This window comes from Oncorhynchus gorbuscha, linkage group LG21 (genome assembly GCF_021184085.1).
Source record: "Oncorhynchus gorbuscha isolate QuinsamMale2020 ecotype Even-year linkage group LG21, OgorEven_v1.0, whole genome shotgun sequence".
Classification (NCBI taxonomy): Eukaryota; Metazoa; Chordata; class Actinopteri; order Salmoniformes; family Salmonidae; genus Oncorhynchus; species Oncorhynchus gorbuscha.
Genome location: NC_060193.1, coordinates 33,865,834 through 33,937,922, shown reverse-complemented (window position 1 = coordinate 33,937,922; position 72,089 = coordinate 33,865,834). Strand labels below are relative to the sequence as shown.

The following is a 72,089-nucleotide window of genomic DNA, read 5'->3' as shown; positions in this document are numbered from 1 at the left end:
TAAGCAACCTGTAAATGGAGGCTATTTTTGCTGTCAGTTGTTTCTGCAATCAATTTGAGTGTGCATTGCCCTCATGCCACAATTTTAGCAAATACAGAATGGGGCCTATATTGGAGACCAATAGTTGTCTGGCACACTGTTTAGGATTTCAACAACGTTAACTTATTTCTAGTTACTACTAATGTGAAAACAAGACTAAATATAACTATTGTTGCTATCTTGACAGTCTTGTCAAATCATTTAACAGATGTCAATTGTTGTATAACTTCATGGGTATGCTCTGAGCATCACCTTTACCTCAAATTAACAATGGATTTCTACTGTTGTGGGCCGTCTGTCTGACTTTGTTGTTCACACAGGAGAGAGAGGAGGACTATTGTGGATCGTCAACAACATCATGATGCTGATGAGGCAGAGAGTCTCTCCAGATCAGAACTCCCCAAGAAACACCAGCAGAGACCCACAGGGATGAAATCTCACTGCTGTTCTGACGGTGGGAATGATTAAACTCTTCGTCAGACCTTAAAATACATCAAAGAATTCACACTGGAGAGAAACCTTATGGCTGTGATCAATGTGGGATTATTACATCAAGCTATCTACCTATACACCAGAGAACACAACACAGGAGAGAAACCATATAGCTGTGATCAATGTGGGATTATTACATCAAGCTATCTACCTATACACCAGAGAACACAACACAGGAGAGAAACCATATAGCTGTGATCAATGTGGGATTATTACATCAAGCTATCTACCTATACACCAGAGAACACAACACAGGAGAGAAACCATATAGCTGTGATAAATGTGGAAAGGGTTTTGGTACATCTGGCTGTCTGACAACAACAAAAAAGACAAAAAAAGCTTATAGCTGTGATCAATTTGGGAAGAGTTTTGATACATCTAGCCGTCTGGCAACACACAGGGGTACACACACAGGAGAGAATCCGTATAGCTGTGATCAATGTGTGAAGAGTTTTGGTACATCTGGCTGTCTGAAAAAACACAGGAGAACACACACAGGAGAGGAACCTTATAGCTGTGGTCAATGTGGGAAGAGTTTTACTCAGTCAACCAGCCTGATATCACACCAGAGAATACACACAGGAGAGAAATCTTATTGCTGTGATCAATTTGGGAGAAGTTTTACTCAGCTAAGCAATCAATGTGACAGGAGATACTCTGATAAATGATCTCTGTCTAAACATCAGAAAATACATGTTGTTTCATGATACCAATGAAATAATTTAGAATGTTTTTAATATTGTAGGAGCAGTATTCTAATGATGTCACAATGTAGAATATTTTAACATTTTAGTAGGAGTTTTTTAAGGAATGTCAGAATGTAGAATCCTAAACCTTTTCCCTGAATTGAAAGAGTACTATTTATGAGATTTAACAAAAAAGTGACTAACAAAAAAAGTGTTACACTTACCACGTTGGTGACCCACTAGAATCAAAATACAGCACTTCACAATGTTTATGTTTTCAATATATCCCAAACTGTATCTGCATATTGGTTATTGATTTGGACACATTGTGCAATTCCCACTTAGCAAAATGTAATTGAAAAGACGTTGAAAATAAGACTATGTCCAATATATGTTCGGTTGAAAGTGAAAGTTGAAAAGGATTATTTTCAGGTCATTTTTTCAATGACTTGAAAACAACTTAATTTCAACGTACTTGCAGCCTAAACACATGGATGCAGTATGATAAATTGGTCTATAATCAATTTGATTAACAATCTTACATCACTCCAGCATTTCTTTACAACATCCAAGTGCTAACTGTCTTTATTCCACTACTGAAGAAGCATGACTCAAATCACCTACTCATATTTCAAACATTATGACAATTATTGGGTACAATTATATTGACATTGTTGCACTGCTTTTATAATATCAGGGTTCATTCTCAGATGTGCCAACCCAAATGTACTAGAGCATGACATTTGGGACTGGGCCCTGATCCAACAACATGCCTATCTAGTGAACCCTGAAAATAGAGAGGAGCTCTGCAGTGAGGTCGAAAGTTACTACGGATATTGCATGAGTTTCCTCTTGAAACCAGACATGTCTGTGGTAAGGACAACTTGGTTTCTGATTGTCCCAAGGGTGTGCAGTCAAAAAGTTTTGCATTTAGCCAGTGAGTTGCCATGGATCACAATTTTGACTGCACGTTTTTCCATATTGGAGATGAGTTTTGTTTGGGCTCCGTTCCAAGGAAGACGAGAGTTCTAGAAGCTAGTGAGTTTTTCAAAAATTAAGATGTTAGAAAAAAAAACATTTTTTCCTGTTTTTAATTGCTGACAGCCAGACATAGCTTCAGCGTGTAAATCAGCTAGAAAGATGTGTCGGCATCGAGTAATTGTCTCTGGCCCCCTCCCAGTTAGGGGGAGTGATGAGCTCTACAGCAGAGTCTCACAACTCAATCGCTGGTTGAAAACTTTTTTCTGCCCCTCCCAAAAGATAGAATTTGTAGATAATTGGCCCTCTTTCTGGGACTCACCCACAAACAGGACCAAGCCTGACCTGCTGAGGAGTGACGGACTCCATCCTAGCTGGAGGGGTGCTCTCATCTTATCTACCAACATAGACAGGGCTCTAACAATGAAATAGGGTGCAGGTCAGGCAGCAGGCTCTTAGCCAGCCTGCCAGCATAGTGGAGTCTGCCACTATAGCACAGTCAGTGTAGTCAGCTCAGCTATCCCCATTGAGACCGTGTCTGTGCCTCGACCTAGGTTGGGCAAAACTAAACATGGCGGTGTTCGCCTTAGCAATCTCACTAGGATAAAGACCTCCTCCATTCCTGTCATTATTGAAAGAGATCATGATACCTCACATCTCAAAATAGGGCTACTTAATGTTAGATCCCTTACTTCAAAGGCAATTATAGTCAATGAACTAATCACTGATCATAATCTTGATGTGATTGGCCTGACTGAAACATGGCTTAAGCATAATGGATTTACTGTGTTAAATGAGGCCTCACCTCCTGGCTACACTAGTGACCATATCCCCTGTGCATCCCGCAAAGGCGGAGGTGTTGCTAACATTTGTCTCATGGAATAAATGGGACAAAAAAATAATCCTGGACTATCGGACTACCATTTTATTACGTTTGCAATTGCAACAAATAATCTGCTCAGACCCCAACCAAGGAACATCAAAAGTCATGCTATAAATTCACAGACAACACAAAGATTCCTTGATGTCCTTCCAGACTCCCTCTGTCTACCCAAGGACGCCAAAGTACAAAAATCAGTTAACCACCTAACTGAGGAACTCAATTTAACCTTGTGCAATACCGTAGATGCAGTTGCATCCCTAAAAACTAAAAACATTTCTCATAAGAAACTAGCTCCCTGGTATACAGAAAATACCTGAGCTCTGAAGCAAGGTTCCAGATAATTGGAACGGAAATGGCGCCACACCAAACTGTAAGTCTTCTGACTAGCTTGGAAAGACAGTACCGTGCAGTATCGAAGAGCCCTTACTGCTGCTTGATCATTCAATTTTTTCCAACTTAATTGAGGAAAATAAGAACAATCCGAAATTCCTTTTTGATACTGTCGCAAAGCTAACTAAAAAGCAGCATTCCCCATGAGAGGATGGCTTTCACTTCAGCAGTAATAAATTCATGAACTTCTTTGAGGAAAAGATCATGATTATTAGAAAGCAAATTACGGACTCGTCTTAAAATCTGCGTATTCCTTCAAAGCTCAGTTGTTCTGAGTCTGCACAACTCTGCCAGGACCTAGGATCAAGAGCGACACTCAAGTGTTTTAGTACTATATCTCTTGACACAATGATGAAAATAATCATGGCCTCTAAACCTTCAAGCTGCATACTGGACCCTATTCCAACTAAACTACTGAAAAAGCTGCTTCCTGTGCTTGGCCCTCCTATGTTGAACATAATAAACGGCTCTCTATCCACCGAATGTGTACCAAACTCACTAAAAGTGGCAGTAATAAAGCCTCTCTTGAAAAAGCCTCTCTTGAAAAAGCTTGACCCAGAAAATATAAAAAACTATCGGCCCATATCGAATCTTCCATTCTTCTCAAAAATGTTAGAAAAGGGTGTTGCGCAGCAACTCACTGCCTTCCTGAAGACAAACAATGTATTCAAAATGATTCAGTCTGGTTTTAGACCCTATCATAGCACTGAGACTGCACTTGTGAAGGTGGTAAATTACCTTTTCATGGCATCAGACCGAGGCTCTGCATCTGTCCTCGTGCTCCTAGACCTTAGTGCTGCTTTTGATACCATCGATCACCACTTTCTTTTGGAGAGAAACCCAAATTGGTCAACACGGACAAGTTCTGGCCTGGTTTAGATCTTATCTGTCGGAAAGATATCAGTTTGTCTCTGTGAATGTTTTGTCCTCTGACAAATCAACCGTAAATTTTGGTGTTCCTCAAGGTTCCGTTTTAGGACCACTATGGTTTTCTCTATATATTTTACCTCTTGGGGATGTCATTCGAAAACATAATGTTAACTTTCACTGCTATGCGGATGACACACAGCTGTACATTTCAATGAAACATGGTGAGGCCCCAAAATTGCCCTTGCTAGAAGCATGTGTTTCAGACATAAGGAAGTGGATGGCTGCAAACTTTCTACTTTTAAACTCGGACAAAACAGAGATGCTTGTTCTAGGTCCCAAGAAACAAAGAGAACTTCTGTTGAATCTGACAATTAATCTTAATGGTTGTACAGTCGTCTCAAATAAAACTGTGAAGGACCTCGGACCCTGATCTCTCTTTTGAAGAACATATCAAGACTGTTTCAAGGACAGCTTTTTTCATCTACGTAACATTGCAAAAATCAGAAAATTTCTGTCCAAAAATGATGCAGAAAAATGTATCCATGCTTTTGTCACTTCTAGGTTAGACTACTACAATGCTCTACTTTCCGGCTACCCAGATAAAGCACTAAATAAACTTCAATTAGTGCTAGAATCCTGACTAGAACCAAAAAATGTGATCATATTACTCCAGTACTAGCCTCCCTACACTGGCTTCCTGTCAAGGCAAGGGCTGATTTCAAGGTTTTACTGCTAACCTACAAAGCATTACATGGGCTTGCTCCTACCTATCTCTCTGATTGGGTCTTGCCGTACATACCTACAAGTACGCTACGGTCACAAGACGCAGGCCTCCTAATTGTCCCCAGAATTTCTAAGCAAACAGCTGGAGGCAGGGCTTTCTCCTATAGAGCTCAATTTGTATTCAATGGTCTGCCTACCCATGTGAGAGACGCAAACTCGGTCTCAACCTTTAAGTCTTTACTGAAGACTCATCTCTTCAGTGGGTCATATGATTGAGTGTAGTCTGGCCCAAGAGTGTGAAGGTGAACAGAAAGGCTCTGGAGCAACGAACCGCCCTTGCTGTCTCTACCTGTCCGGTTCCCCTCTTTCCACTTGGATTCTCTGCCTCTAACCCTATTACAGGGGCTGAGTCACTAGCTTACTGGGCTCTTTCATACCGTCCCTAGGAGGGGTGCGTCACTTGAGTGGGTTGAGTCACTGATGTGATCTTCCATTCTGGGTTGGAGCCCCCCCTTGGGTTGTGCCGTGGCGGAGATCTTTGTGGGCTATACTCTGCCTTGTCTCAGGATGGTAAGTTGGTGGTTGAAGATATCCCTCTCGTGGTGTGGGGCCTGTGCTTTGGCAAAGTGGGTGGGGTTATATCCTTCCTGTTTGGCCCTGTCCGGGGGTGTCATGAGGTCTCCTGACTCCTCCTGTCTTAGCCTCCAGTATTTATGCTGCAGTAGTTTATGTGTTGGGGGGCTAGGGTTAGTTTGTTATATCTGGAGTACTTCTGTCCTATCCGGTGTCCTGTGTGAATTTAATTATGCTCTCTCTAATTCTCTCTTTCTTTCACTCTCTCGGAAGGCCTGAGCCCTAGGACCATGCCTCAGAACTACCTGACATGATGACTACTTGATGTCCCCAGTCCACCTGGCTGTGCTGCTGCTCCAGTTTCAACTGTTCTGCCTGTGATTATTATTATTTGACCATGCTGGTCATTTATGAACATTTGAACATCTTGGCCATGTTCTGTTATAATCTCCACCCGGCACAGCCAGAAGAGGACTGGCCACCCCACATAGCCTGGTTCCTCTCTAGGTTTCTTCCTAGGTTTTGGCCTTTGTAGGGAGTTTTTCCTAGCCACCGTGCTTCTACACCTGCATTGCTTGCTGTTTGGGGTTTAGGCTTGAGATATCAGCTGATGTACGAAGGGCTATATAAATACATTTGATTTGATTAGACATGTTTATATTGTAGAAGGTTTAGCATTGTAGTTGATTATAATGTGAAATGGAAGTTGTTTTCTGTTGGTGGAAAGCAAACGTCCATCAAAAATCTAGAATATATTTGTTGTCTAAAAGGGGAAAGTTTTACAGGCTTTAGTTTTTCCATTTATTTTTTGAGGTTGGACTTTAGCCCGTCTAGCTCGGCAGCAAGTAGGACGCACTGATTGGTGTCACCTTGTTAGTCAGTATGTGTTACACCTGTGCTGGCTTGTCCATCTCATTAGTGGGAAGGTGTTTCACCTGAGCTGGTCCAGGTTCTATTTAAGAGTGTCTGGCCAAGTGCTCCAGTTGTCTTGATAGATGTGGAGAGTCAACACCTTTTAGTTTCTCCACCTTCATCCTATTAAAGAAGATGTATTAATTTCAGGTCGAAGGTAGGATAGGAGGGAGAGTTTTTCCATTCTAAAAATCAGATTTTTATCAGATTTTTCATTTTTTGTTTCTATTGGCTTCTGTGTAAAAGAGAGCTTTTTTGTGAAGATGGCATGTACAATCCGCATGTGAAGGATGAAGAGGTGAGGGCCTTTCTGGGGAGATATATGGACAATGTCTCCTCAGCGAGGTACCTCAGGGACTCCCTGGGTTTCTGGAACGGAAAGAGAGGTTTCCAGGCGTTACTCAGGGAGTCCCCGAAGAGTGTGGATGGCTACCTCCATCCTCCAGCGATGTTCTCCCTGGGGGCTGACAGGGGAACACTCTACTATGCACGTCAGCCCCCGTTCTGCAGGCGTTGTATGGCCTACGGCCATACCCTGGCCTCGTGCAGTAACAAGAAATGTCGGTTTTGTGGGTCGGAAGAGCACGAGGCCAGGGAGTGTGATGAGCCCAAGGCTTGCCACGGGTGTGGCTCCAGAGAACACCTGTGGCGTGATTGCCTGGCTCGTCACAGGTCATACGCGTCTGCAGTTGGGGGGGGAGCGGGGGATGGGGGAGAAAAGAAAGGACGTGTGCGGATTGTACGGATGGCACAGGGGAAAAGACGGCAAGGTAAGAGGATGAAGAAGGAAGAGGTGAGAAGGAAGAAGAGAGAAGATGGACCGAAGGAAAAAGAAGGAGAGAAGAAAAAGAAGGCAGAAGAACGGGAAGGAGCGGAGAAGAGGGAGAGTGGGACAGTGGTGTGAGAAGGAGTGGAAGAGGGAACGGTGACAGTGACGGGGATGGAGGGAGGTGTGGAGATGGGAGGGAAGGGGTGGGAGGGGGAGATGGGGGAAAGGAGTGGGGGGACAGCCTGCCAAGTTTCTTTGAGGACAAGACAAGGGAATTGGTGGAGGGGTTAGCGGGGATGGGACGTTGTGTCTCCCTGCTACCTCCTTCACCAAAGAAGAAGGGGAAGAAGAGGGGAAGTTTGGCAGGTAGTGAGAGGGAGGGGGTTTGGAGGGGGAGGGGGGCTAAGAGATCGGCGGGGGGGTACATTGGCCTCCCTGTTTGACTCAGCCCCTTACGTCCTAGTGGGGGATGACTCTAGTGAGGGGTCTGTGGGCGGTGTGCTAGAGGGATCCCAACTCCTGTGTGAGGAGTTGGGGTCCCCTACATACGGCCCCGAGGCAAACAGGGAGGGGGGGAGGGTGGGTGGTGGTGAGAAACCCAGGGTGCAGGGCACCCTGCCTAACACACTGCCTGCATCCTGATATCTTGATATACTCCGCTGCACGCGCCGAGCATGTGTCCCTGGTGCGCAAAGTGCTTGGTCGCCATGATCTATATGTCAAGGCTGAGAAATGCTTGTTCTTCCAACAATCCGTCTGCTTCCTAGGGCATCGGATTTCCACGTTGGGAGTGGAGATGGAGAGCGCCCACATTGCAGCCGTGCGTAATTGGCCGACTCCCACCACGGTAAAGGAGGTGCAGCAATTCTTAGGGTTTTCCAACTACTACCGGAGGTTTACCTGAGGTTTGGTCAGGATGCTGCTCCCATTACCTCACTTCTAAAGGGGGGCTCGGTGCGCTTGCAGTGATCTGCTGAGGCAAACAGTGCTTTTGGGCACCTGAAGGCTCTATTTACCTTGGTTCCTGTGTTGGCTCATCCGGATCCCTCTTTGCCATTCATAGTGGAGGAGGACGCATCCGAAGCTGGGATAGGAGCAGTGCTCTCTCAGCACTCAGGTACGCCACTGAAGCTCCATCCCTGTGCCTTCTTTTCGAAGAAGCTCAGCCCGGCAGAGCCAAACTATGATGTGGGGGACTGGGAGCTGTTGGCTGTCGTAAAAGCCTTGAAGGCGTGGAGACATTGGCTTGAGGGGGCTAAAACACCCTTTTCTCATCTGGACTGACCATTGCAATCTGGAGTACATCCGGGAGGTGAGGAGACTGAATCCTCATCAGGCAAGGTGGGCCATGTTTTTCACTCTTTTTGGGTTTACCCTCTCTTACAGACCAGGCTGCCAGAACATTAAGGCAGACGCACTGTCCCGGCTGTATGACACACAGGAGCGGTCCATGGATCCCACTCCCAAACTCCCAGCTTCTTGTTTGGTGGCGCCGGTAGTGTGGGAGCTGGACGCGAACATTGAGCGGGCGTCACGTGCAGAGCCCTCTCCCCCTCAGTGTCTAGCTGGGTGTCTGTACATTCCGTCTGCTGTCCGCGACCGATTGATCTATTGGGCCCACACGTCACCCTACTCTGGTCATACTGGGATAGGTCGGACGGTGTGCTGTCTTGATGGCAGGTACTGGTGGCCCACTTTAGCTAAGGACGTGAGGATTTATGTTTCCTCCTGCTCAGTGTGCGCCCAGTGCAAGGCTCCTAGACACCTGCCCAGAGGTAAGTTACAACCCTTACCCGTTCCACAACGGACGTGGTTGCTCCTGTTGGTGGATTTTTTAAACTGATCTTCACAGGCTAACACCACGATCCTGGTCGTTGTGGTTCATTTTTCTAAGTCCTGTCGTCTCCCCCCTTTGCCCGGTCTCCCTACGGCCTTACAAACTGAGGAGGCCCTGTTTAACACGTTTTCCTGCACTATGGGGTGCCCGAGGATATAGTGTCTTATCGGGGTCCCCAGTTCACATCAAGAGTCTGGAAGGCGTTCATGGAACATCTGGGGTCTCAGTCAGCCTTACCTCAGGTTTTCACCCCGAGAGTAATGGGCAGGTGGAGAGAGTTAACCTGGATGTGGGTAGGTTTCTGCGGTCTTATTGCCAGGACTGGCCGGAGGAGTGGGTGAAGTTCGTGCCCTGGGCAGAGATGGCCCAGAACTCGCTACGCCACTCCTCCACTAACCTTTCTCCCTTTCAATGTGTGTTAGGGCATCAGCCGGTTCTGGCTTCTTGGCATTAGAGTCCAACCGAGGCCCCTGTGGTGGAAAATTGGGTCCAGGGCGCGGAGGAAACCTGGGAGGCCGCCCACGTCCACCTTCAGTGCACCATACTGCGCCAGAAAGTTGTCTCAGACCATCGCCGCAGTGAGGCCCCGGTGTTCTCACCAGGGGACAGGGTCTGGCTCTCGACCCGAAACCTGCTCCTCCGCCTGCCCTGCCGGAAGCTGGGTCCATGGTTTGTGGGGCCGTTTAAAGTCCTGAGGAGAGTGAACGAGGTATGTTATAGGTTACAGCTACCCACTAATTATCGTATTAACCCCTCGTTCAATGTGTCTCAATGTGGCTGGCCCGCTCCAGGAGGCTGAAGTGCAGGATGTTCCTCTGCCCCCTCTGGACATCGAGGGGGTCCCGGCGTACTCTGTTTGATCCATCTTGGATTCGAGAGGGCCCTTCAGTACCTCGTGGACTGGGAGGGGTACGGTCCGGAAGAGAGATGCTGGGTTCCGGTGGAGGACGTATTAGATCCTTCCATGCTGCAAGAATTCCACCGTCTCCATCCGGATCGCCCTCTGGGTTGTCCCCCAGTCCGGTGTCGACGCACTGCTGGAGCCACGCGTCAGGAGGGGTACTGTCATGACTTCTGCCGAAGACGAAGCCTCTCCTTGGGGGGTGCTCGGCGGTCAACGTCACCAGTCTTCTAGCCATCATTGATCCATTTTACATTGGTTTTGACTTGTCTTCCTACACACCTGGTTTCAAACCCATTCATTACCTGTTGTGTATTTTAACCCTCTGTTTCCCCTCATGTCTTGGTTTGTTATTCAGTGTTGTGTTGGTGTGCGACGGGTCCTCGTACCCACTTTGTTTATTGTTACATTTAGTGTTGGAGTTATGTTTAGTTTGTTGTTATTAAGTAACTCCATTACACTCCGTTTCATTCTCCTGCGCCTGTCTTCCCTGCCACCTATACACATGGCTTATAACACTAGCTCATACTATATCGTAAATTGTCTTAGTAAACACAGATTTTACTTTTCGGCCCTGTTTACGCCTCCAAGGTGCTCCCCCTCACACAGGAATACACACTCAGAGCCTACGAGGCTTTTCTAAAAACTCCACTTGTTTCGCTCACCTCATTCTTTTTTTTAACTAGGTTTGAGATGTGGTATCCACTCTGATCAAAGGTAGGTTAATCTGCTCTGTTCCCGAAGTGTGGTCTCCCTGAGATCCCAAGTTAGAGGGATCCCTCGTGCACCATTTACCCAGGTCGTCAGGAGCGGTCACCAAGTGAAGATTCACATCCCCTGTCAGGACCCAGTTACGAACCCGGGTCTCCGGAGTGAGAAACAGTCACTTAACCAACTGAGCCACGAATAGTCGGCAGAACCCAGAAGATGAGGCAGACACAGCAGTACTTGAGACGGTGTATTTAATGAAGTAAAAAGTGAAGTCCTTCAGGAAAATATGTAACTCTACAACCTCAAAAGGAATTCCACAAGAACAAAGGTAATCCTCCAAGACAAAAAAGGTAAATCCACATAGTGGTAGGTATAGCATAAAAAGCCTCCAAAGATACTCAAAAAATAAATAAACAAGAACAAAAAACAGAATTTCACAAGAGAGTCCACCGGGATCAACAAGAGTTCACAGAATACTAGGTCTGGGTGCTAACATACAAACACAGAGCAAAGAACTGAGGAAAACTAAGGGTTTAAATACAATCAGGGGAAACGAGGCACAGGTGCAAATAATAATGGGGATCAAAGGAAAACAAATGGTCAAAAAGCACAATGGGGGCATCTAGTGACCAAAAACCGGAACAACCCTGGCCAAATCCTGACAGAATCCCCCCCCTAGGAACGGCTCCTGACGTTCCTACCAGCTCTCTCGGGGTGGAGGGCCCTGAACTGACGAATGAGGTCAGGGTCCAGCCTTCCCAGTCCACCAGATACTGCCAGGACCGCTGCACCCGGCGGGAATCCAGTATCTGATGGACAGTATAAGCCGGCTGGCCTCCAATGACACGAGGGCGGAGGGGGAGGTCTGTCTGCCGGGACAAGGGGAGAAAAAACAACAGGTTTTAATAAGGAAATGTGAAACGTGGGATTAATCTTAAGGGATCTGGGTAAGTGTAGGCGATAAGAAACTGGGTTACCTCTCCTGGCAACCTTAAAGGGACCGATGTATTTTTGGGACAGCTTGCGAGACTCCACCCGTAGTGGTAAGTCTCTTGTGGAGAGCCAGACTCTCTGGCCGGCACGCAGGGTAGGCCCGGGACGGCGACGTCTGTTGGCTTGTTGTTGGTACCTCTGTGAGGAACGCATAAGATTAAGACGGGTCTTCCTCCACATAAGCCGACAGCGTCTGACGAACTTCAAGGCTGAAGGCACTCTGACTTCTGCCTCCTGGTCCGGGAACAATGGAGGGGCATAGCCAAACTGACACTCGTGCGGGGACATACCAGTGGAGGAGGAGCGCAAGGTGTTGTGCGTGTATTCGGCCCAAACAATGAAGGACGACCATGTGGACGGGTTGTTACGAGTCATACATCGGAGGGTGGTTTCCAGCTCTTGATTCATCCTCTCTGTTTGGCCGTTGGACTCCGGATGGTACCCTGAAGATAGACTGGCAGAAGCCCCCATGAGTTGGCAGAAGGCCTTCCAAAACCTTGAGGCGAACTGGGGACCTCTGTCAGAAACCATATCTTGAGGAATGCCGAAGACTCGGAACACATGATTAATTACCAACTCAGCCGTTTCCTTGTCAGAAGGTAACTTAGTCAGAGGGACGAACCTGGCCGCCTTTGAAAACCTGTCGATTATGACTAGGATAGTAGTATTGCCATGGGATGGAGGAAGGCCAGTAATAAAGTCCAACGAGATATGGGACCAGGGTCTGTGGGGAACAGGTAAAGGGTGAAGGAGTCCTTGAGGGCGGAGGTGAGAAGATTTGCCCTGGCAGCACACGGGGCAGGCATTGACGAAAGTGGCAGCGTCTTCTCTTATGGTAGGCCACCAGAACTTACGCTGGATGAACTCCAAGGTGCGACCTACGCCCGGGTGACAGGTGAGGCGAGAGGAGTGCCCCCACAGAAGGACCTGAGTCCTCACTGCCTTGGGGACAAACAACCGATTGGCAGGACCTCCTTTCGGGTCCGGTTCGATAGTTTGAGCTCGTCTCACGGTATCCTCAACTTGCCACGAGATCGGAGCCACGATCTTAGCAGCAGGAAGGACAGGCATGTCCGTGTCATCTCGAATGGCAGGAGCGTAGACCCGGGACAGGGCATCCGGTTTGAGATTCTTCGATCCGGGCCGATAAGTGAGGATAAACTGGAATCGATTGAAGAAAAGAGACCATCTAGCTTGTCTAGAGTTCAACCGCTTCGCCTGCTGGATATACTCCAGATTTTTGTGGTCCGTAAGCACTTGAAACGGGTGAGAAGCCCCCTCGAGCCAGTGTCTCCATTCCTTCAATGCCATCTTAACCGCTAGGAGTTCACGATCCTCCACATCGTAGTTCCTCTCAGCCGGGGTAAGCCGGTGTGAGAAGAAAGCGCACGGATGAAGCTTCTTGTCTTCACCCATCTGAGACAGGACAGCTCCAACACCAACCTCTGAGGCGTCTACCTCCACCACAAATGGTTCATCCGTAGTCGGTAGTATCAGGATGGGAGCAGAGAGGACGCGCTGCTTGAGTCCTTGGAAGGCCGTCTCAGCTTCTCTTCCCCACAAAAACCTTGCATTGCCACCCTTGGTTAAAGCTGAGAGAGGGGCTGCCACCAAGCTGAAGTTCTTGATGAACTTGCGGTAAAAGTTTGTGAAGCCCAGGAAATGCTGAACTTCCTTAACGGATTTGGGGGTGGGCCAATCCGCTACCGCCCCTACCTTCCTGGGGTCCATTTGGACTCGACCGGGTTCCACTACAAATCCCAGGAATTGTACTCGGGATGAATGGAATTCACATTTCTCCAGCTTAACGTACAGATGGCTGTCTAGGAGGCGTTTGAGTACTTGTCTGACATGGTTTGTGTGTTCTTGAAGAGAGCTCGAAAAGATGAGGATGTCATCCAAGTAAACGAACACAAATATGTTAAGCATATCCCTAAGCACATCGTTTATGAGTGAGTCACCTGCATTGTTTGCTGTTTGGGGTTTTAGGCTGGGTTTCTGTACAGCACTTTGAGATATCAGCTGATGTACGAAGGGCTATATAAATAAATTTGATTTGATTTGATTTGATTTGGAACACCGCTGGGGCGTTGGTCAGGCCGAAGGGCATCACCAAGTATTCATAGTGACCAGTAGGCGTGTTGAAAGCGTTCTTCCACTCGTCACCAGGTCTGATCCGCACAAGATGGTATGCGTTCCGCAGGTCAAGCTTAGTGAAAACAACTGCTTCCTGGAGCAGCTCGAAGGCTGTGGCCATAAGGGGTAGCGGGTAACGGTTACGGACGGTTATGGCATTGAGTCCCCGGTAGTCGATGCAAGGACGTAATCCACCGTCTTTCTTGGCCACAAAGAAAAACCCTGCTCCCGCCGGGGAGGTGGATGGACGCATGAGGCCTGCTTCCAGAGCGTCCTTGATGTAGGTATCCATAGCAGCTTGTTCGGGTGGAGATAGGGAAAAGATCCGACCCCTGGGGGGGGCAAGTGCCCGGAAACAGTTCGATGGTGCAATCATAAGGTCTATGGGGTGGTAGCATGGTGGCCCTCTGTTTGCTAAATACCAGTTTGAGGTCATGGTAACACTCGGGAACTCGGGTCAGGTCGATGGATTCTAAAGACTCGGGAGTAGAACTCGGGGAATTCGGGAAAATACAAGTAGCTTGGCACGTAGGACCCCACTGCTTGATAGTGCCCACAGACCAGTCGATGTGAGGGTTATGGCTGTGAAGCTAGGGGTATCCAAGGACGAGAGGGAACTCGGAACAGGAGATCAAATGAAAGTTCATCAATTCCTGGTGTTGTGAAACTGAAAGTCGCAAGGAGGTAGTGACATGAGTGACAAGTCCAGATCCCAAAGGGCTTCCATCCAATGTAGTAACCCTCATGGGGTCACTTAGAGGTTCAGAGGGAAGACCATTCTCCTTCGCCCAGACACCATCCATGAAGTTACCTGCGGCTCCAGAGTCTACCAAGGCTTGAAGGTGAAGCTTGTGGTTGTCCCAGGAAAGGCTGACTGGAATGAGCAGACGGGAGTTGGACGGATGGGAGGAGGTTATGTTTCCTGTTACAGTTCCCCCCGGTCTGTACGGGACAGAGCGTTTCCCTGGACCCCGGGACACGTGGAACGGAAATGGCCCGGTTTTACGCAATATAGACAGCGTCGCTCCCTCATCCGGCAGTCACTCTCAGCCTGGGAGATGCGTCCAATCTGCATGGGTTCCGGTGGAGCCAGCGAGGATAAAGGTGGGGACTCGGAGCTGGGACTGATAGGGGCTAGAAGACTACGGTTGAGTTCTCTCTCTCTCAGACGCTGGTCAATGCGTGAGGCCAACTTGATCAGGGACTCGAGATTGTCCGGTGGTTCCCGAGTGGCCAGTTCATCTTGGATAGTGTCGGAAAGGCTTTTCAGAAAGCACACCGTGAGTGTCTCGTTGTTCCAGCCACTCGCTGCTGCCACCGTGCGGAACTGGATGGCATAGTCCGTCACGCTGCGCCGACCTTGGTGGAGAGTCAGGAGCTGTTTGGCTGAGTCAGGACCACTGCTTGGGCCTTGAAACACTTATTTGAATTCCTCAGCAAAGGCAGAGTAGCTGGCACAGCAGGAACTATGGGCATCCCACACAGCAGTAGCCCAGGCCAGGGCTTTTTCCGACAGCAGGGTGATGATATATGCGATCTTAGACCGGTCCGTGCTGGAACGACGAGGGTTGCAGCTCGAAGGAGAGAGAACATTTGGTGAGAAACCCTTTTACAAGCACTTGGATCACCTGAGAACCGTTGGGGAGGTGGAAGACGAGGTTCAGGCAGGGGGTTAACTGCCATGGGTACGTGAATCTGAGGTACTGGGACGGGAACTGTTGCCGGGGTAAGTCGATCAGATATCTGCTTTATGGAAGTCAGCATCTCCGACAGAAGATGAGAATGTCTAGCCATTAAGGCCTCTTGCTGAACCAGGGCGGCTTCGTGGCGTTGGACAGTCTCCTGGTGGTGGGACAGCATGGCAACAAGGTCCTGGGAACTGGCTGCCTCTGGGTTCATTTTTGGCTCTGTGTTTCTGTCAGGACCCGGTTACGAACCCGGGTCCCCGGAGTGAGAAACAGTCACTTAACCAACTGAGCCACGAATAGTCGGCGGAACCCAGAAGATGAGGCAGACACAGCAGTACTTGAGACGGTGTATTTAATGAAGTAAAAATTGAAGTCCTTCAGGAAAACATGTAACTCCACAACCTCAAAAGGAATTCCACAAGAACAAAGGTAATCCTCCAAGACAAAAAGGTAAATCCACAAGGTGGGAGGTATAGCATAAAAAGCCTCAAAAGATACTCAAAAATAAATAAACAAGAACAAAAAACAGAATTCCACAAGAGAGTCCACCGGGATCAACAAGAGTTCACAGAATACCAGGGCTGGGTGCTAACATACAAACACAGAGCAAAGAACTGAGGAAAACTAAGGGTTTAAATACAATCAGGGGAAACGAGGCACAGGTGCAAATAATAATGGGGATCAAGGGTAAACAAAAGGTCAAAAAGCACAATGGGGGCATCTAGTGACCAAAAACCGGAACAACCCTGGCCAAATCCTGACATCCCCGTCACCAAATGTCGTGGTTCATTTCTTTAATATCAAATGAGGAGAGACAAACTTATCACACAAGTCAGAGTTATTCTTAAACTAAATCTTTATTCACTTAATAATAAGGGAGCAGGTCAATACAACGTACACATATAAAGTGAATCAATTGAGTGCTCTACGATGATGTCTGGTCGACCCACGGGACAAAAGTACAAAGGTCTTTAATAGCCAAGATACACCCCTTTCAACCTACATGACGAACAACAGATGTATAGAATGGGTCACAAGGTTAAGATTTGTATGAAAGATACTTATAATTCTAAAATCCATACTCTTTGTGTAGAGACCAGGGTCTGGCCCTGGGGTCATCTCTCCCTGGTACCATATAGAACAGAAACATTAACTCATGCTCTGGAATGTGGTCTCTTTAGGTTTTATCACCCAAAATACATTTTAAATCTCCTAGAGATCCATCCTCAGTAGAACACACAGACACAATAGTTATAAGAACCCTCTATTCTGTTGCATAAAACAACCATTTGATGCAATAAAAGTATTATAACATAATTTTGCAATTTTGCTCTCACAGTGGCGACTTAAAGTTGACTAGTAACAAACACGGGGACATAAGACACCCACCATGAGACCCACTAAATCTGCCCAAGGAGCAACAAACTTAAAAACGGGAAGCAAACCAAAACGCTAACGCAACTAAAGGTGTGGACTCGCCACATCTATCAAGACAACTGGAGCACTGGGCCAGACACTCTTAAATAGAACCTGGACCAGCTCAGGTGAAACACCTTCCCACTAACAAGATGGACAAGCCAGCACAGGTGTAACACATACTGACTAACGAGGTGACACCAATCAGTGCGTCCTATGTACTAACGAGCTATACGTGCTAACAAGTTTTAACGAGCTATACGTGTTAACGAGCTGTACGTGCTAAAGTCCAACCTCAAAACATAAATAGAAAAACCAAAGACTAACACCGTAAGAGAATGCTTACCACCAACAGAAAACAACTTCCATTTCAATGTATAATCAACTACAATGCTTCACCTTCACCAATATAAACACAGTGTCTACTGGCTGTCAACAATTAAAAAATTGAAGAAAATATGTATTTTTCCCCCAATAGCTTCTGACTGTCCTCTTCCTAAAACTCACTAGCTTCTAGAACTCTCGTCCACTTGGAACGAGCCCAAACAAAACTCATCTCCAATATGGAAAAACATGCAGTCAAAATAAGTTCCATGGCAACTCACTGGCGAAACGCAAAACACAAAACTTTTTGACTGCCCACCTTGAGACAATCAGAAAAAAAGTTGTCCTCACCATGGACACAAGCACCAAAAACGCTGTTGTTTTGACAAGTAGCAATAAACTACTGAAATCAATTAGGGTGGAAATCGGGTTGTACGTGTTGTTGAAAGTAACACAACTAAAAAAAACACATGGAAATGGGAGATATATTTTACCTCACTAGTTAGAGGACAACAAAAAATGTCAGCTACATTTTGGAGTAATGCATTTAAATTTAGGGGTTGCTAAACAAAGGAACACAACACTTATTTGCTAAAATCATTTGTGCGAGAGGAGGGAGATGAGGTTGCACGTCCTGTTAAAACTAACAGCTCAAAAACCACACGGGATCTGGGAGTCATGTGTACATCCCTGGTTAGAGGACAATTTGTAAAAAACAGATCGCTACATTTTGAAGTGTTGCATTTTGATTCAAGTGGGTCACCAACGTGGTAAGTGTAACACAACTCTTTTTTTGAGAGTCAATTTTTATTACATCACATAAATAGTACTCTTCCAATTCAGAGCCTGGATTTCCCCTGAGGCCAATATCCATATCATGTTGAAATCAATTGATAAGGGGGGGGGGGGGGGGGCAAACGTTTAGGCTCCTACATTGTGACACTATTAAAATACTCATACAACAATGTGTTAACATTCTACATTGTGACATTAATTAATTGATTCATGAAACAACTCCTTCATGCATATATTTTCTAATATTAGATCAGAGATCTTTTATCAGATTATCTCTGGTCACAGCTACAAGATTTCTTTCCTGTGTGTGTTTGACAAAGTAAAACACTTCCCACATTGATGACAGCTGTAGGATTTATCTCCTGTGTGTGTTCTGTGGTGTAATGTCAGGTTTCTAGATGTAACAAAACTCTTCCCACATTGAGAACAGCTATAAGATTTCTATCCTGTGTGTGTTGTCTGGTGAAGAGTCAGATTGCAAGAACCAGTAAAATACTTCACACATTCATCACAGCGATAGGGTTCTCTCCTGTGTGTGTTCTCTGATGTGATATCAGGTTGTTTAGATGAGTAAAACTCTTCCCACACTGACCACAGCTATAAGGTTTCTCTCCTGTGTGTATTCTCTGGTGGAAAGTCAGAGAGCCAGATGTAGTAAAACTCTTCCCACATTGATCACAGCTATAAGGGTTCTGTCCTGTATTTGTTCTCTGGTGTCCAGTAAGCTGGCAAGATTGAACAAAACTCTTCACAAATTGATCACAGCTATAAGGATTCTCTCCTGTGTGTGTTCTCTGGTGTAAAGTCAGAAACCAGATGTAGTAAAACTCTTCCCACATTGATCTCAGCTATAAGGTTTCTCTCCTGCGTGGATTCTCTGGTGTGATATCAAGCTGGTTGACCAAGTAAAACTCTTCCCAAATTGATCACAGCTAGAACATTTCTCTCCTGTGTGTATTCTCTGTTGCACTGTCAAATGGCCAGATTGACCAAAACTCTTCCCACATTGACCCCATCTACAAGATTTCTTTCCTGTGTGGAATCTCTGATGAAGTTTAATGCCTGATGATGAGGTGAATCTCGTCACACAGTCAGAGAGAGCAGCAGTGAGTTCTCCTCCCTGTGGATCTCTTCAGGTGTTTCTTGAGGTGTTCTGATCTGGAGAGACTCTTCTCTGCGTCATGAGGTTGTTGAGGCTCCCCGGGTGATCCACAGTATTCCCGTCTCTCTCCTGTGTGAACAACAAAGTCAGACAGATGGTTAAAGGCCCACAACAGTGGAAATCCACTGTAAAAGGTGATGCCAACAGCGTAGCCATGATGTTGTACAACAATTGACGTTTGTAATGAATGTTAAAATTATTTGACAATTGTCTTAAAAAGAGCAAGAACTGTCAAAATCAATGATTTTAGGCTAGAAATAAGTAAAAGTTATTGAAACTCTAAGCAGACAACTTTTGGTCTCCAATATAGGCCTCTTTCTGTGTATCCTAAAATTGCGTCATGAGGGCGATGCACATGCAATTTGGTTGTAGAAACTCCTCCCCACTAATGAGGAAACTGATAGTTATGGATGTAGTATATCTGCCTGGAGCAAAAATGTTGAACAAAGATTTGAGTTATTCACAATGTATTCTGAATGTGAATGGGGGAAAACTCAGGGGAGTAACCTCCATGTCAGGTTGCATATGAGTGCATTTCACACGACTTTGGATTATAATTGTAAGGATCATTTGAACGTCCTGCTTAATATAATGTCTGTGTCATCATCGCAAATCAACCGCTTTGTATTTTAAAAAATCACTTCAACCAATAAAATGCTCTTTGGCTAGCTTTTCCATTAGCCTGACAATAAGGGTTTGTACACTGTTTGCCAAATTGTCCCATAACTTCACCTAACATAAAATATACTTATGTAATGAACGAAAAAGCACTTTAGTTGTTGTTGCAAGACATACATAGTGTACTCTAGGACCCATAACAATAACATAGACCTACTGTAGGACCCATAACAATAACATAGACCTACTGTAGGACCCATTACTTTACCTTACAATAACATAGACCTACTGTAGGACCCAAAACTTCACCTAACAACAAATATAGGAAAATAGCACTGTGTGTTGTACAATAGCCTATCCATCAAGGAACAGTTCTCTACACATTGAGCAAAGTATCTCTGTGTGCAAACAGACTAAAGGGGCCCCTACAGTAAATCAAGCAGACAATAACATTATAAACATCAATTTCTTAGGGATGTTGGATCCGACGTGGAGCACTGCATAACTGTCTTTACCAGAGTACTGAATGAAGAAGCACTTTGGTTGTTGTGATGGCATTGACTGGAATTTAGAAAAATATTTCCTGGATCAGCTGATGATAGATGAACATGTGACTTACTACACAGCTACAGAATTAAGAATTATGTGTAATTATTGAAGAACCGTGTAAATGACAGTATCTATTTGGGTGTTGTCAATAAAGTTCCGATTTTTAATTTTTATTTCACCTTTACTTCTTATGGCTGGGGGCAGTATTGAGTAGCTTGGATGAATAAGGTGCCAAAAGTAAACTGCCTGCTCCTCAGTCCCAGTTGCTAATATATGCATATTATCAGTATATTTTGGATAGAATACACTCTGAAGTTTGTAAAACTGTTTGAATGATGTCTGTAAGTATAACAGAATGCATATGGCATGCAAAAACCTGAGAAAAAAATCCACCAGGAAGTGGGAAATCTGAGGTTGGTCGATTTTCAACTCAGCGGGATATTGGTCAGGCTTCCACTAGATGTCAACCGTCTTTAGAAACTTGTTTGAGGCTTCTACTGTGACGGAGGGCTGAATGAGAGGGGAATGAGTCAGAGGTCTGCCAGCAGCCACGAGCTGGTCACACGCATTCACATGAGAGGTAGCTCCCGTTCCATTTGCTTTTCTGAAAACAAAGTATTTCTCCGGTTGGACCATTATTTAAGTTTTATGTTAAAAACATCCTAAAGATTGATTCTATACATCGTTTGACATGTTTCAACGGACTATAACGGAACAAATTTGACATTTCATCTGAAACTAGCACTAACAAAAGTAGCTATTTGGACCTAAATGATGGACATTATCGAACAAATCAAACATTTATTTTGGAACTGGGATTCCTGGGAGTGCATTCTGATGAAGATCATCAAAGGTAAGTGAATATTTATAATGTTATTTCTGACTTCTGTTGACTGCAAAATATGGCGGATATGTTTTGGGCTGGTTGGGTCGTACTCAGATTATTACATGGTTTGCTTTTTCCGTAAAGCTTTTTTGAAATCTGACACAGCGGTTGCATTAAGAGGTTTATCTATATTTCCATGTATAACACTTGTATTTTCATAAACTCTCTGCAAAATCACCGAATGTTTTTGGAACTACTGAACATAATGCAAGTTTTCTTTATATAAATATGAACTTTATCGAATAAAACATACATGTATTGTGTAAGATGAAGTCCTATGAGTGTCATCTGATGAAGATCATCAAAGGTTAGAGATGAATATCTATATTTCTGATTTTTGTGACTCCACTCTTTGGCTGGAAAAATGGCTGTGTTTTTCTGTGAATGGGTGCTGACCTAACATAATCGTTTGTGGTGCTTTGCTGTAAAGCCTATTTGAAATCGGACACGGTGGTGGGATTAACAACAAGATTACATTTAAAATGGTGTAAGATACTTGTATGTTTGAGGAATTTTAATTATGAGATTTCTGTTGTTTTGAATTTGGCGCCCTGCACTTTCACTGGCTGTTGTCATATCCCTATATAGCCCTATATAGTCATAACCCTAAGACGTTTTTAACCAGGTAGGCCAGTTGAGAACAAGTTCTCATTTTCAACTGCGACCTGGCTAAGATAAAGCAAAGCATTGCGACAAAAACAAACGTACAGTCAATAACACAATAGAAAAATATATATACAGTGTGTACAAATGGAGTACGGAGGTAAGGCAATATATAGGTCATAGTAGTGGAGTAATTACAATTTAGCAAATTAACACTGGAGTGATAGATGTGCAGATGATGATGTGCAAGTAGAAATGCTGGTGTGCAAAATAGCAATAAAAAGTCAATAAAAACATGGGATTGAGGTAGGCAGTTGAATGGGCTATTTACAGATGGGCTGTGTACAGCTGCAGCGATTGGTAAGCTGCTCAGATAGCTGATGCTTAAAGTTAGCGAGGGAGATATAAGTCTCCAACTTCAGCGATTTTTGCAATTCGTTCCAGTCATTGGTAGCAGAGAACTGGAATGAAAGGCAGCCAAAGGAGGTTTTGGCTTTGGGGATGACAAGTGAGATAAACCTCCTGGAGCGCGTGCTATGGGTGGGTGTTACTATGGTGACCAGTGAGCTGAGTTAAGGCAGAGATTTACCTAGCAAAGACTTATAGATGACCTGGAGACAGTGAGTTTGGCAACGAATAGCGAGGGCCAGCCGACAAGAGCATACAGGTTGCAGTGGTGGGTGGTATATGGGGCTTTAGTGACAAAACGGATGGCACTGATATACTGCATCCAATTTGCAGAGTAGAGTGTTGGAGGCTATTTTGTAAATGACATCGCCGAAGTTAAAGATCGATAGGATAGTCAGTTTTACGAGTGTATGTTTGGCAGCGTGAGTGAAGGGTGCTTTGTTGCGAAATAGGAAGCTGGTCTGGAAGGAGAGTTTATAATCTAACCAGGCACTTAGGAATTGTAGTTGTCCACATATTCTAAGTCAGAACCGTCCAGAGTAGTGGTGCTTGTCGGGTGGGTGTGGGTAGCGATCGTCTGATTGTCTTAATGCACCACCACTAATGAGTTCTGGAGCTTCTCAAATACATTTTTCTTCACCTCAAACAGCAAGTAAACAAGTCTAATCAAAATCAATTGCGTATGACAATAGTTCCTCAAAGTATTTTCAGAAAACATTTCCAGCTCTCACCCTTTTCGATAACCACTCGGCATGAAAGGGAAAAATGTAATGCTCTGATCCAGTGTAAATGTCATAAAATACCTGATTACTTCTTATCCTTTGCACAAATTGCCGACAGCTGTGTCTGTCCCGAACTCACTGGTGCCTGGAAACTGAGGGCCTAGAATATTTTATACAATGTTGCAAGTTTCAGAGGACCCAGTTGATAGTTGATACAATGTTTCAAGATCGTTGTAGACAGGCCATGTGCAGAAAATGTGATTTATAGGATATTTTCTATCTGCAGGCTGCAATGTTTTTATTTGTTGGCTTTATATAGGCAATTCTTACATAGTTGGCATCTAGAATACATCCATGATGTCATAATGGCAATAAAAGTTACTTTTAGATTATTATTTTCATTTAGACAGAATGTAGATTAATCACAGACAATGAATTTCAGATACTATTATAAATTAAATTAAACTGTTCCACAAAAATGGGCATATGAAAATCATAACTGGCACGCAGATTGGTAGAAATGGTCAGATAAAATGGCACTCCAACTAGAAAAGGATGCCGACTGCTGGTGTAGTCAATTACTGAAAATTTCAGGAGCAGAACGGCAGAATTTACGAAGCACAGCAGCAGAGGGGGGAGGGGTCTCCCTCTGGTCAGGTTATGTTGACGACCGGCTTCCTTTAGTCAGGTTTAGCCAGGGCTTTTGTGGAGCGATGGGTAACGATGCTTCGTGGGTGGCTGTTGTTGATGTGTGCAGAGGGTCCCTGGTTCGAGCCCAGGTAGGGGCGAGGAGAGGGACAGAAGCTAAAATGTTATATTGGTCACCCTAATATCCTCTTACCATGTTACTATGTAGTAACTATTAGTAGACCATGTTACTATGTAGTAACTATTCGTAGACCATGTTTCTATGTAGTAACTATTAGTAGACCATGTTACTATGTAGTAACTATTAGTAGACCATGTTTCTCACCCTAATATCCTCTGACCATGTTACTATGTAGTAACTATTAGTAGACCATGTTTCTCACCCTAATATCCTCTGACCATGTTACTATGTAGTAACTATTAGTAGACCATGTTTCTCACCCTAATATCCTCTGACCATGTTACTATGTAGTAACTATTAGTAGACCACATTTCTATGTAGTAAATATTAGTATACCATGTTTCTATGTAGTAACTATTCGTAGACCATGTTTCTATGTAGTAACTATTAGTAGACCATTATACTATGTAGTAACTATTAGTAGACCATGTTTCTCACCCTAATATACTCTGGGAAGTGCCCATATTCATGGGATTGTACTTTATAGTTGGCTTGACCAGCAGCATCAGGAAACTTGACATAAAGATTCCTCAGTTCACAAATGGCCCTGCAGACTTTGTGAACAATTAAACACACAGTTGCTTCACTGACACCACACAAATCAGCAGTTTCACGATGAAAGATTCCAGATGCCAAAAACCTCAAAGTGATCAGAACTTGGAGAGAATTGGGCGAAGGCCTTCCTCTTTGGGACAGAGAGGGAAGTCGAGGCTCAAGCAGAGATATTATCTCCAATGCATTTTCTTTGTACATACGAAAGCGGTTTAAAGTAATTTAATGGATTACTCCTATCCATAAGTCCTGGTCTGGCCTCTGTAGTGCATGTTGGTCTTCATTTACATTCCAAATAGTCCAAGCTCCCTCACAAACAGCACAAAGCAGAAGTTTCCCTGTAACATGGTGGAGAGGTCAGTGGGGTAGGGAAGTCTGAAGGATCCCGGATAGCACGGACTACAGTGCTTTCAGTTTCGTCCACCAACTTCAAACATCCATAAAACCTACTTTTTTAAAATTGAAAATGTATTTCACAATGATTTAGATGGTACAATGATTCCCTACACTATTCAATACTTGTTTTCTCACATAAACTGAAATTGATTGAAGAGTGTAGATTTCAACATTGGCTGCTTGCCCGAGTCTGCCAATGTTGGTTGTGAATGAGATGACCACGGCTTTTAGTGACACCGCTGGCAGAGAGGGAGGGTTTTCCCATCTTGACAACAGAAGACAGTCTGGCTTTTGCAGTCAAACAAAAATGTGAAGGAATATTGTGAAACAATATCATTCCACTATAAATGCAGATATTATGGACATTTTATTTAAAGGATGTAATTCAATTATAATTGTAGCTCCTTTAATTTAGACAGGGGGCGGCAGGGTAGCCTAGTGGTTAGAGTGTTGGACTAGTAACCGGAAGTTTGCAAGTTCAAACCCCCGAGCTGACAAGGTACAACTCTGTCGTTCTACCCCTGAACAGGCAGTTAACCCACTGTTCCGAGGCCGTCATTGAAAATAAGAATTTGTTCTTAACTGACTTTTGCCTGGTTAAATAAAAAATAAAAAGACCCCAAATGTATTTGCTGTAATGTGTGCCATTGCTATTAAAATGAAGTTTTATGGAATGTTAACTTTGATTGTCTTCAATGAAAATTACAGACCTTTCAAACATGGAATGCAACGTTGTATGGAACATTATTGTCAAGTCACTTGATGTCTACGGTGCCAAAGAGATTGATAGTTGAAAGTGTTGGGAGTGTCGAGTGTGTTGAAAAAAGGTTATGAGGGGCCTTACTACTCTAGCGACTCCTTGTGGCGCCTGCAGGCTGGCCTCGGTCGTCAGGTGAACAGTGTTTCCTCCGACATCTTGGTGCAGCTGGCTTCCGGGTTAAGCGGGCAGGTGTTAAGAAGCACGGTTTGGCGGGTCATATTTCAGAGGACGCATGACTCGACCTTCGCCTCCTTGCACCCGTTGGGGAGTTGCAGCGATGAGACAATATTTGTATATATTTGTGCTCTTTAAGGCGTTCTCCCTGTGAAAAGTTTTTCCCACATTGCTCAAAGCTACATGACTGCTCTCCTGTGTGTGTTCTCTGGTGTGATACCAGGTTGCTTGCCTGAGTAAAACTCTTGCCACACTGATCACAGCTATAAGGCTTCTCTCCTGTGTGTGTTCTCTGGTGTCCTTTAAGGTACCCTATTCGAGAAAAGTTTTTCCCACATTGCTCACAGCTATATGGCTTCTCTCCTGTGTGTGTTCTCTGGTGTAATAGCAGATTTCTTGAATTAGTAAAATTCTTGCCACACTGATCACAGCTATAAGGCTGGTCTCCTGTGTGTGTTCTCTGGTGTGACACCAGGTTGGTTGACCGAGTAAAACCCTTGCCACACTGATCACAGCTATATGGCTGCTCTCCTGTGTGTGTTCTCTGGTGTGATACCAGGCTACTTGACTGAGTAAACCTCTTGCCACACTGATCACAGCTATAAGATTTCTCTCCTGTGTGTGTTCTCTGGTGTGATACCAGGTTGGTTGACTGAGTAAAACTCTTGCCACACTGATCACAGCTGTAAGGCTGCTCTCTTGTGTGTGTTCTCTGGTGTGTTTTCATATTACTTTAATTAGTAAAACTCTTCCCACATTGATTACAGCTATAAGGTTTCTCTCCTGTGTGTACTCGCTGGTGTATTTTAAGTTTTGATGAAGATTTGCAATGTTTTTCCTTTGGGTCTCTGCTGGTGTTTCTTGGGGAGTTCTGATCTGGAGAGACTCTTCTCTGCCTCGTCAGCATCATGATGTTGTTGAGGCTTCCCAGAGGATCCATGATAGTCCCGTCGCTCTCCTGTGTAAATGACAACGTCAGACAGACGGTTACAGGCCCACAACAGCAGAAATCCACTGTTTTTTTTAGGTAAAAGGTGATGCCCAGAGCATACCCATGAAGTTGTACAACAATTGCCGTCTGTTAAATTATTTGACAATTACGACAGTCAAGGTAGCAACAATCATATTTTGTCTTGTTTTCATATTAGTGGTAACTAGAAATAAGTTATTCAAGTTGTTGAAATCCTAAGCAGTGTGCCAGACGACTTTTGGTCTCCAATATAGGCCCTGTTTCTGTGTTAGCTAGAATTGCAGCACGAGGGCGATGCACACACAATTTAATTGCAGAAACACCTTCCCGCTAATTAGGAAACCGATAGTTATGGATGTAGTATATCTGCCTGGAGCAAAAAAGGTAAGTGAAGATTTTAGTTTTTCACAATGTATTCTGAATATTACAGCGCACGATCAGTGCTACTCAAGGAAACTCACATTAAGTTCTGTGTCGCTATATAATAATTCACCACCGTGGGGGAAAACTCAGGGGAGTTCTCATAGGCTGACAGCAAAAATAGCATCCATTTCCAGGTTGCTTATGAGTACATTTCACATTACTTTTGGATTATAAGGCTCACTTGAATCACCTGCTTAATATGTTTGTGCTATTGTCCCAAATCAACTGCTTTAAACTTAAACACTTCAACATCAGCCTGACAATAAGGGTTTGTACACTAAGTGTTTAGCAAATTGGCCCATAACTTCCCCTAACAATAACATAGACCCACCGTGGACCAATAACTTCACCTAACAACATAGACCTACTGTAGGACCCATAACTTCACCTAACAATAACATAGACCTACTGTAGGAATCATAACTTCACCTAACAACAACACAGACCTAGGACTATAAATCATTTCATATTTCAGGTGTGTTGTTTGGTTAGTTCAGATTTTCTTATGAGATTTTAAAACAAACTCTACATCTACTCCACATATGTATTTCTGATTCAGTCAAATAACTAGATATCAAAATATGCACCTAGTTATTGATACCCTTGAAAAAGATTAGCAAAATTTACTGTATAAAATAAATAAACTACTCACTACCAGGATATGTTGGCCCAAAATCTGGTTACCTCTCTGCTAGGAGGCTGAAAATTGACCATACGTGGATCTTCCAGCAAGACACATCAACATCCACGAAGACATTGTTAATTGGGCACAAAATCAACATTTTCAATGGCCATCTCAGTCTTCGGACTTTAACTCCATTGAAAACCTGTGGTTTGAATTGAACAGGGCAGTCCACAAGCGCAGACAAAATAAATCAAGGACCTGGAGAGATTCTGTATGGCGGAATGGCCTGAGATCCCACCCAATGTGTTCTCTAATCTCATAAAACATTTCAGTGTCGTTATCCTCCCAGGGGGAGGGTGCTGGAGTATTGAAAACATGGGTAGCAATAATTCAGACACCTTCCTTTTGAGAATTACATGTTAAACAATACATCATGCAGATGTATATAATGAACAGACTAGGTCTATACTGCTCCTACATGGTGTAAGAATACATAATGTAGATGTATATAATGACCAGACTAGGTCTATACTGCTCCTACATGGTGTAACAATACATAATGTAGATGTATTTAATGAACAGACTAGGCCTATACTGCTCCTACAGTGCATTCAGAAAGTATTCAAACCCCTTCAATTGTTCTACATTTTGTTACATTACCATGTCAGCCTTATTCTAAAATGGATTTAAAAAATACTCAAACTACACACAATACCCCATAATTGGCGTTTTTTGCTAATTTATTAAAATAAACAGAAAAATCATATTTACATAAGTATTCAGACTCCCTACTATGTACTTTGTTGAAACACCTTTTGCAGCGATTACAGCCTTGAGTCTTCTTGTGTATGACGCTACAAGCTTGGCACACCTGTATTTGGGGAGTTTCTCCCATTCTTCTCTGCAGATCCTCTCAAGCTCTGTCAGGTTGGATGGGGAGCGTCACTGCACAGCTATTTTCAGGTCTCTAGAGATGTTAGATCGGGTTCAAGTCTGAGCTCTGGATGGGCCACTCAAGGTTATTCAGAGACTTGTCCCGAAGCAACTCCACCGTTGTGTTGGCTGTGGGCTTAAGGTCGTTGTACTGTTGGTAGGTGAACCGTTGCCCCAGTCTGAGGTCCTGAGTTTTCTGTAGCAGGTTTTCATCAAGGTTCTTTCTGTACTTTGCTCCGTTCATCTTTCCCTCGATTCTGATTAGTCTCCCAGTCCCTGAAAAACATCCCCCACATTTTTTGATACCCTTCCCCAAATCTGTGCCTTGACACAATCCTGTCTCGGAGCTCTATGGACAATTTCTTCGACCTCATTGCTTGGTGTTTTCTCACCATTGTCAACTGTGGGACCTTATATAGACAGGTATAATCATAAACAATATGATTTCATGTGGCATAAACAAAAACACAAATTCTCGGTCAAAAATATAAGTCAGAACACAGCACCTTTATTCTCTCATGTGATTTCAGGTTCTGTGATTGGGAAAATGTCCTTTCACACAGAGAGAGAGCAGTGGTAGGGCTTTTTTGGTGTGTGTCTTCTTATACTGCTTTAGGCTCCTTAACCAGACAAAACTCTTTCCACATTGGGAGTATTGGAAAGGCGTTTCTCCTGTGTGTGTCCTCTCGTAAGCTTTTAGGTCCCCTACTCGTGAAAATAAATTTTACGCTGGGAGCAGTGGTAAGGCTTCTCTCCTGTGTTTGTCCACTCATGCCCCTTCAGGCTCCCAAACTGAATAAAACTCATTCCACAGTGGGAACAGTGATACATCTAGTCCCTCTCAGTATTTAGTTAAATACTAAAAAGAGAACTGAATTAAACCATAAAATAAAACTGTATTCCTGCGAGACAAGATTCCTCAAAAACCTGAAGTCAGTTTTCATAACATACCATCATTTCTTAACTTGGTGGCCGTCATAATAATAATAATAATGCAGAACATAAAATCCAATCTTGCTCTCATGTTTATAGCAGAGATCTATAGGCAAAGAGAAAGGGGGATACCTAGTCAGTTGTACAACTGAATGCATTCAACTGAAATGTGTGCGGGGGGCTGCCTTAATCGACATCCACGTCTTCGGTGCCCGGATTTTCTTCTGTGTGTATTCTCTCATGCCTTTTCAGGGTAGCTAACACGGTAAAACTATTTCTACACACACAGGCTTTTCTCCTGTGTGTGTTCTCTCATGAGCTTTTAGGTCCCTTACGCGGGGAAATCTATTTCCACACTGGGAACATTGGAAAGGCTTTTCTCCTGAGTGTGTCCACACACGCTCCTTCAGGCTCCTTGACAGAATAAAACTCATTCCACAGTGGGAACAGTGATGAGGCTTTTCTCCTGTGTGTATTCTCTCATGCATTTTCAGGTTAGCTAACACAGTAAAACGTTTTCTACACTGGGAACAATGGAAAGGTTCTTCTCCCGTGTGTTTCCACTCATGAGCTTTTAGGTCCCCTGATCGGGAAAATCTCTTTTCACATTGGAAGCAGTGGTAAGGCTTTAATCCTCACACTGGGAGCAGATGTAAGGCTTTTCTCCTGTGTGTATTCTCTCATGCTCTTGTAGGTGCCCCCTCTGAGTAAAACACTTTCCACAATGGGAACATTGGAAAGGCTTTTCTCCTGTGTGTATTCTCTCATGCCTTTTCAGGTTAGCTAACACGGTAAAACACTTTATACACTGGGAACAATGGAAAGGTTCTTCTCCCGTGTGTTTCCACTCATGAGCTTTTAGGTCCCCTGATCGGGAAAATCTCTATTCATATTGGAAGCAGTGGTAAGGCTTTAATCCTGTGTGTGTACTTTCGTGAGCTTTTGGTCCCCTACTAGTGAAAACCTATTTTTACACTGGGAGCAGTGGTACGGCTTTTCTCCTGTGTGTATTCTCTCATGCTCTTGTAGGTGCCCCCTCTGAGTAAAATGCTTTCCACAATGGGAACATTGGAATGACATTTCTCTTTTGTGTATTCTCTCATGCCTTTTCAGGTTATTTAACACAGTAAAACTCTTTCCACACTGGGAACAGTGATAAGGCTTTTCTCGGTAAGTCTATGGTGGCGGCTCTGGCGTGGGACGTGGACCCCACTCCAACACAGTTTTAGTCCACTTACCTAGCGTCCCTTGAGTGGCGACCCTCGCCGCCGACCTTGGCCTAGTAACCTTAACAATGGTTCCCACTGGACTGAGGGGCAGCTCCGGACTGAGGGACAGCTCAGGACTGAGGTAGCTCGGGACTGAAGGGTAGCTCAAGACTGAGGGGTAGCTCAAGACTGAGGGGTAGCTGAAGAAAGAGGTAGCTCAGGACTGATAGGTAGCTCAGGACTGAGAGGTAGCCCAAGACTAAGAGATAGCTCAGGCAGGTTGACGGCTCTGGCGGATTCTGGCTGAATGGCGGATCTGGCGGATCCTGGCTGACTGGCGGCTCTGGCAGATCCATGCAGACTGGCGGCTCTGGCGGCTCCTTGCAGACTGGCGGCTCTGGCGGCACCTTGCAGACTGGCTCATGACAGAAGGGAGACTCTGGCGGCTCATGGCCGACGGGAGACTCTGGCGGCTCATGACAGACGGGAGACTCTGGCGGCTCATGACAGACGGGAGACTCTGGCGGCTCATGACAGACGGGAGACTTTAGCAGCTCTGGACAGACGGGAGACTTTAGCAGCTCTGGACAGACGGGAGACTCTAGCAGCTCTGGACAGTTGGAAGACTCTAGCAGCTCTGGACAGACGGGAGACTCTAGCAGCTCTGGACAGACGGGAGACTCTAGCAGCTCTGGACAGACGGGAGACTCTAGCAGCTCTGGACAGACGGGAGACTCTAGCAGCTCTGGACAGACGGGAGACTCTAGCAGCTCTGGACAGACGGGAGACTCTAGCAGCTCTGGACAGACAGGAGACTCTAGCAGCTCTGGACAGACGGGAGACTCTGCTAGCGCTGGAGAGGAGGAAGGCTCTGGCAGCGCTGGACAGACAAGGCGCACTGTAGGCCTGGTGCGTGGTGCCGGCACTGGTGGTACTGGGCCGAGGACACGAACCTCAGGGCAAGTGCGGGGAGCTGCCACCGGAGGGCTGATGCGTGGAGGTGGTACTGGATAGATCGGACCGTGCAGGCGCACTGGAGCTGTTGAGCAGAGAGCCTGCCCAACCTTACCTGGTTACATGCTCCCGGTCGCCCTGCCAGTGCGGCAAGGTGGAATGGCCCGCACTGGGCGTTGCAGGCAAACCGGGGACACCATGTACAAGGCTGGTGCCATGTACGCCGGCCCAAGGAGACGCACTGGAGACCAGATGCATAGAGCCGGCTTCATGGCACTTGGCTCGATGCCCACTCTAGCCCGGCCGATACGAGGAGCTGGTATGTACCGCACCGGGCTATGCACCCACACTGGGGACACCGTGCGCTCCAAAGCATAACACGGTGCCTGGCGGTCTCTCTCGCCCCCCGGTAAGCACAGGAAGTTGGCGCAGGTCTCCTACCTGGCTTCGCCATACTCCCTGTGTGCCTCCCCCAATAACATTTTTGGGGCTGACTCTCGGGCTTCCATACATGCCGCCGTGCTGCCTCCTCATACCAGTGCCTCCTCAACCAGGTCCTGTTGTGCTGGGTGGTTCTGTAACGATTTTTCTTCCTGAGAAGGAGAGGCAGACCAAAACACAGTGTGGTTATTTATAAACATCTTTAATAAAAGATGAAAACTTGAACACTAAACAAAATAAGAAAAGTGGAAAAACCGAAACAGTCTTAACTGGTGCAAAACACAGAGACAGGAACAACCACCCACAAAATACCCAAAGAATATGGCTGCCTAAATATGGTTCCCAATCAGAGACAACGATAAACACCTGCCTCTGATTGAGAACCACTCTAGGAAACCATAGATTTACCTAGACAACTACACTGAACACAACCCCATAAATCTAATAAACCCCCTAGACAAGAGGAAACACAATAAATCACCCATGTCACACCCTGGCCTAACCAAAATAATAAAGAAAACACAGATAACTAAGACCAGGGCGTGACATAGAGTCCATGCCCTGACGAATTGAGGCTGTTCTGATGGCAAACGGGGCGATGCAACTCAATTTGAGGAAGGTGTCCTTAATGTTTTATACACTCAGTGTTCAGTATATATATATATATATATATATATATATATATATATATATATATATATATATATATATATATATATTGATTCCAGGTGGAACCATTTTCACAGAAGTTTCTACATGCAACCAAATAGGGTTCTACCTGGAAGCAAAATTAGTTATCCTGGAGGACAGCCGAATAACCCTTTTGGAATCCTTTTTTCAAGAGCTTAGCAACCAGGCTAGCGGGTGACATTTACATTTGTTTAGATTAGCTTAGCAGTTATGCTAGGCTAAGCAGTGAAATGTCTATTTTAACCTCAGGAGCCAAAGTGAAACTGATTGAGCCTCTAGTTTACTCTCAATTTACACTTAAAGAAGAAACAGGGTTATGTGGATTTGTGTACGGGCAGACTGTTTCCACTAAAATAAAACTGATAGTTCCTTGCTCTTTCTTTTAACTACTAGCATGGTGCTCACCAAGGTTCTGTAAAAGGTGTAACATATCTCACATGCATGAAACAGCAGGAGGAAAAGTTAAAGATGCTAAATCAGAAAGAAAAAAAAAATTAGGCGAGCAAAAAATGAATGTGGTTTAAATCTGATTTGAAAATATTTGATTCCATGTGCTTTTTGGTTGGCTGTTCAGACTGCAGGAAAAAGATCAGATTTGTATTGGATAGGCTTTTTGTTGTTGTTGAGTCAAATCAAACTGCCAATGTGAACAATAGCCTAGGTAAAATAAGTCTGGCATGTACGGTCATTTGTATTAGTACGGTCATTTGACATCTCTGTAAAAGTCATGTTATTAATGCCTGACTGTAAATCATGTTTTGATATTGTATGTAATCAATACAACTGTAGCTGAATGCCTGCATGTTTTGTAGCAGTATTTGGATTAATTTACAACTTTTGTTTCTACGCACAACGTCACTGCCTTATCAGTATATTATCGGAGTTGTGTTTTTTTTCTCCATAAGGAAGAACTGGAGACAAAGTACTGTCAAGTGGGGATAGAGAAAGGCACACATAAAACATTATCATTGCAGACCAATATGCATAGTATACATACTGTAGTTGTATAAAATAACTATAACATTGGAATGCATTATCCTCAGTGTTCTGCTTAACATGTGAAAGGATACATAAACTTCTCCCACCCAGCAGTCTCCTCTTTATTTCTCTTCTCCCTCTCATTTTGTCTCTCTCCTCTACAAAAGTGCAAAAACGTGTTCTTCATTTCTCAGACAGACACGAGCCCTATGAAGGACATTCGCTGCCCCAGCGTCGGCCCCTACGGGGAACTCAGCCGTGGTCACACTGGGGTAGAGGAGCAAGGAGAGGGGGAGAGAGAGGGAGGAGGGGTGATGCCATCCAGACACCATTTGTCTGCAGACTTGGGGCGACCCGGTTTTGGCCAACGCCTGTCACAGTGAAAAATGACATTGCCCATCTCCTGGGGACAGCGAGTACCAGCGGACTTTCCCTGTTGGACAGACACACATATTTACACACGCACAGACACACACATGCAGTAAATACATGCACGCACGCACACACACACACACACACACACACACACACACACACACACACACACACACACACACACACACACACACACACACACACACACACACACACACACACACACACACACACACACACACACACACACACACACACACACACACACACACACACACACACACACACACACACAAAGCTACTGGATGGACCATCAAGACAAGGCGCTTGGAGAGTGTATGAAGTGCATTAGGCGCTTGTGGGCATATTCTACTTCTATGATGGAGAGGGGCACACTGAGTCATACCCTTGTCTCTATGGACAGGCCTGGTGTCTTTGAGAGCATAGGGTCTGGTGTCTTTGAGAGCATAGGGTCTGGTGTCTTTGAGACAGTAGGTTCGTCTCTCTCTCACCTTCACTGAGTGCTCCTACACTCTGGCATTCCCCTTTTCTCGTTCCTCCTTTCTTTCTCTTGTTCTGTCTCACTCACCCTTGTAACGGCTGTTGGTGGAAGAAGGTGAGGACCAAAGCACAGCGTGGTACTTGTTCATCTTTTTTATTTGAACTGAACAACAAAACAACAAAGAAAATGAATGAAACAGTTCTGTCTGGTAGAGACACAAAAACAGAAAACAACTCCCCACAAAAACCCAGTGGTAAAAAGCTACCTAAGTATGGTTCTCAATCAGAGACAACGATAAACAGCTGCCTCTGATTGAGAACCACACTGGCCAAACAACAAAGAAATACAAAGCATAGAAAATGAACATAGAATGCCCACCTTAGTCACACCCTGACCTAACCAAAATAGAGATGAAAAGCCTCTCTATGGCCGGGGTGTGACAACCCTCTCTCTTTCTCCCTTCTTGCAGAGACAAAGCGAGAGGTAAAGAGAGCAGCCTCAATTGGTGTGACCTGGAAAAAACGGCCCTAAACCGAGTGAGATGGAGGACCTTCATCAACAGCCTATGCTCCTTTCAGGAGCCAAGGGGTTAACCCATAAGACTCTAAGCCCTTTCTAAGCCGGGGGGTTTCTACTGAGCTTCATGGAATTGTTTTAAGAAGGTCATACCAAGGATCCTTTGGTACAACTATAAATACCTAGGTGTCTGGATAGACTGTGAACTCTCCTTCCAGACTCACATTAAGCATTACCAATCCAAAGTTAAATCTTGAATCGGCTTCATATTTCGCAACAAAGCCTCCTTCATGCTGCCAAACTTACCCTCATAAAACTCACTATCCTACCGATCCTTGACTTTGGCAATGTCATTTACAATATAGCCTCCAACAATCTACTCAGCAAATTGGATGCAGTCTATCACAATGCCATCCATTTTGTTACCAAAGCCCCATATACTACCCACCACTGCAACCTGTATGCTCTCTTTGGCTGGTCCTCGCTACATATTCGTCGCCAAACCCACTGGCTCCAGGTCATCTATAAGTCTTTGCTAGGTATAACTCCGCCTTATCTCAGCTCACTGATCACCATTGCAACACCCACCGATAGCGCTCCAGCAGGTATATTTCACTGGTCATCCCCAAAGCCAACACCTGCTTTGGCCGCCTTTCTTTCCAGTTCTCTGCGGCCAATGTCTGGAATGAATTGCAAAAATCACTGATGTTTGAGACTTATATCTCCTTCACTAACTAAGTGTCAGCTGTCAAAGCAGCTTACCGGTCACTGCAGCTGTACACAGCCCATCTGTAAATTGTCCATCCAACCAACTACCTACCTCATCGCCATATGTTTTTGTTTTTCTGCTCTTTTGCACACCAGTATTTCTACTTGCACAACCTCATTTGCACATATATCACTCCAATGTAAATTGCACTACTTTGCCACTATTGGCCTATTTATTGCTGTCACGACTTCTGCCGAAGTCGTTGCCTCTCCTTGTTCAGGCGGTGCTCGGCGTTCGACGTCACCGGTCTTCTAGCCATCATTGATCCTTTTTTCATTTTCCATTGGTTTTGTCTTGTCTTCCCACACACCTGTTTTCAATCCCATTCAATACCTGTTGTGTATTTACCCTCTGTTTCCCCTCATGTCTTTGTCAGATATTGTTTTATTGTCAGTGTAGTGTGATTGTTGTATAGGTGCGCGTCGGGTCCTCGTACCCATGTTTGTTTGTTTATGTACATTTAGTGTTATGGCGCATACTCCGTGGACTTTATTAAAATACTCCATTTTACACTCCATTTGACTCTCCTGCGCCTGACTTCCCTGCCACCTATTACACCTATGCATGACAATGCGTTACCTCCTTACTTCATTTGCACACACTGTATACAGAGTTTTCTATTGTGTTATTGACTGTACATTTGTTTATCCCATGTGTAACTCTGTGTTGTTGTTTTTGTCACACTGCTTTGCTTTCTCAACTGGCCTACCTGGTTAAATAAAGGTGAAATAAAACATTTAAATTAAATGTTTCTATTTGATTTGGAATTTTAAGATCCATTAAAGTATCAAAGTAACTTAGGAAACAATTATATCGAACAAATTATAAACACAACATGCAACCATTTCAGTTCATATAAGGAAATCAGTCAATTTAAATTAATTCATTTGGCCCTAATCTAAGGATTTCACAAGACTGGGCAGGGGCACAGCCATGGGTGGGACTGGGAGGGCATAGGCCCACCCACCGGGGAGCCAGGCCAAGCCAATCATAATTTGCTTTTCCCACAAAAGGGGCTTTATTACATCAGCTGTCTGAGTGGCAGGTCTCAGACAATCCCGCAGGTGAAGAAGCCAGATCTGGAAGTCCTGGGCTGGCATGGTTACACATGATCTGCGGTTGTGAGGCCGGTTGGATGTACTGCCAAATTCTGGTAGAGAAATTAACATAAAATTCTCTAGCAACATCTTTGGTGGAAATTCCTGCATTCAGCATGCCAATTGCATGCTCCCTCAAAACTTCAGACATCTGTGGAATTGTGTTGTGTGACAAAACTGCACATTTTAGAATGGCCAGCACAAGGTGCACCTGTATAATGATCATGCTGTTTAATCAGCTTCTTGATATGCCACACCTGTCAGGTGGATGGATTATCTTGGCAAAGAAGAAAGGCTCACTAAAACGGATATAAACAGTTTGTGCACACAATGAGAGAAATAAGCTTTTTGTGCATATGGAAATTAAACATGGGATGAACACATGTTGCGTTTATGTTTCTTCAGTATATATAAATCTTGAAAAACATCAATAATGTATGTAGTGAAAGCGAAGACTCCATGGATGATAAGGATATGGATATGGATAAGGACTCACTGCCCAGAGTGATCCTGGACAACACCCTGTCGTTCTCAACTAACATCAAGGCGGTGGCCCGTTCCTGTAGGTTCATGCTCTACAACATCCGCAGAGTACGACCCTGCCTCACACAGGAAGCGGCGCAGGTCCTAATCCAGGCACTTGTCATCTCCCGTCTGGATTACTGCAACTCGCTGTTGGCTGGGCTCCCTGCCTGTGCCATTAAACCCCTTCAACTCATCCAGAACGCCGCAGCCCGTCTGGTGTTCAACCTTCCCAAGTTCTCTCACGTCACCCCGCTCCTCCGTTCTCTCCACTGGCTTCCAGTTGAAGCTCGCATCCGCTACAAGACCATGGTGCTTGCCTACGGAGCTGTGAGGGGAACGGCACCTCAGTACCTCCAGGCTCTGATCAGGCCCTACACCCAAACAAGGGCACTGCGTTCATCTACCTCTGGCCTGCTCGCCTCCCTACCACTGAGGAAGTACAGCTCCCGCTCAGCCCAGTCAAAACTGTTCGCTGCCCTGGCCCCCCAATGGTGGAACAAACTCCCTCACGACGCCAGGACAGCGGAGTCAACCACCACCTTCCGGAGACACCTGAAACCCCACCTCTTTAAGGAATACCTAGGATAGGTTAAGTAATCCCTCTCACCCCACCCCCCTAAGTTTTAGATGCACTATTGTTAAGTGACTGTCCCACTGGATGTCATAAGGTGAATGCACCAATTTGTAAGTCGCTCTGGATAAGAGCGTCTGCTAAATGACTTAAATGTAATGTAATGTAAATGTAAATGAAGTAGTTATTTTTATACTTGGTTTTAACTCAAAAACAAACATCTTACATACAAAGTAAGATTTGATTTGGTCTGTGTTTGAGCTAGAGTTACATCAAATTAATTTATATTGTTAGCAGTTGTTGTTCAATAACACAGACCCCAAAGCAAATCAGGGGCAGAAAAATAGGTTATTTAAGTATCAATTTTATTATACAGTATGCCTACACATTTATAGGCTACATAAAAATGTTTTTTAAGAAAATGCACTGAAAACAAAATACCTTTAGTTTTACTGAACCTCTCAGCTCCTTCTCATTTTCAAGTCCTCTCGTGGTGGTCCTAACCCTGGAGCTGGTAGCACCACAGAAAGAAGCTGGCTTGATGAAAACAATGTCCATTTCATCTATTCTCTTTGGTCGCAATGTCATTTAAAAAAAATAAACAGCTTGTTTTTGAATGGTAACTGTGTCTAGTTATTTTATCAATGAAAGCAAAAAGATGATGATGAAGAAATACTGTAATGCTGTTTTGAGATAGAATTGTAACACTTCAGAGTACTACAGTATCGAATATATTGCATATAGGGGGATGTTCACTCCTACAGTAGCTGGGCTATAAAGAGTCTTTTGTCCTGCTAATCGGGCTACATGTTTTCAAAATGCCACCAGCTGTCCATCACTACTGTAAAAAAACACATCATCTTGTTTACAAATTATTTGTGGCTACAATAAAGAATGTGTCTACTGTCGTGTCTTTTCTATCATTAACTGAAGACTGATAATTTTTATCAAAGATTCTCTGTAATTAGTTATTACGCAATCAACTGATTGATCACATAACTAATTAACTTGGAAGTCGGGGCATCAAGGAAAAATATTCAGATTACAAAGTTATCATTTCCTAAAATAACTTTTCAGATATTTTATCTGATCAATTAGTCTTCGAATTAATTAATTATTTACTTTACCTCACGTTAGTCTCATTCCAAACATCGTAAATTGTTGGTTATCTGCACGAACCCAGTCTTCACTATGAGTCATCCATACATCAAGTATCTTTAATCATTTATCTATTACTAACTAAGTAATTCACAGAAATGCATAAACAAACAAACAAACAAGGTAAATGTGGTTACATGAAATGATAGGAGAATGTGCCCTTAGTGGGCTAAACCGGCATGGCGGCTTGTTAGACAAAAGGGGAAGTGGGGGTCGACTAAGAAGTCACTACAGAGTGATAATTATAACAATTGAAATGCTAATCCTTTGCACATGAACGCGCACTCATTTGGGAACAATTGCAATCAATATATATATTTACGCTCAGTGTGTCGTCTTGATCGCTGGTGAAAAGTTCATTTCTTTTGTAGAATTGTCCGTCTCGCTCCTTCTCTCTCTCGGTTGTGGTTAGAGGGGATTGTTCAGAGTGACATTTGTTATAGAATGGATGTTCCGGAGGTTGTCATTCTTCGCGTTCAATGATACCGAATTCCTAGCTGCAGACTAGTAATTAATATCAAAGCCTTGTTCTTATTCTGTCGGTATCGATAGTCTAAGAGTTTAACCACATGGTATGGTTAAAAGATTCAGCAATGGTCTACAACCTTTGTCCTCCTAATGGAGAAAAACATGGTGTGCAACCTTTAGCCATCTTGTAATTGAGGTAAACTCGGTCTGCTGATCGAAAACCCGAGTGGTGGTTTTATTCGGAAGGGCCAAAGTGGGCTGTCCCAGGATGTGTGACCCTAACTGGGCTCCGGGGAGTTCCTCTGATTTAGTTCAAATCAAAAGGGAATTGTATTTTTCTTCATTAAGCAGTCCAAAATCATATTACACAATTATACAAACAGTATCATACTCACTCATTCATCTTATACAACAAATAGATGTAAACCTCATATCTGAGGCTATTATATAAACAGCGTTATGGTAATGTTGCCGCACCGTCTCCCATGAGCCTACCCAAGTTGTGACAAACGGATCAGTTCGTAGCTGGATTCTTCACCTATCTTTTATACTTTCTCCGTAAGATGAAATTTGTTCGTACCTCAAGTTCTGTGAGGTGGAAGGATTTCCTTTGTTCCCCATGAAAATCTACTCTCTCTCTACTGTGTGGCCATGTGGCAGGGTCTTCTCAGGAATTTATGACATCTCTCTGACCACAGCAACCTAGTTGAAGGAGGCAAAAGGGGAGGGCAGGGAGAGGGGGATGGGCTTGCTATATCCAAAGAGGCCAAGGTCATGACATTGCCTTTCCAATTACATTTAGAGTTTGGGATTAATATTATGGTATTTCTATTCTGAAAAAAACTAAAAACCCTCTGGGCTAGGTCGGTCTTCTGTGCGCAGCTCTGCGGCCCATCCCGTGCACCCTGCCCCCATGCCTTGAATCTCGCATGCTTTCAGTGGATACAGCTGGAGAACTGCAAGGCAATCCCATTGTGCGCCATTCAGGAGCAATAAACAATATATGACCAATATATATTGCCCTGCTAATAAGAGGGTTAATAATATATCTGTGAGAATTTCCAACCGGATTTTATATAATTCGAAATAAATAATAGTAATAATCTCTTTGTTTAAAAAATAACAATATGAGATGATTTTGTTTTCAAATAACATAAAATGAAGGACAAAAAGGCCATTCTTGAAATTTACTTTGATTCTAATTTGTAAATAAAGCCGGTTTGTTATTTAGATAGATGTATTTATGTTTTTAGAGGGAGAGAAATCAAAATCCACAGGTATTGAACCAGCATCTGTAGCATGACAGCTTGCACAGCTATGCAGCTTCTTAGACCATTGTGCCACTCAGGTGCTGTATAACTTTAAAGGTTGGGAGTGAGTTACAGTAGTACAGTAAGACCAAAATAATCATAACAAAATAAAATAATCAAAACCTTAGTGTAACAACAGTTTTAATAAGTAATACTGAAGTCGTGCACAACAATCGGTTTATGTTGCCCATTCATTGTCAGTTAGAGATACAGTAAGACCCAAAAGCATAATCAGTGCTCTAACTCCCCCTTGCACTGGTCTGGAGCAATGAAGTGGTGACGCAGGGTACCGTACTAAACCACAAATTACCTCTACGTCCCGCAGCATAATCACAAAACTTTTCGTGGAGCAACCACTGCATATTTTTTTAACCAAAAAGTTGGGGCTCTGCCCAACCTGCCCTGAATGATGGGTTGTTAATGGAGGCCCACTCACTAATGACTTTCTGACTACACCCCTGCTCGGAGGCCATCAAAATCTTGTGGCCATTGCTCCTTTGTCTCTTATGTGTCCCACTGTTTGCATCCACTGTTTAATCTTATTCATTATGATCTAAAAAGCAAAACTGCTCATATATCAGCAATACTACTCTGAGATGCTTTGTGGACAGATGTGAGCTTGCTGTTCTCTCTCTCCTGGCCAGTTGTGAAGGGCCAGATTACAATCCTCCTTGCCTGCTATGTCAAGTGGGGGAAGGGATCCTACCAAAGGAGTTAGATATTTGTGACCGACCACATTGATTCTTATGTAGCAAAATTTGAAATTGTGTTTTTCACATTGGATAAAAACAGACACAGAGCTACAAAATTATATATCATACCCTGTATTTGAGTAAACACTAGGGTGGCAGGGTAGCCTAGTGGTTAGAGTGTTGGACTAGTATCTGAAAAGTTGCAAGTTCAAGTCCCTGAGCTAACAAGGTACAAATCTGTTGTTCTGCCCCTGAAGAGGCAGTTAACCCACTATTCCTAGGCCATCATTGAAAATAAGCAGTTGTTCTGAACTGACTTACCTAGTTTTAAAAAATGAATCTGTTTTGAAAGTTGATATACTTGAAACCTCACTTTTGAGAAAAGAGCCTTTGAATGTTTTGGTACCAATTGGAGGGCTTTTCTTATTCTTCACCCATTCAGCATTGTTCACACACTCTTAATCTATAGCCCGACCCATCTTTTTAAAAGTTGATCAGAGCGTTCTGTAGTAACAACAACAGTCAAGCAACCCAAATTAACTGGCTAGCTACTTCCAGACACAAATGAGAGAACAGTTAGCTGAACATTTACATTTTTATTTGTCTAGGCAAGTTAGTTATTAAGAACTCATTCTTATTTACAACAGTGTGTTAATTGCCTTGTTCAGGGGTAGAACAACATATTTTTAACTTGTCAGCTCAGGGATTCAATCTAGCAACCTTTCGGTTACTGGCCCAACGATCTAACCACTAGGCTACCTGCCGCCACAGAAACATTACCCGCCCTAGCAGAGCTGGTTAGGCTGTTTTGGTGACTACAACTGTGCTGACAGGTTGTCAGTTCTCAAATTCAGGTTGTTTTGCTCTCGGAGCGTTTAGTGCACACACTGGATGCTTTGACCGGTGAATATGGTTGATCCAAGCGTTCTGACCACACAACAGCAGTCAAGCACCTAAACTAACTGGCTATCATTGGCTAGATTACTAGCTACTTACAGACACAAATGAGAGAACATCCCACTCTGACCATTTTACTCACCCTAGCAAAGCTGGTTAGGCTGTTTTCATGTTATCCAGAGCATTGTTGACTGTAACAGTGCTGCTGGCAACTTGAATTACCCTTTTTTGCCAACGTTTACTGACACTGGCCAAATTCAACAGGTGTTGAGTATTCGTAAATTCATCAGTTATTCTGCGCACTGGCACGCTCAGATGAGAGTGCTCTAAAATCGGAGTACATGACCAGACTGAATTTAGAAACGCACCCAAAATGTTTACTTGCATTGAGTCTTTTGTTAAAACATGTAGCTAGTTCGCTTGGTAAACAATGAACCATAATCCCAACTCATGGTGTTGCAACCTTGTATGAATCTGCATGTTCACTGTTAGCTAGCTAGCATTAGGTTATAACTAGCCAAGCAAATGGCTCTGAGGTACGAATAATAAGGTCATACACATAACGTTAGCTAAAGAGCCAGCCAGCTAATAAAAAGAATTCACCTTTATTTAACCAGGTAGACAAGTTGAGAACAAGTTCTCATTTGATTTAATGGTAACTTGCAGTACACTTGAAATGAAAATCACTTTGTCAAAATTTGAAACGTGCAATATCTGCAAATTTGTGTTTCCAGAATTCTTCAGCAAAAAGTGACTTTCAAAATAAAAATAATTATAAAAAAGTTAACTTTGTGTGCTTGATCTTGTGTGATAGCACAAATATCATACCCTCCCAAAAAAATTGAACCTCGCCTGTTGTTGTAATAGTGAGAGCATGTCTTGGGTGTATGCTATTTGTGTATCTAACTGTCTCATTCATCATTATTCACAATTAAATCAGGATTATCCATAATCATGGTAGCATTATTGGAGAAATGTTTACAGTGATCTTTCACATGATCTCAGTATATACACACTTGTTCTGAAAAGCCCCAGGCTCTGCAACACCACTAAGCAAGGGACACCACCAAACAAGCGGCACCATGAAGACCAAGAAGGTCTCTAAACAGATCAGGGACAAAGTTGTGGAGAAGTACAGATCAGGGTTGGGTTATAAAAAAATATACAAAACTTTGATCACACGGAGCACCCATTATTAAAAAATTGAAAGAATATGGCACCACAACAAACCTGCCAAGAGAGGGCCACCTACCAAAGCTCATGGACTAGGCAAGGAGGGCATTAATCAGAGAGGCAAGAAAAATACCAAAGATAACCCCGAAGGAGCTGCAAAGCTCCACAGCGGAGATTGGAGTATCTGTCCATAGTACCACTTTAAGCCGTACTCACCACAGAGCTGGGATTTACAGAAGAGTGGACAGTAAAAAGCCATTGCTTAAAGAAAAAAATGAGCAAACAGGTTTGGTGTTCGCCAAAAATGTATGTGGGAGACTCCCCAAACATTTGGAAGAAGGTTTCCTGGTCAGATGAGACTAAAATTGAGACTTTTTGGCTATCAAGGAAAATGCTATATCTGGCGCAAGCCAAACACCTCCCATCACCCCAAGAACACCATCCCCACAGTGAAGCATGGTGGTGGCAGCATCATGCTGTGGGGATTTCTTTAATCGGCAGGGACTGAGAAACTGGTCAGAACTGAACGAATGATGGATGGCGCTAAACAAAGGGAAATTCTTGAGGGAAACCTGTTTCAGTCTTCCAGAGATTTGAGAGCTGTAAATCCTGCAAAAGGTAGCTCTACAAAGTATTGACTTTGGGGTGGGGGGGGGTGAATAGTTTTGCACACTCAAGTTTTCTGTTTTTTGATTTCTTGTTTGTTTCACAAAATAAATGTGCATCTTCAAAAAAATCTTAATTCCAGATTGTAATGCAACAAAATAGGATAAATTCCAAAGGGGTGAATACTTTTGCAATCCACTGTAGAAACATATACCATTCTTATTTACAATAAAAGGGACTCCAAAATGACACAAAACATGAATTGCCATTTATTTATATTTGGCACAAAATAATCTGAAATTAAACAAAGTGTCACAAGCTTGATGTTATCATTGCGTGCTAGGAATATGGGACTAAACATTTTGTATACGTACTTTATTACACATACATTGCATTCGGAAAGTATTCAGACATCTTCACTTTTTCCATGGATTACATTTTTTTTCCTCATCAATCTACGCACCATAAGTCAATTTTGGCAAATGTATTTAATATAAAAAACTGAAATACTGTATTTTCAGATACTGTAAATATTTATATTACGGACTCTGACATTGTTCGTCCTAATATTTCACTTTTTTGATTTGCTTGTATTCTTTTGTATTGCTAGATGTTACTGCATTGTTGGAGCTAGAAACATAACCATTTCGCTACATCTGCAATAACATCTAATAAATATGTGTATGTGTCCAATTAAATTGGATTTTATTTGACAAGTTTGATGTCAGACCATTTCTGAAGTTTAGTACAAATATATTTTACTTTCATAATTTTTTTACCTTACAGGTTCAAACTGTTATGGAGACAAAAGTGGCTACAGTATGAATGGATGAAGTATTAACTCTGAGCTGCAGACTGTTTACACAGTAGACCGAACATATGTTTTTTGACCTTTTTGTCTTTTACCTAGTTGGCTTTGCAACTGATTTTCAGCATACACTGTACTTAACTCATTGTGGTGAAGAGACTGGGATTCTGAATGTGTGTGTGGTTTGGCTGTGACCTATAGTTATGTGGCTGGACATGTTGTTTTTCTAGCTTATTCATCTCGCCATTGACCCTCATCAGAGCAGACATATTTTCTAATTGAAAAAGCAAGAGTGTGTGTGGGTGACCTCAGCATGCCCTCCCTGGGCTAAGCCAGCATCATATTTTTTCTGAAGCAAAAGGCAGCATTGTTGCAGCATTTACCAACATCACAATCAATGATGCTAATCTTGCCTGATGCCCACTCATTATAGCTCCCTCTATTTCTCTCCCCCTCTTTTTTCCATTGCGTTTGCCTTTTTATTTATTGGGACACATTCGCTCTCAGCAATGGAAGTCAGTACAAGGGAGGGAGGGAGGGAGGGAGGGAGGGAGGGAGGGGAGTGAGTAAGGAAGGGAGGCCGTGGGTCAGCATTTTATGCTCAGTGTCACAGTGGATCTTGGTTATAGGCTTGGGTGGTTAAAGAGAAGAGGGTAATGTATGAAGGGATTTTGGGGGTTGGGGGGGGGGTGTAAGTGGTGTTTTGACTTTTTGAATGTAATGCCACTCTGCCTCGGGAGCAAAGAAGGCGTAATATCAGGATATGGGTGAAGGTACAGGTTGGCTTCAATCTCTCTCTGATCCGCTACCTGTGTTTGGTCGGGACTGATTCTACCTCAGACCATTATGTTGGGGTCAGTGCCTGGGCAAAATGAGATTGGCACAGGGCAGGTTGGCACATTCCCCTGAGAGGGAACTTTGAAGAGAGCAAAGATTTTTTTTTTTAAGCGCAAATCCGCTAACTGCAGATGCCCCACCAGCCTCCCCAACAGGCCTACTTGTGTTGTGTGTTGGGGGTTGGGACCTGAGCCGCTCTGCGCTGGCCTTCTGGGTAAGTTGTGTCTTTGTGCTAAATCCTAACCACTCAAATGACGCTGCTAGAGAGAGTGGATGTTGGAAGTAACATCCGCCAAAGATAAACACAGCAGACGCAGCTAGCAAGCTGACTTGTTGCATATAAATTGTTGTGGTAGCATGGGCAACGTTTTCAGAAAATGTCTACAGAACAAGCATCATCATCAGTTCTTGGATCTGAATCAATTCGACCCCCCAAAAATTAAAAGTAGTGAGAAAAAGACTTGTATTGACTGATCCAGTAACGCAAAACATCTTTCATAGTAAAATAAAGCTAAGCAAATAATGATTTGTGGGCTGTCACACTGCAAAATCAATTCATGGCCATCTATGTTTGTACAAATATGAATGTACAAAGAAATAGAAGTAGCGTTACACTTTTTTGCCAGTTGTATTGTTATTATAATAGCCATAACAGTTGGCTACAATATGATTGTCATTTATTATGCCACTATCTATCTATCTATCTATCTATCTATCTATCTATCTATCTATCTATCTATCTATCTATCTATCTATCTATCTATCTATCTATCTATCTATCTATTTTAAAAATCTATGATTTGGTATTTCTGTGTTTGGCCTGGTATGGTTCTCAATCAGAGGCAGCTGTCAATCGTTGTCCCTGATTGAGAACCATACTTAGGCAGCCTGTTTTCACCCTTGAGTTGTGGGTGATTATTTTCTGTTTCGTATCTGTACCAGACAGAACTGTTTCGGTTTCATTTCATTCCCTTGTTGGTTTTGTATTTGAGTTCTATTAAAGAATATGGACACTTACCACGCTGCGCATTGGTCCTCACCTTCTTCCACCGCCAACGGCAGATACAAAATCACCCACCACCAAATGACCAAGCAGCGTGTTAAGGAGCAGCGCTGTCTGGAGGAGGTGACGATATGGGATGAGATAGAAAGGTGGTCGGTCGACCCAGGGAGAGTGCCAGAGCCCGCCTGGGATTCTCTGGAACAGTGCGAGGAGGGATACCGGCAGATGGAGTTGGCACGGTGATCAAGGAAGCCCGAGAGGCAGCCACAAAAATGTATTGGGATGGGGGCACACGGGGAGTGTGGCTAAGTCAGGTAGGAGACCTGTGCCAACTCCCCGTGCTTACCGTGGAGAGAGGTGGAACGGGCAGGCACCGTGTTATGCAGTGAAGAGCACAGTGTCCCCGGTGCTCAGGCATAGCCCGGTGGGTTACATCGTAGCGCCTCGTATCGGCCGGGCTAGAGTGGGCATCGAGCCAGGTGCCATAAAGCCGGCTCAGTTGATCTGGTCTCCAGTGCGTCTCCTCGGGCCGGGGTACATGGCACCAGCCCTACGCATGGTGTTCCCGGTTCGCCAGCACAGCCCAGTGCGGTCTATTCCACCTCGCCTCACTGGCCTGGCTACAGGGAGTATCCAGCCAGGTAGGGTTGTGCAGGCTCAGTGCTCGATACCTCCAGTGCTCCTCCGCGGTCCGGTCTATCCGGTGCCTCTTCCACGCACCAGCCCTCCAGTGGCAGCCCCCCCGCACCAGGCTGTCTCTTCGTCTCCTCCCTACAGGTGCTCCCGCCTGTCCAGTGCTGCCAGAGTCTCCCTCCTTTCCAGCGCTGCCAGAGTCTCCCATCTGTCCTGAGCTACCGGAGTCTCCCGTCTGTCCTGAGCTGCCGGAGTCTCCCGTCTGTCCTGAGCTGCCGTAGTCTCCCATCTGTCCTGAGCTGCCGGAGTCGCCCGTCTGTCCTGAGCTGCCGGAGTCGCCCGTCTGTCCTGAGCTGCCTGAGCCGCCCGCCAGTCAGAAGATGCCAGAGCCGCCCGCCAGTCAGAAGATGCCAGAGCTGCCAGCCAGTCAGGAGCTGCCAGAGCCACCGGTCTGTCAGGAGATGCCAGAGCCACCAGTCTGTCAGGAGCTGCCAGAGCTGCGGGAGTCTCCCGTCCATTCGGGACCCACTGCAAGGGTCCACAGTCCGAGTTCGGCGTCGAGGGTCACCGCTCCCAAGGCGCCACTTAAGTGGGCCGAGACTATGATGGAGTGGGGTCCACGTCCAGCACCAGAGCCGCCACCGCGGACAGACGCCCACCCAGACCCTCCCCTAAAGGTTCAGGTTTTGCGGCCAGAGTCTGCCCCTTTGGGAGGGGGGGGGGGCAGAACTATTTCTGTTTCATTTCGTTATCTTGCTGGTTTTGTATTTTAGTGAGTTCTATTAAAGAATATCAACACTTACCACGCTGCACATTGGTCCTCACCTTCTTCCACCGCCAACGGCCATTCCAGGAACCTAATATGTCTAACATTATATATAGATTATTACCTGGCATCAGTTTTTGCTTTAGGAAAATTACCCACAGTAACTTGCCAATATACAATAACAGCTAATCCAGTACATAGTCAGCATTTTGAACATATTTAATAGAATTAAAACATTCATAAATAGTGTCATGCAACCTCATAACTAATCTCCCAAAACAGACCATGATAGAAACTGGATCAGTCATTCCACTGATTGTTTACTATCCTGCACGTGTGTGTGAACTGCAGGATGAGAACTACAACCCAGACAACGAGGACTACTTGTTTCCTTTTGATACATTTATTTTCTCATCATATTCAAGGATATGAGCCTCAGCCTGGACTTATTTTTGATTTTGTAAGCTAGGGGCCTACGCTATCAGGACAGACAACTTTAGCTGATGTTCCAGATTGGTGTGTGTGCCATCGCTGCCAGCCAATAATCTAGAGAGAAAATGCTGTGGCTATGGACAAGATACATTTTGACCTGTACGTGCTGTCGAGGGGTCATCTGATGCTGGCAAACCGGCTCTGGGAGGACCTACCACAGGGTGAAAGGCAGGAACCAGGAGCAGCCCACAAAGAGCTACGCAATGCAGTTTACAGACAGTACGTGGCCTGGATGTACGGTCATCATTCCAAGCTGCTGTGTGTGGTGTATACGGGACTCCTTTCCTGATCCACAGGGCTTTTTTCCTGGGAGGTTTGTCGTGGCAGAATCAGAATTAGTTAGGTAACATTGATAAATAAGATGTTTTATCATTTTTCAGAAGTATGCTTATGTGGAAAGTTACTTGGACCCCAGAGAGGGGAGAGGTCAGGCTTGTCTTCTTATGGGAATGTGTATAACTATTGTATGTCCCCCCTGAGGTTGCCCTTATCTTGATTTAGTATATGATCTAGGAGGCTCACTGTCTTTTCTGATCTTGTCCAGGAGGGAGTGTATTTGAGATGGGTGTATCTAGAATTAACAATTGATATATGCAATTGGATGAGATAATGTTTTGGTCCTAAGTGGTATCAAGAACGAGATAAGAACTTTGTTTAGGAGACCAAATTGAACAATAATTTATAGCTAATGCTATCTAGCTATGGGTTACTCCTCTTTCAAGTAAAATGTTATTTGTGTAATGTTCCTAAGATCTGTTATTCGTCATGTGAGTTGAGATGGGTGTGTCTTGGCTATAAAAGATTATCTGTTTTGAAAGCACTCTCAGAGAATTCATTTATAGACACCTGAATTGATCTGTGAGTCACAGGGCTATGGTGAAGCTCATAAATAATTAAATATAGACTTTATAATATACTCTGACTTGTGTGTGGTTTGCTCTCTCAATGTTTAGTAATACAGGGAATTACCACGATTGGTTGTAGATAGATGTATCCTGCCATGTATGTAGGTGTGTACTAAATGAAGAACAAGATATACAAGCTTTTATATAAAATGTGTTCTGCTCACAGTGGGCTGCCTTTATCCATTTCCCTATATAATATTGAATAAAGCATTTGTCTTTAATCTATTGCACACTTATATTCATTGATATATACAAAACTGTGTAATATTTATAGTGATAATGTATTATACAGTATGTATTCAATAGACCGAAATGTACATTTTTTTTTTTTTTTTTTCACCTTTATTTTATTCAATTTCACTCATTCTATTGCGCTCTATTCTAATCAAACCTGCATTACTTGTTCATATCAGTTGGTGTAACTATTATTTTATTTCACCTTTATTTAACCAGGTAGGCTAGTTGAGAACAAGTTCTCATTTGCAACTGCTACCTGGACAAGATAAGCGCAGCAATTCGACACATACAACAACACCACAGAGTTACACATGGAATAAAAAAAACATACAGTCAATAATACAGTAGAACAAATGAAAACAAAACGTCTATATACAGTGAGTGCAAATGAGGTAAGTTAAGGAAATAAATATGCCATGGTGGCGAAGTAATTACAATATAGCAATTAAACACTGGAATGGTAGATCGGCAGAAGGTGAATGCGCAGGTAGAGATACTGGGGTGCAAAGAAGTAAAATAAATAAATAAATACCAGTAAGGGGATGAGGTAGGTAGATAGATGGGCTGTTTACAGATGGGCTATGTACAGGTGCGGTGATCTGTAAGCTGCTCTGACAGCTGGTGCTTAAAGCTAGTGAGGGAGATGTGAGTCTCCAGCTTCAGAGATTTTTGCAGTTCGTTCCAGTCATGGGCAGCAGAGAACTGGAAGGAAAGACGACCAAAGGAGGAATTGGCTTTGGGGGTGACCACTGAGATATACCTGCAGGAGAGCGTGCTATGAGTGGGTGCTGCTATGGTGACCAGTGAGCTGAGATAAGGCAGGGCTTTACCTAGCAGAGACGTGCAGATAAGGTGTAGCCAGTGGGTTTGGCAACGAGTTTGAAGCGAGGGCCAACCAACGAGAGCGTACAGGTCGCAATAGTGGTTAATGTATGGGGCTTTGGTGACAAAACGGATGGCACTGTGATACTCAACAAACTGGATGCAGTCTAGAGTGTTGGAGGCCATTTTATAGTTGACATCACCGAAGTCGTGGATCGGTAGGATGGTCAGTTTTAAGAGGGTATGTTTGGCAGCAGGAGTGAAGGATGCTTTGTTGCGATATAGGAAGCCAAATCTAGATTTAAATTTGGATAGGAGATGCTTAATGTGAGTCTGGAAGGAGAGTTTCCAGTCTAACCAGACACCCAGGCATTTGTAGTTGTCCACGTATTCTAAGTCAGAGCCGTCCAGAGTAGTGATGCTGGACGGGCGAGCAGGTGCGGGCAGTGATCGCCTTAATAGCATGCATTTAGTTTTACTTGCGTTTAAGAGCAGTTAGAGGCCACGGAAGGAGAGTTATATGGCATTGAAGCTCGTCTGGAGGTTAGTTAACACAGTGTCCAAGGAGGGGCCAGAAGTATACAAAATGGCATCGTCTACGTAGAGGTGGATCAGAGAATCACCAGCAGCAAGAGCAACATCATTGATGTATACAGAAAAGAGAGTCGGTCAGAGAATTGAACCCTGTGGCACACCCATAGAGACTGTCAGAGGTCTGGACAACAGGCCCTCCAATTTGACACACTGAACTCTATCAGAGAAGTAGTTGATAAACCAGGCTAGGCAATCATTTGAGAAACCAAGGCTGTCGAGTCTGCCAATTAGAATGTTGTGATTGACAGAGTTGAAAGCCTTGGCCAGGTCGATGAATACGGCTGCACAGTAATGTCTCTTATCGATGGCGGTTATGATGTCGTTTAGAACCTTGAGCGAGGCTGAGGTGCACCCATGACCAGCTCTGAAACCAGATTGCATAGCGGAGAAATGGTCAGTAATCTGTTTGTTGACTTGGCTTTCGAAGACGTTAGAAAGGCATGGTAGGATAGATATAGGTCTGTAGCAGTTTGGTTCTAGAGTGTCACCCCTTTGAAGAGGGGGATGACCGCGGAGCTTTCCAATCTTTGGGAATCTCAGACGATACGAAAGAGAGGTTGAACAGGCTAGTAATAAGGGTTGCAACAATTTTGGCAAATAATTTCAGAAAGAGAGGGTCTATATTGTCTAGCCCAGCTGATTTGTAGGGGTCCATATTTTGCAGCTCTTTCAGAACATCAGCTATCTGGATTTGGGTAAAGGAGAAATGGTGGGGGCTTCTGCGGAGGGTGTGGAGGGTGCCGGGCAGTTGACCGGGGTAGAGGAAGCCATGTGGAAAGCATGGCCAGCCTTAGAGAAATGTTTATTGAAATTCTCAATTATAGTGGATTTATCGGTGGTGACAGTGTTTCCTAGCCTCAGAGCAGTGGTCTGCTGGGAGGAGGTGCTCTTATTCTCCATGGACTTTACAGTGTCCCAGAACTTTTTTGAGTTAGTACTACAGGATGCAAATTTCTGTTTGAAAAAGCTTGCCTTAGCTTTTCTAACTGCCTGTGTATATTTGTTACTGACTTCCTTGAATATCACGGGGGTTATTCGATGCGAATGCAGAGAAAGCCACAGGATGTTTTTGTGCTGGTCAAGGGCAGACAGGTCTTGAGTGAACCAAGGATGATATCTATTCCTAGTTCTACTTTTTTAAGAGGGGCATTCTTGTTTAAAACTGGTGAGGAAGGCACTTTTAAAGAATAGCAAGGCATCATCTACTGACGGGATGAGGTCAATGTCATTCCAGGATACCCCGGCCAGGTCGATTAGAAAGGCCCTCTCGCAGAAGTGTTTCAGGGAGCGTTTGACAGTGATGAGGGGTGGTCGTTTGAGCCGCACTCCATAGCGGATACAGGCAATGAGGCAGTGATCGCTGAGATCCTGGTTGAAGACAGCATAGGTGTATTTGGAGGGCCAGTTAGTCAGGATGATGTCTATGAGGGTGCCCTTGTTTACAGATTTAGGGTTGTACCTGGCGGGTTCCTTGATGATTTGTGTGAGATTGAGGGCATCTTGCTTAGATTGTAGGACTGCCGGGGTGTTAAGCATATCCCAGTTTAGGTCACCTAACAGAACAAACTCTGAAGCTAGATGTGGGGCGATCAATTCACAAATGGTGTCCAGGGCACAGCTGGGAGCTGAGGGGGGTCGGTAGCAGGCGGCAACAGTGAGAGGCTTATTTCTGCAGAGAGTAATTTTCAAAATTAGTAGTTCGAAACTGTTTGGGTATGGACCTGGAAAGTATGACATTACTTTGCAGGCTATCTCTGCAGTATTAAAAATAATAGCTTTTCTGTATCACATTGGGTGAGGCAGGTTACCAGAAGGTATAATCGAATTAAAAAATCAAAAAGAGATTGAAAGTAAATATGGGTCCAGTGAGTGGTTGGGACGCGGCGATTCAGACGGTTAGCAGGCCTGTGCTAACAAGCTAACAGTTAGTAGGCCGGGGCTAAACAAGGTAGCAGTTAAGGGACCGGGGCTAAACAAGCTAGCAGTTAGCAGGCCGAATTAGCAAGCAAGGAGATAGCAAGGGCTAGAAAGTTAGCCTTTGGGGGACGTTGCGATGGGGTGAGTCTGTTTATGCCTCTTCATGCGGTGACATCGATAGACCGATCGTGGGTCCGGATATTGTAGCCCAGGACTATGCTTCGGTGGTAGCACAGGAGCTCTGGCCGGGCTAGCTTCAAGCTAAGCGGATGGAAACGCTAGCCAGGAGTAATCATCCGGGGTTGCGGTTAGCTAGTTAGCTAGTTGTGAAGATCCAGCTGAAAATGTTCCGTTTGCGGTGGGAAAATCCGGTGGGAAAAATAATAGGTCCGTTATGCTCTGGTTAGAGTCGCGTTGTTCGAACTGGCGAGAGCTTTCCGAGCTAAAGGTTAGCTGATGACCGGTTAGCTGAAGACCGCTAGCAATGGTTTGCTGACTGATAGCTGGTAGTTAGCTGGCTAGCTTCAGTTGAGGGGGTTCCGGATCCGAAGTAAATATAAATACTTTAGAAAAAAAAGCAGATCCGTGCTACATTGGGTGTGACGGTTTGCAGGAGAGTATTTAGAAGCTGAGGTTTAGCAAAATGTTTTAAAAGATATGCGAAGAAAAAAAAAAAAACATATATACAAGGGACACGACACGACGTCTGACTGCTACGCCATCTTGGATCTAAGGTATCAACAGGTATAATAAACATATATATATAGAGTACAGGGAACATAGGTGTAACCGCTTCCTTCCACTGAAGGAGAGGAGGACCAAAATGCAGCGTGGTTAGACTTCAACATGTTTAATAAAGACCATACACGAGAACACTACACAATACAAAACAACAAATGTGAAAACCAAAACAGACCTATCTGGTGCAATGACACAAAGACAGAAGACAATCACCCACAAAATACCCAAAGAATATGGCTGCCTAGATATGGTTCCCAATCAGAGACAAAGATAAACACCTACCTCTAATTGAGAACCAATCTAGGCAACCATAGACTTCCATAAACACCTAGACTATTGAACACCGCATAAACATACAAAACCCCTAGACCAGACAATACACATAATTCCCCCATGTCACACCCTGACCTAACCAAAATAATAAAGAAAACCAAGATAACTAAGGCCAGGGCGTGACAATAAGGTTGAATATACTTGATAGAGGAATTCTAAATTCCTTTATGCTTTAATTGCCAAAACCAATTAGCACTCATTTCTAATTCATTAATGAATTGTAAGTTCATTAATTATGCATGGAGTAGATCGAGACCAGTCTTAAAAGCCAGGTTAAAGAGCGTTTAATTCCAGAGAGTGCTAACTACATACACAGATTTCCACAGGTTATAAACTCAAAATGACATCATCAGTTTCCCACGATAGCCCCGTTGTTTTTTGTTTAGGTCCAGAGATGCTTTCTACTCCCCTCATAAACCAGACATTACATCCTGTCTAGAAGATATACTTTTCTCTTACCAATGGAACAAAACCCAAACTTTCTTATCTTGTCTGAAAAGCTTTTTCTCCCCCTTGACCTTCCCAAGAGGCACAGACAATCAAATTAGTTCTGCTTATATTTTCAGTGACAGCTTAACCAATAACTTTTACTTTTCATATCATAACATAATAGTATTAGACTCAATGGTTCTAATCAATAATGTATACATAATTAATCATCTTAACTACAATTTCCTCTAACAATACTATTAAAGACCTGCTAGATCTACTGTCTCATTTCTATTATGACAGATCAGCTAGATCTACTGTCTATTTTATATTATCCTGTTCAGGATACCACGGTTTACTGCCCCTTCTGGAGGATTTGGGTACCCATATAAAACAGGATAAATTGTTTTCAAAAGTTGCTAATATATGCATATAAAAAATATTAACGAATAGAAAACACTCTAACGCTTCTAAACCCGTTTAAATTTTGTCTCTATGTAAAGCAGAAGTGTCAGGGCATGCATTCTCCCAAAATCTCTCGTCATGGAAAAAGTTGCCCCGACTTTGACGTCATCTTAAACGCACTTCCCAAAAGGCTACAGCTCTGAGAACAGTTTCTATGTGTTCAGCGTGAAGCCTGCCTTCTATAGGGCTTGTCAGTGTGTGAATCGCGCGCTCACGAGACGTTGAGCGTGCCGAAAGGCTCTTTTCATCAGGATCAATGACAAGACGTGTGTGTTTAGCTTCGTCCTCAAAATTGCTGTACACCTTTATAACATGTTAAAGCTTAATTATGAACATAGTTTGACAAGTTTACTCGACATATGATATATATTTTCGACGTTTTGGTGCGCATCCACTTGAATTTTGCTAACATTTTGACCAAAATGAGGCTATTTTGAGAACCGAAAGACGCAGACTTGAAAACAAAAGGCTGTTTTTGGTAAGTATAATTCCTTCCAGGTCTTTTGATGGAAGAACAGCAAAGGTAAGGGAATATTTATGTGTTTTTTGGGTTTCTGTCGACTCCAAGATAGAGGAGCCAGAATGCTACATTTTGGAGCGCCGACTCCCTATTATAGCTTAGTAAACGCAAAATGTAATGTTAGAAATAAAAGTAACACAGCGTTTGCATTTAGAAGAAGTGTATCTTCCTATACATGTGTAAAACATGCATATTTAGTCAAAGTTTATGATGTGTATTCCTTGTTAGCTGACATTATCTGCCGGAGCTATCGTCATTTCTCCGGACATTTTAGTAGCATTTTTTGAACGATGCATCATTGTAAACAGAGATTTATGGATATATATAGCATATTATTGAAAAAAATGAATGTACTGTGTAACATGTTATATTACTGTCATCTGATGAAGATTTCAAAAGGTTAGTGAAATTATTTTTCTTTTAATCCTGCGTTTGTTGATTGCATATTTTTTCCTACTAGGCTATGCTAATGAGCTATGTCTGTGGTGGTGGTTTGACATAAATATGTGCTATGTTTTCGCCGTAAAACATTTTAGAAATCTGACTTGCTGGCTAGATAAACAACTTGTTTATCTTTCATTTGAGCTATTTTACTTGTTAATGTGTGGAGGTTAAATATTTTTAGGAATATTTTTGCGCATTGTGCATTATGGTAATGAGCTTGAGCTGTAGTCACGCTACCCGCACAGGGATGGGAGTCTTAACAAGTTATGACATTTCAGCTAGATCTACTGTCTTTATTATATTACAACAGACCAGCTGTATCTACTTTCTCCATTTCACTTTGGTCATTGTTGTGGGCCTACCCTCTTTACACCGGAGTTTACTACATGGGTTGGTCTTCCAACACATAAACATTACATATTGCTGTTTACCTCAGCTCATTGGCTATCTCCCCAGCTAGATTTCAAGACGATCAGTGGTTATTGGGTTAAAATACAGTCAATCAACAAAACAGCGGTCATATCATTGGTGCACATTGATGTCATTACTTGTTGTCCTCAAATCGTTTTCTTTCAGTCAATACGTCCCGCGAAATAACCCATCAGGTTTGGTTGTGTTACAAACAAACCAGTTGATTGCAATGAAACCAAACATGACTGGAAAAGTCACGTTTCGTGTGTGTATTTACATTGAATGTGTCGTCGTAAATGGAATGAGACAGAATTCAAGACACAAGCGGTTCACAAAATGTTTCATGTTAGGCTATAAAAATGGATTTTATCAAACAAAAGACCATTCATTGTGTAACAATGAGCATTGGGATTGCAAACAGAGGAAGATCGTCAAAGGTAAACAATTTTATTGCAGTTTGTGATTTTGTTACGCCTGTGCTTGTTGAAATAGTTAATTTTTATGGGGCTCTATCCTCAGATAATCACATCGTATTCTTTCGCAGTAAATCCTTTTAAAAAATCTGACAATGCAGTTGGATTAGCAAGATTCTAGGCTTTCGAAACATGTGAGACACTTGTATTTTCATGAATGTTTAATATGACTATTTATGTAGCGATCACCGTATGTTGTCGAATGTCATCCCACCCATTGGTGCAAAAGAGGTTAAGAAACAAGGTTCATGAAGTGAATAACTTGCTATTACCAGTGTAACGAATTTCCTTCTCTTCGTCTGAGGAGGACTAAGGATCGGAACAAAGCGCCAGAAACATGGTAAACGTGGTTTAGAATCAATCCTCAAGGTGTTTTTCACATATCTATCAACGATAAATCATTCGTGGCCCTTTGGTTTCTCTACTGAAGAAAATGGAACGCGCATGGACCTGGAGATTACGCAATAATTTCGACGGAGGACACCGGGCGGACACCTGGTAAATGTAGTCTCTTATGGTCAATCTTCCAATTTGGGGAAACGACAGAAAGTGCAGGCTCATTCCTGGCGCATTCACAGCCATATAAGGAGACATTGGAACACAGGGTATTCACAATCTGGACCATTTCATGTACGAAATTTTATCTTGGTTTCGTCTGTAGCATTAGTTCTGGGGCACTTTGGAAACATCAGAGTTATTTCTTTCCAAAGCTGTCAATTACATGCATAGTCGAGGATCTTTTCGTGACAAAATATCTTGTTTAAAACGGGAATGTTTTTTATCCAAAAATTAAAAGAGCGCCCCCTATCTCAAAGAAGTTATGTATTTACAGCTTCATATGCCTCACCTAAAGCCCATTCTTTTGGGAAGCTGCTATAGACCACCAAGTGGTAATCACTATATGGATAACATTTATGCAATGCTTGATAATGCATGTGATATAAACATAGACATTTAAACGTGTTAACCCTCGCAAGGCTGCAGGCCCAGACGGCATCCCCAGGCGCACCCTCAGAGCATGGGCAGACCAGCTGGCCGGTGTGTTTACGGACATATTCAATCAATCCCTATACCAGTCTGCTGTTCCCACATGCTTCAAGAGGGCCACCATTGTTCCTGTTCCCAAGAAAGCTAAGGTAACTGAGCAAAACGACTACCGCCCCGTAGCACTCACTTCCATCATCATGAAGTGCTTTGAGAGACTAGTCAAGGACCATATCACCTCCACCCTACCTGACACCCTAGACCCACTCCAATTTGCTTACCGCCCAAATAGGTCCACAGACGATGTAATCTCAACCACACTGCACACTGCCCTAACCCATTTGGACAAGAGGAATACCTATGTGAGAATGCTGTTCATCAACTTCAGCTCGGCATTCAACACCATAGTACCCTCCAAGCTCGTCATCAAGCTCGAGACCCTGGGTCCCGACCCCGCCCTGTGCACCTGGGTACTGGACTTCCTGACGGGCCGCCCCCAGGTGGTGAGGGTAGGCAACAACATCTCCACCCCGCTGATCCTCAACACTGGGGCCCCACAAGGGTGCGTTCTGAGCCCTCTCCTGTAGTCCCTGTTCACCCACGACTGCGTGGCCACGCACGCCTCCAACTCAATCATCAAGTTTGCGGACGACACAACAGTGGTAGGCTTGATTACCAACAACGACAAGATGGCCTACAGGGAGGAGGTGAGGGCCCTCGGAGTGTGGTGTCAGGAAAATAACCTCACACTCAACGTCAACAAAACTAAGGAGATGATTGTGGACTTCAGGAAACAGCAGAGGGAACACCCCCCTATCCACATCGATGGAACAGTAGTGGAGAGGGTAGTAAGTTTTAAGTTCCTCGGCATACACATCACAGACAAACTGAATTGGTCCACTCATACAGACAGCACCGTGAAAAAGGCGCAGCAGCGCCTCTTCAACCTCAGGAGGCTGAAGAAATTCGGCTTGTCACCAAAAGCACTCACAAACTTCTACAGATGCACAATCGAGAGCATCCTGGCGGGCTGTATCACCGCCTGGTACGGCAACTGCTCCGCCCACAACCGTAAGGCTCTCCAGGGGGTAGTGAGGTCTGCACAACACATCACCGGGGGCAAACTACCTGCCCTCCAGGACACCTACACCACCCGATGTTACAGGAAGGCCATAAAGATCATCAAGCACAACAACCACCCAAGCCACTGCCTGTTCACCCCGCTATCATCCAGAAGGCGAGGTCAGTACAGGTGCATCAAAGCTGGGACCGAGAGACTGAAAAACAGCTTCTATCTCAAGGCCATCAGACTGTTAAACAGCCACCACTAACATTGAGTGGCTGCTGCCAACACACTGACACTGACTCAACTCCAGCCACTTTAATAATGGGAATTGATGGGAAATGTAAAATATATCACTAGCCACTTTAAACAATGCTACCTAATATAATGTTACATACCCTACATTATTAATCTCATATGCATACGTATATACTGTACTCTATCTACTGCATCCTTATGTAATACATGTATCACTAGACATTTACATTTACATTTAAGTCATTTAGCAGACGCTCTTATCCAGAGCGACTTACAAATTGGTGCATTCACCTTATGACATCCAGTGGAACAGTCACTTTACAATAGTGCATCTAAATCTTAAAGGGGGGGGATGAGAAGGATTACTTATCCTATCCTAGGTATTCCTTAAAGAGGTGGGGTTTCAGGTGTCTCCGGAAGGTGGTGATTGACTCCGCTGTCCTGGCGTCGTGAGGGAGTTTGTTCCACCATTGGGGGGCCAGAGCAGCGAACAGTTTTGACTGGGCTGAGCGGGAACTGTACTTCCTCAGTGGTAGGGAGGCGAGCAGGCCAGAGGTGGATGAACGCAGTGCCCTTGTTTGGGTGTAGGGCCTGATCAGAGCCTGGAGGTACTGAGGTGCCGTTCCCCTCACAGCTCCGTAGGCAAGCACCATGGTCTTGTAGCGGATGCGAGCTTCAACTGGAAGCCAGTGGAGAGAGCGGAGGAGCGGGGTGACGTGAGAGAACTTGGGAAGGTTGAAAACCAGACAGGCTGCGGCGTTCTGGATGAGTTGTAGGGGTTTAATGGCACAGGCAGGGAGCCCAGCCAACAGTGAGTTGCAGTAATCCAGACGGGAGATCACAAGTGCCTGGATTAGGACCTGCTCCGCTTCCTGTGTGAGGCAGGGTCGTACTCTGCGGATGTTGTAGAGCATGAACCTACAGGAACGGGCCACCGCCTTGATGTTAGTTGAGAACGACAGGGTGTTGTCCAGGATCACGCCAAGGTTCTTAGCGCTCTGGGAGGAGGACACAATGGAGTTGTCAACCGTGATGGCGAGATCATGGAACGGGCAGTCCTTCCCCGGGATGAAGAGCAGCTCCGTCTTGCCGAGGTTCAGCTTGAGGTGGTGATCCGTCATCCACACTGATATGTCTGCCAGACATGCAGAGATGCGATTCGCCACCTGGTCATCAGAAGGGGGAAAGGAGAAGATTAATTGTGTGTCATCTGCATAGCAATGATTAGAGAGACCATGTGAGGTTATGACAGAGCCAAGTGACTTGGTGTATAGCGAGAATAGGAGAGGGCCTAGAACAGAGCCCTGTGGGACACCAGTGGTGAGAGTGCGTGGTGAGGAGACAGATTCTCGCCACGCCACCTGGTAGGAGCGACCTGTCAGGTAGGACGCAATCCCAGCGTGGGCCGCGCCGGAGATGCCCAACTCGGAGAGGGTGGAGAGGAGGATCTGATGGGTCACAGTATCGAAGGCAGCCGATAGGTCTAGAACGATGAGAGCAGAGGAGAGAGAGTTAGCTTTAGCAGTGCGGAGCGCCTCCGTGATACAGAGAAGAGCAGTCTCAGTTGAATGACTAGTCTTGAAACCTGACTGATTTGGGTTGGAGCGAGTGGTCGCATCGGCACTTCGCTCCCGCAGGTAGTATAACTTTTTCATTACATTTCATTACATTTCATTATATTTCATTATAGCACAACAGTTTGACTTGTCTAATCTTAGCAATTTCTTCTCAGCTAGCTACATAGCCGTCTTTGTATCAAAGATAATTGCGTAATTATCGTATTTCGCCGTCCTAACGTAGTCTTCACTAGCCAGCTAGCTAACGTCCACTGATTAGCTGCACTGGAGAAACTATTACACTCAACTGAACGACTTGATTAGTGTAGTGTTAGCTAGCTACATAGCTGTCTTTGCTGTCTTTGTATCTTTGTATCCAATATAATTGTGTTGTTTAGGTTTAGAGTTTGTAGTCTTAGAGTGATTATCTTAATTTACCGAGGTTAGCTAGCCAGCTATTTGTCGTCCTTAACGTAGGAGACTCTGCTAGCTAGCCAACAGCTAGCCAACGTCTTCTGAATAGAACTCAACAACCCGGTCGCATTCACAGGTAGTATCACATTTTCATTTCATTTCATTACAGTACAACGGTTTGATTTGTTTGATCGTAGCTAGCTACATAGCTAGCTACATAGCCGTCTTTGTATCAAAGATAATTGTGTAGTCTAGAGCGATTTTCTAGGTTAGCTAGCCAGCTATTGTCGTTCTTTTAACGCAACGTAACGTAAACAACACTACTAGCTAGCCAGCTAGCCCCCGAATAGCAGCACTGCAGAAACTATTACACTCAACGGAACGACTTGATTAGTGTAGTGTCAACAACGCACCCACTGCCAGCTAGCCTACTTCAGCAGTACTGTATCATTTTAATCATGTTAGTCAATAAGATTCTTGCTACGTAGCTTAACTTTCTGAACATTCGAGACGTGTAGTCCACTTGTCATTCCAATCTCCTTTGCATTAGCGTAGCCTCTTCTGTAGCCTGTCAACTATGTGTCTGTTTATCCCTGTTCTCTCCTCTCTGCACAGACCATACAAACGCTCCACACCGCGTGGCCGCGGCCACCCTAATCTGGTGGTCCCAGCGCGCACGACCCACGTGGAGTTCCAGGTCTCCGGTAGCCTCTGGAACTGCCAATCTGCGGTCAACAAGGCAGAGTTCATCTCAGCCTATGCCTCCCTCCAGTCCCTCGACTTCTTGGCACTGACGGAAACATGGATCACCACAGATAACACTGCTACTCCTACTGCTCTCTCTTCGTCCGCCCACGTGTTCTGGCACACCCCGAGAGCTTCTGGTCAGCGGGGTGGTGGCACCGGGATCCTCATCTCTCCCAAGTGGTCATTCTCTCTTTCTCCCCTTACCCATCTGTCTATCGCCTCCTTTGAATTCCATGCTGTCACAGTTACCAGCCCTTTCAAGCTTAACATCCTTATCATTTATCGCCCTCCATGTTCCCTCGGAGAGTTCATCAATGAGCTTGATGCCTTGATAAGCTCCTTTCCTGAGGACGGCTCACCTCTCACAGTTCTGGGCGACTTTAACCTCCCCACGTCTACCTTTGACTCATTCCTCTCTGCCTCCTTCTTTCCACTCCTCTCCTCTTTTGACCTCACCCTCTCACCTTCCCCCCCTACTCACAGGGCAGGCAATACGCTCGACCTCATCTTTACTAGATGCTGTTCTTCCACTAACCTCATTGCAACTCCCCTCCAAGTCTCCGACCACTACCTTGTATCCTTTTCCCTCTCGCTCTCATCCAACACCTCCCACACTGCCCCTACTCGGATGGTATCGTGCCGTCCCAACCTTCGCTCTCTCTCCCCCGCTACTCTCTCCTCTTCCATCCTATCATCTCTTCCCTCCGCTCAAACCTTCTCCAACCTATCTCCTGATTCTGCCTCCTCAACCCTCCTCTCCTCCCTCTCTGCATCCTTTGACTCTCTATGTCCCCTATCCTCCAGGCCGGCTCGGTCCTCCCCTCCGAAATGGAGGAAAACTCGCCTCCCTGCGGACCTGGCATCCTTTCACTCCCTCCTCTCTACATTTTCCTCCTCTGTCTCTGCTGCTAAAGCCACTTTCTACCACGCTAAATTCCAAGCATCTGCCTCTAACCCTAGGAAGCTCTTTGCCACCTTCTCGTCCCTCCTGAATCCTCCTCCCCCTCCCCCCCCCCTCCTCCCTCTCTGCAGATGACTTCGTCAACCATTTTGAAAAGAAGGTTGACGACATCCGATCCTCGTTTGCTAAGTCAAACGACACCGCTGGTTCTGCTCACACTGCCCTACCCTGTGCTCTGACCTCTTTCTCCCCTCTCTCTCCAGATGAAATCTCGCGTCTTGTGACGGCCGGCCGCCCAACAACCTGCCCGCTTGACCCTATCCCCTCCTCTCTTCTCCAGACCATTTCCGGAGACCTTCTCCCTTACCTCACCTCGCTCATCAACTCATCCCTGACCGCTGGCTACGTCCCTTCCATCTTCAAGAGAGTGAGAGTTGCACCCCTTCTGAAAAAACCTACACTCGATCCCTCCGATGTCAACAATTACAGACCAGTATCCCTTCTTTCTTTTCTCTCCAAAACTCTTGAACGTGCCGTCCTTGGCCAGCTCTCCCGCTATCTCTCTCTGAATGACCTTCTTGATCCAAATCAGTCAGGTGTCAAGACTAGTCATTCAACTGAGACTGCTCTCCTCTGTATCACGGAGGCGCTCCGCACTGCTAAAGCTAACTCTCTCTCCTCTGCTCTCATCCTTCTAGATCTATCGGCTGCCTTCGATACTGTGAACCATCAGATCCTCCTCTCCACCCTATCCGAGTTGGGCATCTCCGGCGCGGCCCACGCTTGGATTGCGTCCTACCTGACAGGTCGCTCCTACCAGGTGGCGTGGCGAGAATCTGTCTCCTCACCACGCGCTCTCACCACTGGTGTCCCCCAGGGCTCTGTTCTAGGCCCTCTCCTATTCTCGCTATACACCAAGTCACTTGGCTCTGTCATAACCTCACATGGTCTCTCCTATCATTGCTATGCAGACGACACACAACTAATCTTCTCCTTTCCCCCTTCTGATGACCAGGTGGCGAATCGCATCTCTGCATGTCTGGCAGACATATCAGTGTGGATGACGGATCACCACCTCAAGCTGAACCTCGGCAAGACGGAGCTGCTCTTCCTCCCGGGGAAGGACTGCCCGTTCCATGATCTCGCCATCACGGTTGACAACTCCATTGTGTCCTCCTCCCAGAGCGCTAAGAACGTTGGCGTGATCCTGGACAACACCCTGTCGTTCTCAACCAACATCAAGGCGGTGGCCCGTTCCTGTAGGTTCATGCTCTACAACATCCGCAGAGTACGACCCTGCCTCACACAGGAAGCGGCTCAGGTCCTAATCCAGGCACTTGTCATCTCCCGTCTGGATTACTGCAACTCGCTGTTGGCTGGGCTCCCTGCCTGTGCCATTAAACCCCTTCAACTCATCCAGAACGCCGCAGCCCGTCTGGTGTTCCACCTTCCCAAGTTCTCTCACGTCACCCCGCTCCTCCGTTCTCTACACTGGCTTCCAGTTGAAGCTCGCATCCGCTACAAGACCATGGTGCTTGCCTACGGAGCTATGAGGGGAATGGCACCTCAGTACCTCCAGGCTCTGATCAGGCCCTACACCCAAACAAGGGCACTGCGTTCATCCACCTCTGGCCTGCTCGCCTCCCTACGACTGAGGAAGTACAGCTCCCGCTCAGCCCAGTCAAAACTGTTCGCTGCTCTGGCCCCCCCAATGGTGGAACAAACTCCCTCACGACGCCAGGACAGCGGAGTCAATCACCACCTTCCGGAGACACCTGAAACCCCACCTCTTTAAGGAATACCTAGGATAGGATAAGTAATCCCTCTCACCCCCCCCCCCCCCTTTAAGATTTAGATGCACTATTGTAAAGTGACTGTTCCACTGGATGTCATAAGGTGAATGCACCAATTTGTAAGTCGCTCTGGATAAGAGCGTCTGCTAAATGACTTAAATGTAAAATGTAATGTCATTCAGAGAGAGATAGCGGGAGAGCTGGCCAAGGACGGCACGTTCAAGAGTTTTGGAGAGAAAAGAAAGAAGGGATACTGGTCTGTAGTTGTTGACATCGGAGGAATCGAGTGTAGGCTTTTTCAGAAGGGGTGCAACTCTCGCTCTCTTGAAGACGGAAGGGACGTAGCCAGCGGTCAGGGATGAGTTGATGAGCGAGGTGAGGTAAGGGAGAAGGTCTATGTAGCTAGCTACGATCAAACAAATCAAACAGTTATACTGTAATGAAATGAAATGAAAATGTGATACTACCTGTGAATGCGACCGGGTTGTTGAGTTCTATTCGGAAGACGTTGGCTAGCTGTTGGCTAGCTAGCAGAGTCTCCTACGTTAACGACGACAAATAGCTGGCTAGCTAACCTCGGTAAATTAAGATAATCACTCTAAGACTACACACTCTAAACTACACAATTATCTTGGATACGAAGACAGCAAAGACAGCTATGTAGCTAGCTAACACTACACTAATCAAGTCGTTCAGTTGAGTGTAATAGTTTCTACAGTGCTGCTAATCGGTGGACGTTTGCTAGCTGGCTAGCTGCTGGGCAGAGCAGTGAAGACTACGTTAGGACGACGAAATACGATAATTACGCAATTATCTTTGATACAAAGACGGCTATGTAGCTAGCTAAGAAGAAATTGCTAAGATTAGACAAATCAAATCGTTGTACTATAATGAAATGTAATGAAAAAGTTATACTACCTGCGGAGCGAAGTGCCGATGCGACCGCTCGCTCCAACCCGGAAGTATAAGTATAGCCACTTTAACTATGCCACTTTGTTTACATACTCATCTTATATGTATATACTGTACTCGATACCATCTTCTGTATCTTGCCTATGCTGCTCTGTACCATCACTCATTCATATATCTTTATGTACATATTCCTTATCCCCTTACACTGTGTATAAGACAGTAGTTTTGGAATTGTTAGTTAGATTACTTGTTGGTTATTACTGCATTGTCGGAACTAGAAGCACAAGCATTTCGCTACACTCGCATTAACATCTGCTAACCATGTGTATGCGACAAATAAAATTTGATTTGATTTAGAGGTATTTTTTCTGGGTTATTTAAATATTGACTGGCTTTCATCAAGCTGCAAACAAAAAAAATATATCATGTTGGAACCAGTGCTTGCAATCTGGTTTAGGTTATCAGTCAAACTACCAGGGAAGTTACAAACAACAAGGGAATTAAATCATCAAGATTTATTGATCACATCTTTACTTATGCTGCAGAAACTTGCTTGAAAACTGTATCCAAATCCATCGGATGTCGTGATCACAATATAGTAGCCATATCTAGGAAAACCAAATACGTTTTGTAGTGATCTTATGTTGTGGATGTAAAGAATATTTGTTGCTCATGGTGTGTAAATGAGGAACAAACACACACTGCACTTGACCAATTTATGAAATTGCTTATCCAAGATATTAATTAATATGCACCCATTAAGAAAATGACTGTAAAAACAGTTAAATCCCCGTGGATTGATGAGGAATTGAAACATTTTATGATTGAGAGGGTAAAAGGAATGGCAAATAAGTCTGGCTACACAACTGATTGGCAAACATATTGCAAATTGAGTAATCATGTGACTAAACTGAATAAAAAGAAGAAGAAATGACGCTATGAAACAGAGAAACATGACATAATGCATGATAGTAAAAAGCTTTGGAGCTCCTTAAATGCAAACTCAGCTCCATTATTCATTGAATCAAATGGCTCATTCATCACAAAACTGACTGATATTGCCAATTACTTTAATTATTTTTTCATTGGCAAGTAAACTTAGGCATTACATTCCAGCAACAAACGCTGACACTACACATCCAAGTATATCTGACCAAATTATGGAACGCAAGCATTGTAAGCTTAAATTCCGTAAAGAGAGTGTGGAAGAGGTGAAAAAATGATTGTTTTTTTATCAACAATTACAAGGTCACTCTTATTTTAGTTCGCTGCAGCTAGCGACTGGAACAAGCTGCAAATAAACTCAAACTGGACAGTTTAATCACCATCTCTTCATTCACAGACTCAATCATGGACACTCTTACTGGCAGTTGTGGCTGCTTTTCGTGATGTATTGGTGTCTCTACCTTCTTGCCCTTTGTTCTTTTGTCTGTGCCCAACCATGTTTTGTGCTGCTACCACGTTGTGCTGCTGCCATGTTGTGTTTCGACCATGCTTTGTTGTCATGTGTTGCTGCCATGCTATGTTGTTGTCTTATGTGTCTTTATGTGGTGTTGTCTCTCTTGTCGTGATGTGTGTTTTGTCCTATGTTTTTATTTTTATTTTTAACCCCAGCCCACGTCACCACAGGAGGCCTTTTGCATTTTAGTAGGCCGTTAACTTGCCCAGTTAATAAAGGTTAAATAAAATAAATACAAATAAGAAGCATTGAATATTAAATTACTGAGGATAATAGCAGAAGATATTGCCACTTCTATTTTCCATATCTTCAAATTAAGCCTACTCAAAAGTGTGTGCCCTCAGGCCTGGAGGGAAGCAAAAGTCATTCCGCTACCTAAGAAAGGTGAAGTTGAATTTACTGGCTTAACCCTTTCATGCATGAGTTCCAAATATCTCTAACGGTCGCCCCAGTATGAGTGTTTTTATGCAGGTGATGTTAGAACATTTCCTCCATTCCAGAATATGATTGTTACGTAACAGAATATTTAATCCACACTTCCCTCAAACCAAAGCACCCAGCCTGTTTTTATTTATAGGCTGTTTTCAAGTAGTCAAAGTTTTTTATTTTCTAATAACAGTTTGAATTGAGGCCTCATTCATTCACCTAAAAGTAGTTATTTTTACTTTTGCGAAGCAATTAATTTTTTTGACATTTCTGACCGGGACAAAATTCTCCAAACACTTCCCAATTGTTTGTGCAGGTCAAGTGTGCAGACATTTGCTCATGTCCCGTCCTGCATAGACGTGTTCACATTTTCCTGCATCGCAATCAAAGTTGTTTTCAATACCAATAATAACTTTGGAAATATGTACGTTTCTATCAAAATAAGTACCTTATTACGTTATTACGTTATTACGTATCTATGTAGCATAATGTTTTTGTGTATATTCCTTATAACCGTGGACACCCGATGTAAAGTTACTCATTACATAACCTTTATGGTGTTATACTCAATGCTTAGGTTGCTAGCTACATTATTCTATTAGGTCTGGAAAACAATGCTAATTGCATCAGAGAAGTATTAGCATGTGTTGTATTTTGAAGCTACCCTGCCGTTCTGACTCCCAAGTGGCACAGGGGCTCAGTGCTAGAGCCGTCACTACAGACACTCATGTTCAAATCCAGACTGCGTTCCTATCAAAGTTTGCTTTATTACGTTATAGTAGTTTGTGTGTCGTGTTATACCGTTTCTACTGTAGCTCACTGTGGGTAGGGAGCATAATATAGTTGCGTATATTCCTTATAACCGCGGATGTCACAACTTCTGCCGAAGTCAGCTCCTCTCCTTGTTCGGGCGGCGTACGGCGATCGACGTTACTGGCTTTCTAGCCAACACCACTCCATTTCTCATATATTCATTTGTTTTGTCTTATTTCATACATACCTGGTTTTCATTCCATAATCACACTGCATGTATTTAGTCCTCTGTTCCCCTCCATGTCTTTGTGTGTAATTGTTTATTGTTAACCTCTTGCGACGAGCAAAGATGTCATTTTGTGCCTATTTATTGACCGGAATGAAAGTCTGTTTTCTCTATTCTGCTCTTCTGAACCTGACTTTGCCTCCCTTACACAGCCTTAACAGCGGACATGCAATTGTGCTTATGTAGCTGGTTACATTCTTCTATTATCTCTGTAAAACAATGCTAGTTGCGTCAGAAGTATTGGCTTGTTGTATTTTGAAGCTACCCTGGAAAAATAGAAAAATATATTTTACCACTTGGTTGTTTTCTGAGTGCATTCCACAAAGCTGTTTATCATGTCCGCCTTGTCCACTGCCCCATTTTGAGGTTATAGTCAAGCACGCAGTCTGGTTTGATGTTTCTCTCTGTCTGGTTTGATGTCTCTCTCTCCGGTCAGGTAGTCCACCTTCCCTGTTGCCGACATGGTTGCTGTATGGACAGTGGAGAGGACATGGATGTTTTGTTTGTCATGGCACTTTACTGCCAGGTGTTGACATTTCTTGTTTTGTATAACGGGTCATTTAGGATGGCAGTAGCGTAGTTGATGAAATGCAGTCATCGCAGCAGAACTAGGAAGCAGTCTTGGGAAAAGAGTGTGGCAAAGAAGGGAGTTTCCAACATAGAATCTCTGCTCCAGTATTCTCTTAGGGAGTTCTTGTTTACTGTCACCAGGAAGGAATACATTTCTCTAATTGTGGTTGTCCCCCCACTCCTGGCTCTCTCTTCTCCTGTAGCTCCAAGGCACAGTGACTGTTCGCTGCTCTGTCTCCCACCAGCTCCTCTGTCAGAAACAACGTGAAGCACTCTGCCTCAGATGGAAATGGCAAGGGCCGTTGCACTCCAGACTGAGATTCATCAACGCAAACAGCAGGCCAAGAGGCCCCAGTTCAGCTACCACAGAACTCCTGTACTTCATCCACTATTGGTCTGCCTCCATCACCACCAGCATCTTCAAATTGAACAAGGACTTTGTCAGTGGACAAGGGGTCTTCAGATTCAGGGTTCACAATGGCTGGGGGGCAGATCCTCACTGTCACTGTCAGAATCTGATTCCCGACTTTCAGACTCATTGTCAGAATTTTTTATTTTTAATCTCCAGAATTTTCCACATTTGTTAGTTGTCTCCTTTGAAAGACATTGCTAATGCTGCAGCTTAGCTCATTAGCTAAATACATAAACAACAACACTGAATGGCTCAGAGTGGGAGTTAGACGTTACGTTATTGACTGCCTGCACGTGCCACTTGTATCAATACATCACTATCATAATTTTTTGTGTGGTATTATTGATATATTTACTGTTTTATTCATGTTTTTCAAGTTCCAGTCATAAATCATGCAATCTGATTTTTGCCTAGATTGTAATGGGCACATAGTATGTGTGTAAAATACTTTTTTGAAGGTTGTACTGATTATGATGAGCTCAGCTCAGCAGTATACCAGCATACCACTGCTGGCTTGCTTCTGAAGCTAAGCAGGGTTGGTCCTGGTCAGTCCCTGGATGGGAGACCAGATGCTGCTGGAAGTGGTGTTGGAGGGCCAGTAGGAGGCACACTTTCCTCTGGTCTAAAAAAATATCCCAATGCCCCTGGGCAGTGATTGGGGACATTGCCCTGTGTAGGGTGCTGTCTTTTGGATGGGACATTAAACAGGTGTCCAGACTCTCTGACGTCATTGAAGATCCCATGGCACTTATCGTAAGAGTAGGGATGTTATAGCCAGGACACCGGGGTTATTCCCAATCTGATCCTCAAACCATCATGGTCACCTAATAATCCCCAGTTTACAATTGGCTCATTCATCCCCCTCCTCTCCCCTGTAACTATTCCTTAGGTCGTTGCTGCAAATGAGAATGTGTTCTCAGTCAACTTACCTGGTAAAATAACAAATAGAGCCCTGTTTATTGACATACAATGCATTCTGGGTTTCACGTGATTGTCTGTCAGACCAAAGATGCTATAACAAAATGAGATGTGTAAGGGTTCACTCATTTTTTGAGAACTTCAGGAAGTGAATGGTGGGATGTGAACTGTGGTAGACAACACACCTCTTCAACATGCATACTATAAACAGACCAAACTCATCTTGTCTTCTCTTATTATCTTTGGTTTCTGTGAGGAAAAAAAGCATGGCTTCGCACTGAAACTAATCGTCGGATTACTTTCGATTTCTAGAAAGTGTTTAACTCAACGGTGAGCTCAACTGTGATGTGATTAATTATACATAGTAATTTCTGTTATCTAATTCATATTGTAGTTCATGTCAGCCGAGAGTTAGAACATATGACTGATTGTGTTGGTCAATCTTTCCTCAGTTAGCGCCAGGAAAAATGTAGCCTACATTTTTCCGGTTAGGATGATTGTGTTATGCTATAGATACTTCTGTGAATATCTGAACATTGCATCCAAATATAAACTGCTCACATTCTGGATATAACTTTGTAAGGACTTTGTTTGTGTAAATAGTTTCTGAAAAAAGTGTGGCTAGCTCAAATGCTGATTGTTGCGTCATTCAAAACTGACCGTTCGAAATAAGAGTTCTAAATGAGCATTCTAATCACAAGTGTAGTTAAAGAAGAAAGAAATGAAATATGCCATTTAGCGGACGCTTTTATCCAAAGCGACTTACAGTCATGTGTGCATACATTCTACATATGGGTGGTCCCGGGAATCAAACCCACTACCCTGGCGTTACAAGCGCCATGCTCTACCAACTGAGCTACAGAAGGACCACAGTTGTACGCTTCAGGGACCACTGTAGAACGATCACACCCGTGTGATGGTACGAGTGAAAGAGTTAAATAGCTGACCCTGTTACCAACCCTTAGTAAAGTTTTGGAAAATAATTGTCTGTATTTTACAGTAAAAGAAATGGACTTTCAGCACACTTATAGGTAAGGATATTCAATAAGCACAGCACTTACACAATGACCGATGATTGGCTGAGAGAAATTTAAGATAAAAAGTTTGGGGGCTGTTAGACTTCAATGTGGCTGTTGACATTATCGATTAAAGTCTGCAGATGGAAAAATGTATGTGTAACGGCTTCACACCCCCTGCTATATTGTGTATAAAGAGTTA

General features: G+C 44.1%; 1 pseudogene; it reads right to left on the bottom strand.

Moving 5' to 3' along the window:
• Positions 1-16,914: 16,914 nt before the first annotated feature.
• On the bottom strand, positions 16,915-34,774 carry LOC124008011 (annotated as a pseudogene).
• Positions 34,775-72,089: the final 37,315 nt, after the last annotated feature.